Raw genomic sequence first — 61,848 nt, forward strand, 5'->3', positions numbered from 1 at the left:
AGAACATCTCTTGGCCTGATCAACAGCTATAAAAGACCCCTTATGACCTTCTTCCAGACCTTAATTAATCTGGAAGAAAATCCCTCTTCCTCTGGCATGGAGGATTGCACCCCAGAAAAGTTCCCAAACAGTGGATGAAAACCCTTGCAGCAAAAAAACGCGATGTCCCAGTAGCTGTAAAGGAACGGTTTCTAAGAACAAACTCGGCAAGGTGCAGAAATTCCACCAAATCTTCCTATTTAGAAGAAATAAAACCTGTTAAACACTGCTATACCTCCTGGTTCATCCTTTCTGTTTCTACATTAATCTCTGGATGATAGCCTGAGGAAAAAGTCAGCTTGACACTCAATCTGGAACAAAAACTAAGCCAAACGCTAAGACATTTAACCCCTTTATCAAAAATGATGTTTTGGGAACACATTGCTAAGGTTATATGCCTCACTCAAGTCAAGTTTGGAAAACCATTTAGCTTCAGATAATTGGATAAGCAGGTCAGTTATAAGGGGTAAAGGACAGGGATTGTGACCTGTGATTTTATAAATCTCTTGCATGTACGCAACGCTCCATCCTTTTTTTAAGAAAAAACTCCCACGGTGACTAGAGAGGTGGATGGCCGTATATGACCCTTAGGGCTCCTTTTCACTTGAGAGAAATACAGCTGTGTCTCGCAGGTTAAAACCCAGCTCTGGCGCCAGCACTCCAGAACGGAGCGTGCAGCTGCATAGTAACACGTGGAACTGCACGCTCCGCTCCCAAGTGCTGGCGCCAGAGAAGGGTTTTAACCTGCGGGACACAGCCGTATGTCTCGCAAGTGAAAAGGAGCCCTTAGCCAGACTCTTTTGAATATAATCTATTAAGACCATCCTCCCTGGAAGGGGTTAAATTAATGACATTTCGGCATTTCATCTTCTAGTATGGAGTCGATAGCACAATCATATGCCGCCATACTGGCAAAAATTAAGAGACCACTGCAAATGCAGCGCCCCAGAGACCTGTTCGTTGCAGTATGGAACTCTGCCACTAAGGAGAGTAGCGGTACGTCTGATGGCACTAAAGAGTTCTCCTGACCAGGTATCACCAGAACACATTACACTTCACACTCCGGCCAATAGGGGGAGAAAAAGGCTTTATTTATTGGGCCACTCCTCACACTGGTAAAATTAGGGGCTGGGGAGGAAGTTAGTGAGAAGCTGACTGGGTTGGAACCTAGCAACATCCCGTGGCAGGGGGTGTTGCAGGGAGAAGACACAGGGGGGTCCCTGTCAGGCGTGGGAACCTGGCAGGTGCCTAGCGAACAGAACAGAACGTAACGGAACCGTGCCTGCACACCTTGCGGCGGTATCCTAAGAGAGAGACAAGAAGGGAAGAATATTGTGGAACAGTGTAAACGAGATCAGCACAAAGGAGAGCCAGTAAGAGTCGTGCCGAGAGAGACATCTTACTGAGGCGCGTAGTCGGTGGCCGGATCACCGTAGGAGTAACTGACTTCAGGCCTTACTTCAAATTCCGCTGGACAGTTGATTATAGGTTGGCTGTCTACCTTCTACACCTACGAAGACATAGGGGGCAACATTGGGAGAGGGGCGTCTCTAGGGTCCCAGAAGACCTCCAAGCCTTCCTGTCAAACTGGTGGCGTCCTAGCCAAAATATACCTGGGGGACGTTAGAAACTAGCAACATCTGGAACCAAAGAACGAGAGAGAGAGAGAAAGCTGTAGAGAACGAACGAAGGAGAACAGCAGTTGTGAGGACTATTCCGAATGCTCAGCAGGGTAGGACTACAACACACAGGCGCTATTGGTAGGCAACGATTTCCATCTGCGAGGGAAACTCTGGATGTGCCCATCGGACTGGTCGGTCTCTGATAGCCTGGTTGAACGCGCTCTGGATTGAGTATATTGAAGCCTTCAGTAAAAAGGTAAAGAGACTGCAACCTTGTGTCCTCGTTATTGCCTGCACCTCACACCATCACCATCTACCTTACTGGGAAGCCCTGGGGATATACTTCACCTGTGGGAAGGTATACCATCCGGCTGCTATTCCATCACCCCAGCGGACCCCACTGCAGCGTCGGTCACCCTGACCGAACACCACAGGTGGCGTCACGAACCCCTGACAGACTGTACTACCACCTTCATTGGACGCCCCTTAGCAGGGTCACAACCGGGTCCAGCCACCGTGACAACCGCAGAACCGAAGGAGAAGGGACCGGTACCGAGTGACTTGTGGCCCTGTGTCTGGGGGCGCTCCACAAAATGTTCAGTTTGTCTGATTTTTCTCTTTATAGGTATATTTTTGAGTAAAATGTAAATTGTTCTTTTATTCTATAAACGTCTGACAACATGTCTCAGAAATTCCAAGCAATACATTTTGTATTTTTTTTCTGACAAACAAAAATTGTTAAAATTACAAAAAAAAACCCAGATCTTTCAAACCTCAAATATTGCAAAGAAAACAAGTTCATAATCATTTGGAAACAACAATACTAATGTTTTAACTCAGGAAGAGTTCAGAAATCAATATTTTGTGGAATAACCATGATTTTTAATCACAGCTTTCAAGCGTCTTGGCATGATTTCCACCAGTCTTTCACACTGCTTCTGGTACACTAGTATAAGCAGTTCTTCTTTGATTGCTTGTGACTATCCATCATCCTCTTGATTACATTCCAGAGGTTTTCAACGAGGTTCAGGTCTGGAGATTGAGCTGCCTATGACAGGGTTTTGATGTGGTGGTCTCTTAATTGTTGCCAGAGCTGTAGTAGACGTCCGGTAACTGGTGATAATCCCCTCATGTGTGGGGTCTATTTGTCTCCAGAGAAATCACACGTTACATTCCACACATAACACTGTGTAGAAAAGGCGGCGCGGGGTAATTGTGCCAGTAGTGAGGGGAAATAATGGCGGAAATGTCACTGACTGAGGAGAAGATTCCATGTAGGGTCTTCACTCCGAATATCATTCACTGACACTGAGACCCCTGATCATGTGACCCCTGACTCCTCCCCTCCTGTGACCTCATCTCAGGTCCTGTGCGCACAGAACAGCCATATATGTGGAGAGGGCTCTGCAGGTGGAGGTAGGTGCTAGAGATTCCCCATCAGTGAGGGGGGGACATTAACCCCTTCAGCACGAAGACGCTTTTGGGGTCTCTGTGGGGTGTGAACAGTGACGTAACAGCTGTGGACAGAATGCGGCTTCGCTGGTTCCCAAGTCCACATTAGCCCCATTCAGACACCTGCAGGATGAGAGGACAGAAACCCAAAGAATTTCTCACACAAAGCGATTATTTCTCCCCTAGTTCCAGCACCATAATGTAGATACTAGTGATGAGTGAGCGCGCTCGGCACTTGATCGAGTATCGTGTGCTTTGGCGCTATGCTCAAGAACCCGCCCGTATGTTTCACGGCTGTTAGACGGCCAATAAACATAGTTTCATGGGTTGAATAACGACCTAGTTCCATCAAGTTCAACCTTTCTCCACCAATTGTTCATTTTGTCACTAATTTAACTATAACCCACAGTGATACTTGTACTGAGGAAATCATACAGCCATTTTTTAAATGCTGTTATAGTGTCTGCCGTCCTAGGTGCATTACTACATTTATCAAGATTAACCCCTTTACCCCCAAGGGTGGTTTGCACGTTATGGACCAGGCCAATTTTTACATTTCTGACCACTGTCTCTTTATGAGGTTATAACTCCGAAACGCTTCAACGGATCTTAGCGATTCTGAGATTGTTGTCTTGTAACATATTGTACTTCATGATAGTGCTAAAATTTCTTCGATATAACTTGCGTTTATTTGTGAAAAAAACGGAAATTTGGCGAAAATTTTGAAAATTTCACAATTTTCCAACTTTGAATTTTTATTCTGTTAAACCAGAGAGTTATGTGACACAATATAGTTAATAAATAACATTTCCCACATGTCTACTTTACATCAGCACAATTTTGGAAACAAACATTTTTTTTTCAAGGAAGTTATAAGGGTTAAAATTTGACCAGCAATTTCTCATTTTTACAACAAAATTTACAAATCCATTTTTTTAGGGACCACCTCACATTTGAAGTCATTTTGAGGGGTCTATATGGCAGAAAATACCCAAAAGTGACACCATTCTAAAAGCTGCACCCCTCAAGGTGCTCAAAACCACATTCAAGAAGTTTATTAACCCTTCAGGTGATTCACAGCAGCAGAAGCAACATGGAAGGAAAAAATTAACATTTTACTTTTTAGTCACAAAAATGATCTTTCAGCAATAATCTTTTTAATTTCCCAAGGGTAAAAAGAGAAAATGGACCTCAAAAGTTGTTGTCCAATTTATCCTGAGTACGCTGATACCCCACATGTGAGGGGGAACCACTTTTTGGGCGCATGGCAGGGCTCAGAAGGAAAGGAGCGCCGTTTGACTTTTTCAAGCTAAATTTGGCTGGAATTGAGATCGTACGCCATGTCGCGTTTGGCGACCCCCTGATGTGCCTAAGCAGTGGAAACCCCCCACAAGTGACCCCATTTTGGAAACTAGACCCCCTAAGGAACTTATCTAGATGTGTCATGAGCACTTTTATCCCCCAAGTGCTTCTCGAAAGTTTATAACGCCCGGGCGTGAAAAAAAAAATTCCTATTTTTTCCACAAACATGATCGTTTAGTCCCCAATTTTTTATTTTCTCAAGGGTAAAAGGAGAAATTGGACCCCAAAAGATGTTGTCCAATTTGTCCTGAGTACGCTGATACCCCATATGTGAGGGGGGACCACTGTTTGGGCGCATGGCAGGGCTCAGAAGGAAAGGAGCGCCGTTTGACTTTTTCAAGCTAAATTTGGCTGGAATTGAGATCGGACGCCATGTCGCGTTTGGCGACCCCCTGATGTGCCTAAACAGTGGAAACCCCCCACAAGTGACCCCATTTTGGAAACTAGACCCCCTAAGGAACTTATCTAGATGTGTCATGAGCACTTCCGCTAGCCCTAACATTACACTAGCGCCAGGGTCTGGCTAGTAATGACGGACAAACAGCAATCCTTGCAGTATATCCAGCAGCTGGAGGGTAGGTTGGCGGCTCTCGAGAGCTCAACCTCAGCTGTGGATGTTACCGCAGTTGCTGTACAGGCTGCTAGCGTGGCTGCAGCAACCTTGTCCATTGCCACCCCTGTTCCGACATTATCTCGCCTCCCGCTGCCAGAAAATTTTTCTGGTGATAGCAAATTTTGTAGGGGATTCGTGAGTCAGTGCTCTATTCACCTCAAGCTCCTGGCTGCACGTTTTCCCACAGAGCGGGCTAAGGTGGGATTTATAGTGTCTCTCTTGTTGGACAGGGCGTTGGAATGGGCTACGCCGCTGTGGGAGCGTGGCGATCATGTGGTGCAGAGTGCTCCGCTGTTTCTGAGCACTCTGAAACAGGTCTTTTTAGGACCTCAAGTCACCCATGATACTGCGCTCCAACTGCTGGCATTAACTCAGGGTGAGTCCTTGGTCAGTCATTTTGCCGTCCAATTCCGTATTAGCTTCTGAGCTGGACTGGTCGGATAAAGCCCTTATCCCCATATTTTGGAGGGGCCTGGCTGATCACGTTAAGGACGCTCTGGCCACTAGGGAGATTCCTGCCACACTGGAGGAGTTAATAACTGTCTCCACTCGAATTGACCTCCGTTTTAACGAGCGGAGGTTAGAGCGAGCCCAGTGTAGGCAGAGGTTTCGGCTGGCTCCTACCTTCGCCAAACCTCTGGAATCTCCGGTCCTGGTTCCTGAGTCACATGAGGCCATGGAAGTGTCACAAGCGGGATCTAAGTCCCGGACCGCTTGTGCACTCAAGGTCTGTCATGTTTGCCAGCAGTCAGGACATCTAGCCACCAGATGTCCTCAGCGGTCGAGGAAACGTCAGCGTCTAGTGGTAGTAGGTGGAGGTACACTAGACACGGCGACGTTTGCCTCTAAATTGTCCTTTAAGGGGACAATTATTATAGGCTCATTCTCCCACTCGGTAGAGCTCTGCGTGGATTCTGGGTTGGAGGGCAATTTTATGTCTTCTGCCTTCGCCCAACGTCACGCAATACCCCTGGTTATGTTAGCTCAACCAGTAACGGTACGAGTGGTGAATGGGTCGACACTGCCCTCACAGATAACACACCAGACCATCCCTTTTACTCTGTCCATGTCGCCATCTCATCAGGAGATTATATCTCTGCTCGTCATTCCTGAGGGAATTGATGAGGTCCTGTTGGGAATACCTTGGCTACGGTACCACTCTCCTCATATCGAGTGGTCCTCTGGCAGAATTCTGGGATGGGGCGAATCTTGTGGGGGTAGGTGTCAGAGGGAGTGCGTTCAGGTTGCTACTACAGAGGTACCCGCAGATCTATCCTCTCTCCCCAAGCAGTATTGGTCTTATGCAGACGTGTTCTCCAAAAAAGCGGCAGAGATCCTTCCGCCCCATCGCCCCTATGACTGTCCTATTGATCTCTTGCCTGGTGCTGAGCCTCCCCGGGGTCGAGTCTATCCGTTATCTCTCCCGGAGACGGAGGCAATGTCACAGTACATCCAGGAAAATCTGGCAAGAGGATTCATTAGGAAGTCAGTGTCACCTGCTGGGGCAGGGTTCTTCTTCGTGCAGAAGAAGAATGGGGAATTGCGTCCATGCATAGACTACAGGGGTCTTAACGCCATCACCGTTAAGAATAAGTATCCTTTGCCCTTGATATCTGAGCTCTTCGATAGGCTTCGGGGAGCAAGGGTATTTACTAAATTAGATCTGCGGGGTGCTTACAACCTGATTCGCATCCGTGAGGGGACGAATGGAAGACGGCTTTTAACACCAGGGATGGGCACTATGAATATCTGGTGATGCCCTTCGGGCTCTGTAATGCCCCAGCCGTTTTCCAAGACTTTGTGAACGACATCTTCCGGGATATGCTTTCCACCTCGGCCGTAGTCTATCTGGATGATATTCTCATCTACTCTCCAGATATTGACTCCCACCGGAGAGATGTTTGCAAAGTCTTCGACCTCCTGCGGGCAAACTCCCTCTACGCCAAGTTGGAGAAGTGTATGTTCGAGCAGGAGTCCTTACCTTTCCTAGGCTACATCATCTCTGCCCAGGGATTGGCTATGGATCCTGCCAAACTACAGGCTGTGATGGACTGGCAGGAACCCCATTCTCTTAAAGCGGTGCAGTGCTTTATGGGGTTCATTAATTATTATCGCCAGTTCATTCCGCACTTCTCAACTTTGGTAGCTCCCTTGGTTGCCCTCACCAAGAAGGGGGCAAATCCCAAATTGTGGTCTGAGGAGGTCTCCAAGGCCTTTAACTCCATAAAGTCACACTTCGCTAGCGCTCCCATCCTACATCGCCCCGATGTTGATAATCCATTTATCATGGAGGTGGATGCCTCTTCTGTTGGTGCTGGAGCAGTCCTCTTCCAAAAGGATGCTCAAGGTCGGAAGCATCCTTGCTTCTTCTTTTCTAAGACCTTCTCACCAGCAGAGAGGAATTATTCCATTGGGGACAGGGAGTTGCTAGCCATGAAGTTGGCTTTCTCGGAGTGGAGACATCTCTTGGAGGGAGCATGTTTTCCCTTCCAAGTCTTCACAGACCATAAAAATTTGGTGTACCTGCAGACAGCCCAGCGGTTGAATTCTCGCCAGGCCAGATGGTCCTTATTCTTCTCCCGGTTTCATTTCACCCTCCATTTTCTTTCTGGGGAGAAGAACATTCGGGCCGATGCTCTCTCTCGCTCCGTTGTGTCATCTGCGGAGGAGGAAGAGGAGCCTCGGCTTATTGTCCCCACCGAGAGCTTGAGAACTGTGGCCCCGGTTTTGCTAGAGTCTGTGCCTCCGGGCAAGACTTTTGTACCATCCAGTTTGCGACCAGAGGTTCTCTCTTGGGCACGCTCGATCAGGGTGGGTGGACATTTTGGTTCCAAAAGGACATCTGAGTTACTGGCGAGCAGCGTCGGACTGGAGCACCTTGGGCCCACCAGAGAAAATCATTCTTGGGGCCCACTATGTAGCTACATAGAAATAGATACAAGACCACCAATTGTGCGGTAAAAAGCGCTAATATCAGGGTATAATATAAGGTAGTTCACGTCTTAATAATGTAGCAAGGGTTGGGGTAGCCCCCTCACAGAATATAATGTAGCCCCCTCATAAAATATAATGCAGTCCCCTCTCATAGAATATAATGCAGCACCCCACAAAATATAATGCAACCCTCTCAGGTATGACGCAGTCCCCACCATAGAATATAATGTAGCACCCCATAGGGTATAATGCAGCCCCCCCATATAGTATAATGCCACCCACCACAGAATATAATGTAGTCCCGAGAGAATGCAGTTCCACCACAGAATATAATGCAGCCCCCCCATAGAGTATACTGTAGCCCCCTCATATAGTATGATGTAGCCCCCATAATATTATGTAGTACCTTGAGTATAATGCAGTCCCCCCACAGAATATAATGTAGCCCCCCAGGGCCATATTTAGAGTTTCTGCTGCCCTAGGCACTTTTAGTGCTGCCTCCCCCTTTGGTGAGTATGACACTATCGGCATAGACTTTGGCAAGAATCGCTGTTGTGAAAGTCGCCTTTTGCAGCAAATCCTACAGTTTTTCTGCATCTGCCGCGTAACGGATTACTTACGGCAACACTGCGTTCGGCCTCATTCATTCCCTATGGGATTTGCGGCACTTGCCGTGATCTGGCAAATGTGGTACCATACCTCCCAACTTTTGAAGAAGGGAAGGAGGTATAACGTTTGCGGCGCGCGTAGTGCGCCGCGGCAAATTTTAGGCCACGCCTCTGACCAGACCCATTTTACAACTAGTCACACCCATATCCATGTCCCAACCGCAGCCGTTTAGCACTGCTGATCACACTCTTTGCTTATAATTATTGTATATTAAACAAAAATATGGCCACACAGTGCTCCATACTGTATAATGGCCACACATGATGCTCAATACTGTATAACGGCCACCACACATGATGCTCCATACTGTATAATGGCCACACACAGTTCTTCATACTGTATAATGGCCACACATGATGCTCCATAGTGTATAATGGCCACACATTGCTCCATACTGTATAATGGCCAGACAGTGCTCCATACTGTATAATTATCCCACATAATGCTCAATACTGTATAATGGCCACAAATGATGCTCCATACTGTATAACGGCCACACATGATGCTCCATACTGTATTATGTCCATTGGCCACACATGATGCTCCATACTGTATAACGGCCACACATGATGCTCCATACTGTATTATGTCCATTGGCCACACATGATGCTCCATACTGTATAACGGCCACACATGATGCTCCATACTGTATTATGTCCATTGGCCACACATGATGCTCCATACTGTATAACGGCCACACATGATGCTGAATACTGTATAATGACCCCCCTCCTGTATGTATGGCTCATCTCCCTCCTATCCAATATACATAGCTCATATTACCCCCCCCCTGTATGCATGGCTTATATTCCCCCTGCATGGCTCATATACCCCCCTGTATGGCTTATATTCCCCCCTGTATGGCTTATATTCCCCCCTGTATGGCTTATATTCCCCCCTGTATGGCTCATATTCCCCCCTGTATGGCTTATATTCCCCCCTGTATGGCTTATATTCCCCCCTGTATGGCTCATATTCCCCCGTATGCATGGCTTATATTCCCCCCTGCATGGCTTATATTCCCCCCTGTATGGCTCATATTCCCCCGTATGCATGGCTTATATTCCCCCCTGCATGGCTTATATTCCCCCCTGTATGGCTTATATTCCCCCGTGTATGGCTTATATTCCCCCCTGTATGGCTTATATTCCCCCCTGTATGGCTCATATTTCCCCCTGCATGGCGGCTTATCTCTCTGCACCAGCACCCGCTCCTGCTCCTGCTCGGCGCGCCGGCTTATGTCCTCCATCCCCTCCGTCCCCCCCGTCCCTCATACTCACCTGTTCCACTGCACGGCCGTGCCGACATCCCTCGCGCTCTGTCCCGACTCCAGGTGGCGGCGCCGGCGCAGCAGCTTCTTCCTGCTTGAGCGGTCATGTGACACCGTTCATTAAGATCATGAATATGCGCATATTCATGATCTTAATGAGCGGTGTCACGTGACCGCTCGTTCAGGACGAGCTGCAGTGCAGACGCCGAGACCATCGCTGGAACAGGGTGAGTATTCAAGGCGGGCGGCGGGGGGGGCCCTGGAGCGGGAAGGGGGTGCCCTGGAGCGGGCGGGGGCCCTGGAGCAGTGGGGGCCCTGCCAGTAGGTGTCAGTGCCAGGGCCCACCGGAGGATCCTCCGGTTCCCCGGTGGGCCAGTCCGAGCCTGCTGGCGAGGACATACTGGTGGCCGCATATGGCTCGTGATGTCGCAGAATATGTTCGGGCGTGTGTCTCTTGCGCCAAGAACAAGTCCCCTCGGCAACGGCCAACTGGTTTGCTTTACCCTCTGCCGGTGGCGGACAGGCCCTGGGAGATGGTCGGGATGGACTTTGTGGTGGGCTTACCCAAGTCTCGTAACTGCACCATTATCTGGGTGATCACCGACCATTTTTCCAAAATGGTGCACTTGGTGCCTCTTCCACGGCTACCTTCTGCACGGGCGTTGGCTGTCTTGTTCATCAAACATATCTTTCGCCTACACGGTATGCCAGACAAAATTGTTAGTGACCGGGGTCCTCAGTTTGCGTCTCGATTCTGGAGAGAGCTTTGTCGTCTACTCAGTATTGAGTTGAATCTTTCTTCGGCATATCATCCCGAGACGAATGGGTTGGTAGAGAGGGCCAACCAGACCTTGGTCACATATTTACGACATTTTGTTACTGCCAGGCAGGATGACTGGGCATCCTTGCTACCGTGGGCAGAGTTTGCGCTTAACAACGCCGTAGCCGACTCCACCGGTCAGACTCCATTCCTCCTAAATTACGGCCAGCATCCGCGTGTCCCTGTGCCCATGCCTGTGTCTTCTGCTGACTCCAGGGTGGCAGACTGGGCTGTGGAGGCACGGGACATTTGGGACCGCACTCAGGATGCCATTCGGGCCTCCAAGGAGAGAATGAGGTCCTCCGCAGATGCTCATCGGCGTCCCGCTCCGACCTTTGCTCCTGGCGACTTAGTGTGGCTCTCCGCCCGTAACATCAGGCTGCGTGTTGAGTCCACTAAGTTTGCACCTCGCTACTTGGGTCCCTTCAAGATCCTTGAACAGGTTAACCCTGTGGTCTACCGTCTGGCCCTTCCTCCACGCTTGGGTATCACCGACACCTTTCATGTGTCCCTCTTGAAACCCGTATACATGTCCCGGTTTTCCAAAGTCATCTGCCGGGACATCGGGTTCGTCTACGGACGATTACGAGGTGAACACTATTTTGGGGTGCAAGGTGGTACGTGGCAAAAAGTTCTATCTGGTGGATTGGAAGGGTTATGGCCCAGAGGACAGGTACTGGGAGCCTGCTGAAAACATTCGGGCCCCACAGCTCATTGCTGCCTTCGAGCGTAGCGAGGCCCAAGGAGGGGGGGGGTCCTGTTAGGTGTCGAGTTCCCGCTTTTGCACAAGGGGAATCTTGAGCCATCTCCGCTGCGGTCTCCCATTCTTCTCCAGCCGCAGTGGAGTCTGCTCAGCAGAGACGTCGGTCCCAGCGTCTTGCTCAGTCTCACTCTGTACAAAGCGTTACTGCTGCTTTTCCTGCTTCTGCCATTGAAGTCAGTGTTGGGCAGCGGCGAGCAGATGCTTTTGGGGCTAAGTCCTGCTTTTCTCTTTCTGAGCATGCCCAGGGCAAGATCTCCCATTGGAGATCGAGGGTCACATGCTCAGGTACTGCAGCACATCCCATTGGTCCTCCAGGAAGGTCCTGAAAGGGCAAAACTTTGGTAGCAGCTTCCCATTGGTCCTTTATTGGAAGGTCCTGAATGTGCTGCAACTATATAAGCTGCACATGACCGCACGGCCATGCGCTAGTGTACATTTGTAAATGTGTGTGTGTTGTGAGTGAAAGTCGCTCTTTAAATAACCCTCCCTATTGGATGACTGTTCGCGGAAGGTGTATGTTTGCTATCTAGCGCCCGACTTAGCCATCAGCACGTAAACATACAATACAGCGTCTTATTGCTGTGACCGCCAGTGCGGCGCCTTGTGCTTTCACAGCGCTTTCCTGACCCAAGCCTGGGTGGTTAGTGGCATTCGCCAGTGCGGCACTGCATGCACTCTCGTGCTTCTATTGCTGTCACTCTGACACCTCAGTAGCGGTGTCGAGCGCATGAGGTCTATGTACTCAAATCCTGTGTCTTGGGATTGAGTTCTGAGACTCGTTGCTTGCGCTCTTGGTGCGGTATCACGGCCCTGTGATGTAACAGGGTTCGCTTCCTTCACACAGGGTGAGGTTAGCCCATGTGTGTATTCACTTTGTACCGCCATATAGTCCGTCATTACTTGGCAGCAGGTTCCATCTCTGCACGGTGGACCCCGGGCTGCGAACGCACCATACTCTATCTGTCTTATTATTTGGTGCGTTCCGCTAGCCCTAACAGGTTGAGCGACTTTTGTTTTTATAGGATCGGGTCGGATTTCACGAAACCCGACTTTTTCAAAAGTCGGGTCGAGTGAAATCGGCCGATCCTATAGAAAAGTCGGGGTCGGCCGAAACACAAAACCCAATGCAGTGCATTGGGTTTCTAATGGTTCCCAGGGTCTGAAGGAGAGGAAACTCTCCTTCGGGCCCTGGGATCCATATTAATGTGTAAAATAAAGAATCAAAATAAAAAATATTGAAATACTTACCCTCGGACGCGCCCTGGTTGTAACCGGGAGCCTTCCTTCCTAAGAATGAGCGCCTGAAGGGCCTTCGATGACGTCGCGGCTTGTGATTGGTCGCGTGAGCGGTCACATGGGCGTCACGCGACCAATCACAAGCCGCGACGTCATCTAAGGTCCTTCAAGCACTGATTCTTAGGAAGGAAGGCTGCGGGTTAGAACCAGGGCACGTCCGAGGATGAGTATATTCCTAATAGGTATATACTCATCCTCGGACGCGCCCTGGTTCTAACCCGCAGCCTTCCTTCCTAAGAATCAGCGCCTGAAGGACCTTAGATGACGTCGCGGCTTGTGATTGGTCGCGTGACGCCCATGTGACCGCTCACGCGACCAATCACAAGCCGCTACGTCACCGAAGGCCCTTCAGGCGCTCATTCTTAGGAAGGAAGGCTCCCGGTTACAACCAGGGCGCGTCCGAGGGTAAGTATTTCAATATTTTTTATTTTGATTCTTTATTTTACACATTAATATGAATTCCGATACCGATTCCCGATATCTTAAACATATCGGGAATCGGTATCGGAATTCCGATTCCAGTTCAGAAGATCGCCGACCTCATGGCCGACCCCACACAGGGGTCGGGTCGGGTTTCATGAAACCCGACTTTGCCAAAAGTCGGCGACTTTTGAATCTGGCCAACCCATTTTGCTCAACCCTAATAATAAATCTTTGTTTCCTGTCATTTAGCCAATTCCTTACCCATCTGCATATAGTTCCCCCAGTCCTTGCTTCTGTAGCTTCAGTATAAGGCTGTTATGTGGTACAGAATCAAATGTCTTTGCAAAGTCCAGATAAATCACATCATTACCAACATCCAGATTTGCACTCACCTCCTCATAGAAATACAACATGTTAGTTAGACAAGACTTATCCTTCATGAGTCCATGCTGGTTGTCAGCTATATTATTCTCTGCAATATATCTCTGCAGATCATCTCTTATGATGCCCTAAACATTTTTGCACACTATTGATGTCAGACTTACCAGACGGTAGTTACCTGGATCCACCTTCTTACCTTAAATATCGGTACCACATCAGCCATCCTCCAATGTTCAAATTGCACAGACACATGAGTACTTCTTTTTGTGTTGGCCACAGAACTTCTATAAGAAACCAAGGTGGTTTCTTCAGAGTGGTCTTCAGTGGAAATCTGTTCCTTGCATATCACATAATTGTGCAGGACAAAACACGCTTTCACCACCTCGTCAACAGTGTCAGTCTTCAAGTTTATATATGTCAGTAGAACTCTCCATTTGGTGGTCAAAATCCCAAAAGCGCACTGCACCATTCTCCCCGCACATGTGAGGCGGTAGTTAAAAATTCTTTTAGTTTGGGTTAATCCACGGCTGGAGTAGGGTTTCAATGCGGTGAGTCAAAAGACGTGAGCACAGCTAATAGGGGGCACGGGCAGGTTCCCAAACCATATGCATATAGATATAAAGAACCTGGCACTCAACTTGAATTAAACTTGAGGTTTTTTATTCCGTAGTATGAAAAAAAGTTTCGGCCTAGTGTGGCCTTTGTCAGTTACTACAATATTGCAAAAACAATAGATACTGTACATCTGTAAGTACATATAATGTGAAACCAAAAATAATAACAGAAAAAGAAAATCAGAAAAACAAAGGTATATACAAAGAATCATAAGGTCATGATATATCAGTAATAGACACACCAATAGGGAGCCACTTAGTATACCTAGACCCCCCTGATAGTGAATAGAGTACAGAGAGAAGTAGCGCTGGTCATACCGTACTGAAGGATGACTGAGAATAACCTCAGTATGTGTGATAGATCCGTGGGTTATCACTAAAAGAGAGAGAGAGACCCGCTATGTAAACTATATTAACTATATAGTGTAAGGATATAATGGTGCACATAGTGCAAGTGTCCCCAGATGCTAGCCAATACCTTAATGGTGGTCCGCTTAAATAGATATAGCACAGCTGTGAGCTGTAGAGAAAAGAGGGGCTTTTGTCAGGGCTGATGCAAGGTATCTGGCATACCGATCCCGCGTGGTGGGGACTAAGGGCAGTGGTGGCAGTGTTACCTGAGAGTGGCTGGGTCCTGACGCGGTGTCCACCGCTGTCGACGTGAAAGCCCGGGTGAGAGGACGCCAGATCTGCGCTCCTTATGTGCGCCGGCAGAGCCGGAAGTGGTATACCGGAAGTGACCTCACGCTATGCACGAGATTGACAGATGCTGTGTCAGCCAATGGTGAGACACTGGAGGCGGGGGGCGGGACTACAGGGGATGTGCACTGTGTGTGGAGCAGGCAGGAGGCTCCCGGATGGTATGATAAAGGTGATAACTGCGCTGAAGAATGTGGAGGTGGTGATTACTCTCATTCTATCCGTTGTGACCCGGAGATAAGTGGAAGAATCCTGGCGTTTCAGTAAAGTCGGCTCTAAGAAAACAGATATATATGTTAGAGACTTGACCAGTTCACATATACAGTTACATATTAGGCAACATTTTATAGGTAATTAAGAGACCGAAAATACCTGACAAATACAGGACTATATTACAATCAAAGGACTATATTGCAGTGCTCATAGGTGGCGGTCAGAAGAAGGCACATGTCATCATGTAAAAGAGACAAGATCATAATCCCTATTGAGCCCTTTGGGATGTAGTGTGTTGAGGGTATGGATCCAGAACGCCTCCCTTCGTTTAAGGGAGGTTAATCTGTCTCCTCCTCGTCTGGGTGCTGGGACCTGCCCGATTACTTGGAACAATAACTGAGAAATGTTATGGCCATTTGATATGAAATGTTGTGGGATGGGTAAAAGCATATTGCCACATCTTATCGTGGACTTGTGCTTGGAGATTCGTTCCCGGATGGGCCGGGTGGTCTCTCCCACATAGAGCATACCGCAGGGGCACTTGATGAGGTAGACCACGTATGCCGAATCACAAGTGAAGTAATTTTTAATAGGAAAGGATCTACCCGAGCGTGGATGGTGGAATGAGTTGCCCTTTAAGACATTACTGCATTGAGTGCAGTGGAGACACGGGAAAGTCCTGAGCCGAGGGTTCTGGAGGAACCGTTGTGTGGGTGGTCTTTTGTCCAATCCTACGTCGGCTCTTACCAGTGAATCTCTGAGATTGCGGGGTCTCCTAAAGCACGGCAGGAATGATTCCCTAAATTCTGGGATGTTGGGGTGAGCAGTCGTGAGTAAATGCCAGTGTTGGCGTATATTTCTATGGAGAATATATGCGAACGGGTGGAAGGAGTGAATGAATGGGATGCCGTTATGTGATTTACGTCTGTTGTTATGGCCTGAAGTGTGGGCCTCTTGGAGGACAGATTCTGGATAACCACTTGCTTGGAACTTTGCTTTCATTTCATACACTCTTTGTACCCGTAGTTCATTATCTGAAACTATGCAGGTCACCCGCTGGATTTGAGATTTGGGGATTGCTTTTTTAATAGCACGAGGGTGCAAACTCTGAAAATGCAAAAGGCTGTTGCGGTCTGTGCCCTTAATGTGGATATCAGTACTTAGTGCTTAGTGTGCCCCCCTGGTCCTTGATGACCACCGTGTCCAGAAAATTCATTCTGTGCAGGTCATGGGCCATAGTGAAGGTGATACCGAGCCAGGCGGTATTGAGAAAATCCACAAAGGACAGGAGGGACTCCAACGTGCCGCCCCAGATGCAGAATATGTCGTCTATGTAGCGTTTCCAGAGTAACACATTGTCTCGGAAACGCAAGTCAGGATAAATGAGGCTCTCCTCAAAATCTGCCATGTAGCAGTTAGCGTAAGGGGGCGCTAATCACTTTTTGTTCCAGGACCAGTTTTACCTACAGATATGGGGGACCGCAATGGGCTCCAACGTGGCGCCCCCTTACGCTAACTGCTACATGGCAGATTTTGAGGAGAGCCTCACCTTTATCATACCATCTGGGAGCCTCCTGCCTGCTCCACACACAGTGCACATCCCCTGTAGTCCCGCCCCCCGCCTCCAGTGTCTCACCATTGGCTGACACAGCATCTGTCAATCTCGTGCATAGCGTGAGGTCACTTCCGGTATACCACTTCCGGCTCTGCCGGCGCGCATAAGGAGCGCAGATCTGGCGTCCTCTCACCCGGGCTTTCACGTCGACAGCGGTGGACTCCGCGTCAGGACCTGGCCACTCTCAGGTAACACTGCCACCACTGCCCTTAGTCCCCACAGAGCAGGATCGGTATGCCACATACCTTGCATCAGCCCTGACAAAAGCCCCTCTTTTCTCTACAGCTCACAGCTGCGCTATATCTATTTAAGCGGACCACCATTAAGGTATTGGCTAGCATCTGGGGACACTTGCACTATGTGCACCATTATATCCTTACACTATATAGTTAATATAGTTTACATAGCGGGTCTCTCTCTTTTAGTGATAACCCACGGATCTATCACACATACTGAGGTTATTCTCAGTCATCCTTCAGTACGGTATGACCAGCGCTACTTCTCTCTGTACTCTATTCACTATCAGGGGGGTCTAGGTATACTAAGTGGCTCCCTATTGGTGTGTCTATTACTGATATATCATGACCTTATGATTCTTTGTATATACCTTTGTTTTTCTGATTTTCTTTTTCTGTTATTATTTTTGGTTTCACATTATATGTACTTACAGCTGAATCTATTGTTTTTGCAATATTGTAGTAACTGACGAAGGCCACACTAGGCCGAAACGTTTTTTCGTGCTACGGAATAAAAAACCTCAAGTTTAATTCAAGTTGAGTGCCGGGTTCTTTATATCTACTGGAGTAGGGTTTCAGCAGATGTTCTGACAATTGGTGGCCCAGAGGTTTGAGGCAGTGGTCTTGGGGGGGGGGGGGGGAATTGAAAAGTGTTTCCATACAAATGACGCCCCATTGCAGACAGTTTGAAAACTTGGGAATCATTTGAGCGGCCATACGCCCCAATATCCACTGCTACAAATTTGTACTCCGCATCGGCGATGGCCATGAGCACAATGGAAAAAAACTTTTTATAGTTAAAATATTCTGATGCCGAACCAGCCAGTTTCACGATACGGATATGTTTCCCATCCACCGCGCCCAAGCATTTGGGAAACTGACACATTTGTTGGAATTTCTCGTTTGCTTCCAACCAACTCTCCATTGTGGAATATGGTATAAATTCATCGTGCAAAGAGTCCCACAGTGCACGGCATGTGTGCTTTACAATTCCAGAGATGGTGGAAATTCCCAATCTGAACTGGAAATGTAGTGACGAAAGGGATTCTCCAATAGCAAGGAATCTGTGAACAAAATCAAGGCTGAAATTACTACAAAATCAAATTACAATCAATTAAACTGTGCTACAGGAGTACATACAATAAAAATGGCTTACCGAAGAGTGACCATCAGACGCTCAGCCCGTGAAATAGAGAATCAGCAATACGTATCACTCCTTCGGATGAGATGTCCAATTCGGTCCACCAATAGATCAAAGTTATCCGCTTTCATCTGCACATATGAGAAAAATTTCTCTGGGTCTCCTCGTAGCTCCATGTACAGTGTAGAAAACACCCCATGTGTCATTCTCTGGGCAGTGATGGGGTGGATCCACAAACGCCGTCAGCGCAGATGCACGATGTGTTGTCTCTCTCGCTCCTTCTCCAGAACAATTGCTTTCAAGCGATTTGCCTCCACAATGAAATCCACATTGTTCTGCAGAATCTTCGCAATAACGACATCCATCTTGCTCTCCAAACACTTGCTCCTCTCCAACCTGTCACTGATGGGCTGTAGGAACACTGTATATATAGTTTTCAGGGGCCATTCACATTTTGCAGCCTACCAGGGGCGTTTTTAACCCCTTCCCGACCCATGACGCCACGTAGGCGTCATGAAAGTCGGTGCCAATCCGACCCATGACGCCTATGTGGCGTCATGGAAAGATCGCGTCCCTGCAGATCGGGTGAAAGGGTTAACTCCCATTTCACCCGATCTGCAGGGACAGGGGGAGTGGTAGTTTAGCCCAGGGGGGGTGGCTTCACCCCCCCCCCGTGGCTACGATCGCTCTGATTGGCTGTTGAAAGTGAAACTGCCAATCAGAGCGATTTGTAATATTTCACCTATTATAACGGGTGAAATATTACAATCCAGCCATGGCCGATGCTGAAATATCATCGGCCATGGCTGGAAATACTAATGTGCCCCCACCCCACCGATCGCCCCCCCAGCCCTCCGATCTGCCCGGTACACTGCCCCGCTCCCCTCCGCCCTGTGCTCCGCTCCCCCCTGTGCTCTTGTCCGCTCACCCCCGTGCTCCAATCACCCCCCCGTGCTCCAATCACCCCCCCTGCACTTCGATCCACCCCCCCGTGCTCCGTTCCACCCCCCCGTGCTCCGTTCCACCCTCCCCGTGCTCCGTTCCACCCCTCCCGCGCTCCGATTCACCCCCCCATGCTCCGAAACCCCCCCCCATCATACTTTCCGATACTACCGGGGTCCGTCCGTCTTCTCCCCGGGCGCCGCCATCTTCCAGAATGGCGGGCGCATGCGCAGTGCGCCCGCCGAATCTGCCGGCCGGCAGATTCGTTATAAAGTGCATTTTGATCGCTGAGATATAATCTATCTCAGTGATCAAAATAAAAAAATAATAAATGACCCCCCCCTTTGTCACCCCCATAGGTAGGGACAATAAAAAAATAAAGAATTTTTTTTTCCCCCACTAATGGTAGGGGTAGGGTTAGGGGTAGGGTTAGGGTTAGGGTTAGGGCTAGGGTTAGGGCTAGGGTTAGGGTTAGGGGTAGGGTTAGGGCTAGGGGTAGGGTTAGGGCTAGGGTTAGGGTTTCAGTATGTGCACACGTATTCTGGTCCTCTGCGGATTTTTCCGCTGCGGATTTGATATATCCGCAGTGCTAAACCGCTGCGGATTTATGGCGGATTTACCGCTTTTTTTCTGCGCATTTCACTGCAGTTTTACAACTGCGATTTTCTATTGGAGCAGTTGTAAAACCGCTGCGGAATCCGCACAAAGAAGTGACATGCTGCGGAATGTAAACCGCTGCGTTTCCGTGCAGTTTTTCCGCAGCATGTGTACAGCGATTTTTGTTTCCCATGGGTTTGCATTGAACTGTAAACTCATGGGAAACTGCTGCGGATCCGCAGTGTTTTCCGCAGCGTGTGCACATACCTTTAGAATTAGGCTATGTGCCCACACTGCGGATTGGCCGCTGCGGATTCGCAGCAGTGTTCCATCAGGTTTACAGTACCAAGTAAACCTATGGAAAACCAAATCCGCTGTGCCCATGGTGCGGAAAATACCGCACTGAAACGCTGCGCTGTATTTTCCGCAGAATGTCAATTCTTTGTGCGGATTCCGCAGCGTTTTTACACCTGTTCCTCAATAGGAATCCGCAGGTGAAATCCGCACAAAAAACACTGGAAATCCGCGGAAAATCCACCGGTAAAAAGCAGTGCCTTTTACCCGGGGATTTTTCAAAAATGATGCTGAAAAATCTCACACGAATCCGCAACGTGGGCACATAGCCTTAGGGTTAGGGTTGGAATTAGGGTTGTGATTAGGGTTATGGCTACAGTTGGGATTAGGGTTAGGGGTGTGGGGGGGTTAGTGCTGGAGGTAGAATTGAGGGGTTTCCACTGTTTAGGCACATCAGGGGTCTCCAAACGCAACATGGCGCCACCATTGATTCCAGCCAATCTCGTATTCAAAAAGTCAAATGGTGCTCCCTCAATTCCGAGCCCCGACGTGTGCCCAAACAGTGGTTTACCCCCACATATGGGGTACCAGCATACTCAGGATAAACTGCGCAACAATTACTGGGGTCCAATTTATCCTGTTACCCTTGTGAAAATAAAAAAATGCTTGCTAAAACATCATTTTTGAGGAAAGAAAAATGATTTTTTATTTTCACGGCTCTGCGTTGTAAACGTCTGTGAAGCACTTGGGGGTTCAAAGTGCTCACCACATATCTAGATAAGTTCCTTGGGGGGTCTAGTTTCTAAAATGGGGTCACTTGTGGGGGGTTTCTACTGTTTAGGAACACCAGGGGCTCTGCAAACGCAACGTGACGCCCGCAGACCATTCCATCAAATTCTGCATTTCAAAAGTCACTACTTCCCTTCTGAGCCCCGACGTGTGCCCAAACAGTGGTTTACCTCCACACATGGGGTATCAGCGTACTCAGGAGAAACAGGACAACAACTTTTGGGGTCCAATTTCTCCTGTAACCCTTGGGAAAATAAAAAATTCTGGGCTAAATAATTATTTTTGAGGAAAGAAAACGTATTTATTATTTTCACGGTTCTGCATTATAAACTTCTATGAAGCACTTGGGGGTTCAAAGTGCTCACCACACATCTAGATAAGTTCCTTTCGGGGTCTAGTTTCTAAAATGGGGTCACTTGTCGGGGGTTTCTACTGTTTAGCCACATCAGGGGCTCTGCAAACGCAACGTGACGCCCGCAGAGCATTCCATCAAAGTCTGCATTTCAAAACGTCACTACTTCAATTCCGAGCCCCGGCATGTGCCCAAACAGTAGTTTACCCCCACATATGGGGTATCACCGTACTCAGGAGAAACTGGAAAACAAATATTGGGGTCAAATTTCTCCTGTTACCCTTGGGAAAATTAAAAAACTCTGGGCTAAATAATTATTTTTGAGGAAAGAAAACGTATTTATTATTTTCACGGCTCTGCATTATAAACTTCTGTGAAGCACTTGGGGGTTCAAAGTGCTCACCACACATCTAGATAAGTTCCTTTCGGGGTCTAGTTTCCAAAATGGGGTCACTTGTGGGGGGTTTCTACTGTTAAGCCACATCAGGGGCTCTGCAAACGCAACGTGACGCCCACAGAGCATTCCATCAAAGTCTGCATTTCAAAACGTCACTACTTCACTTCCGAGCCCCGGCATGTGCCCAAACAGTGGTTTACCCCCACATATGGGGTATCAACGTACTCAGGAGAAACTGGACAACAACTTTTGGGGTCAAATTTCTCCTGTTACCCTTGGGAAAATAAAAAATTGCAGGCTAAAAGATCATTTTTGAGAAAATAATTTTTTTTTTTTTTTTCATGGCTCTGCGTTATAAACTTCTGTGAAGCACTTGGGGGTTCAAAGTCCTCACCACACATCTAGATTAGTTCCTTTGGGGGTCTAGTTTCCAAAATGGGGTCATTTCTGGGGGATCTCCAATGTTTAGGCACACAGGGGCTCTCCAAACGCGAAATGGTGTCCACTAACAATTGGAGCTAATTTTCCATTCAAAACAAATGGCACGCCTTCCCTTCCGAGCCCTGCCGTGTGCCCAAACAGTGGTTTACCCCCACATATGAGGTATCGGCGTACTCGGGAGAAATTGCCCAACACATTTTATGATCCATTTTATCCTATTGCCCATGTGAAAATGAAAAAATTGAGGCAAAAAGAATTTTTTGTGTGAAAAAAAAGTACTTTTTCATTTTTACAGATCAATTTGTGAAGCACCTGAGGGTTTAAAGTGCTCACTAGGCATCTAGATAAGTTCATTGGGGGGTCTAGTTTCCAAAATGGGGTCACTTGTGGGGGAGCGCCAATGTTTAGGCACACAGGGTCTCTCCAAACGCGACATGGTGTTTGCTAACGATGGAGATAATTTTTCATTCAAAAAGTCAAATGGCGCTCCTTCCCTTCCGAGCCTTACCATGTGCCCAAACAGTGGTTTACCCCTACATATGAGGTATCAGCGTACTCAGGAGAAATTGCCCAACAAATTTTAGGATCCATTTTATCCTGTTACCCATGTGAAAATGAAAAAATTGAGGCTAAAAGAATTTTTTTGTGAAAAAAAAGTACTTTTTCATTTTTACGGATCAATTTGTGAAGCACCTGGGGGATCAAAGTGCTCACTATGCATCTAGATAAGTTCCTTGGGGCGAGTAGTTTCCAAAATGGGGTCACTTGTGGGGGAGCTCCAATTTTTAGGCACACGGGGGCTCTCCAAACGTGACATGGTGTCCGCTAAAGAGTGGAGCCAATTTTTTATTCAAAAAATCAAATGGCGCTCCTTCCCTTCCAAGCCCTGCCGTGCGCCCAAACAGTGGTTTACCCCCACATATGAGGTATCAGCGTACTCAGGACAAATTGGACAACAACTTTCGTGGTTCAGTTTCTCCTTTTACCATTGGGAAAATAAAAAAATTGTTGCTAAAAGATAATTTTTGTGACTAAAAAGTTAAATGTTCATTTTTTCCTTCCATGTTGCTTCTGCTGCTGTGAAGCACCTGAAGGGTTAATAAACTTCTTGAATGTGGTTTTGAGTACCTTGAGGGGTGCAGTTTTTAGAATGGTGTCACTTTTGGGTATTTTCAGCCATATAGACCCCTCAAACTGACTTCAAATGTGAGGTGGTCCCTAAAAAAATGGTTTTGTAAATTTCGTTGTAAAAATGAGAAATCGCTGGTCAAATTTTAACCCTTATAACTTCCTAGCAAAAAAAAATTTTGTTTCCAAAATTGTGCTGATGTAAAGTATACATGTGGGAAATGTTATTTATTAACTATTTTGTGTCACATAACTCTCTAGTTTAACAGAATAAAAATTCAAAATGTGAAAGTTGCGAAATTTTCAAAATTTTCGTCAACTTTCCGTTTTTATCACAAATAAACGCAGAATCTATTGACCTAAATTTACCACTAACATGAAGCCCAATATGTCACGAAAAAACAATCTCAGAACCGCTAGGATCCGTTGAAGCGTTCCTGAGTTATTACCTCATAAAGGGACACTGGTCAGAATTGCAAAAAACGGCAAGGTCTTTAACCCCTTACCGGCATCGGACGTACTATACCGTCCGATGCCGGCTCCCCTGCTTTGATGCAGGGCTCCGCGGTGAGCCCGCACCAAAGCCGGGACATGTCAGCTGTTTTGAACAGCTGACATGTGCCCGTAATAGGCGCGGGCAGAATCGCGATCTGCCCGCACCTATTAACTAGTTAAATGCCGCTGTCAAACGCAGACAGCGGCATTTAACTACCGCTTCCGGCCGGGCGGCCGGAAATGACGTTATCGCCGACCCCCGTCACATGTCCGGGGGTCGGCGATGCGTCTCCATTGTAGCCATAGAGGTCCTTGAGACCTCTATGGTTACTGATTGCCCGTCGCTGTGAGCGCCACCCTGTGGTCGGCGCTCACAGCACACGTGCAATTCTGCTACATAGCAGCGATCAGCAGATCGCTGCTATGTAGCAGAGCCGATCGGCTTGTGCCTGCTTCTAGCCTCTCATGGAGGCTATTGAAGCATGGCAAAAGTTAAAAAAAAAAGTTTAAAAAAATGTGAAAAAAATAAAAAAAACATAAAAGTTTAAATCACCCCCCTTTCGCCCCAATCAAAATAAATCAATAAAAAAAATATCAAATCTACGCATATTTGGTATCGCCGCGCTCAGAATTGCCCGATCTATCAAATAAAAAAAAGTATTAACCTGATCGCTAAACAGCGTAGCGGGAAAAAAACTCGAAACGCCAGAATTACGTTTTTTTGGTCGCCGCGACATTGCATTAAAATGCAATAACGGGCGATCAAAAGAACGTATCTGCACCGAAATGCTATCATTAAAAACGTCATCTCGGCACGCAAAAAATAAGCCCTCAACCGACCCCAGATCACGAAAAATGGAGACGCCACGAGTATCGGAAAATGGCGCAATTTTTTTTTTTTTTTTTTTAGCAAAGTTTGGAATTTTTTTTCACCACTTAGATAAAAAATAACCTAGTCATGTTTGGTGTCTATGAACTCGTAATGACCTGGAGAATCATAATGGCAGGTCATTTTTAGCATTTAGTGAACCTAGCAAAAAAGCCAAACAAAAAACCAATGTGGGATTGCACTTTTTTTGCAATTTCACCGCACTTGGAATTTTTTTCCCGTTTTCTAGTACACGACATGCTAAAACCAATGATGTCGTTCAAAAGTACAACTCGTCCCGCAAAAAATAAGCCCTCACATGGCCAAATTGACGGAAAAATAAAAAAGTTATGGCTCTGGGAAGGAGGGGAGCGAAAAACGAACACGGAAAAACGAAAAATCCCCTGGTCATGAAGGGGTTAAGGTCAAAATAGGCTGGGTCATGAAGGGGTTAAAAACCGGATCCGTAAAAAAAACGGATGAAAAAACGGAAGAAACGGATGCCAACCGGATGGAACGGGCATCGGATCCGGCAGAAAACCAGATCCGTTCCATCCGGTTTTCACAAACTACGCCAGATTCGGCGCTGCGGTGAGACACCTGAATCGGCATGGCGCGAAAAACCTGATATGTGAAAGTAGCCTAAGGAAGATGAATGAGCGTGTTAATGTGGATATAATCTGTGCTGCTGAATAGATGTAAGTCCAGATGTATTTCACATAAAGAGAGGTGGTTTATTCAACGTGTTATGAAGTCTAAGCGACTAGGATGCTGTCTTATATATACAAAATTTCAAATAACGGTGCCATTGGCATCACCTGACAAACAGACAATGTCAGAGTTCACAGATACAGCACATGACATGTTCAAGAATTGATGTATATTTGAGTAAAATATTTCAGCATTGAAATTTCATGGTATTAACCAAATTTTCCTATTCCATAGTGTAAAGATGAAAAAAGAAAAATTTGGAAAACTTGGTTAATACCATGAAATTTCAACGTTTAAAGGGACACTGTCACCTGAATTTGGAGGGAACAATCTTCAGCCATGGAGGCGGGGTTTTGGGGTTTTTGATTCACCCTTTCCTGCAATATTGGATTGAAGTTCATTCTCTGTCCTCCGTAGTACATGCCTGCACAAGGCAATCTTGCCTTGCGCAGGCGTGTACTATGGAGGACAGAGAATGAACTTCAATCCAATATTGCAGCCAGCGGGTAAGGAAAGGGTAAGGAAAGGGTGAATCAAAAACACAAAAACCCCGCCTCCATGGCTGAAGATTGTTCCCTCCAAATTCAGGTGACAGAGTCCCTTTAAATATTTGCTTGTCTTGTCAGGTGACCCCATTGGTGCCATTATTTGAAATTTTGTATATAAGACAGTATCCTACTTCTGACTCTGTATTTGTGTGGTATTTCCTGATAAAGAAGTCGCTTAGACTTTGAAACGTGTTGAATAAACCACCTTTACATAGTAACATAGGAACATAGTTAGCAAGGCCGAAGAAAGACATTTCATCAGAATAAATCCCCAAATCTACGTCCTTCTAAATAACCTAATAACTGTAAGATACAATATTGTTAGGCTCCAGGAAGACATCCACGGCTCTTTGGAACACCTCGACTGAGTTCGCCATCACCCCCTACTCAGGCAAGGAATTACAGATTCTCACTGCCCTAATGGTAAAGAATCCTCTTCTATGTTGGTGAAAAACCCTTCTCTCCTCCAGATGCAGAGAATGCCCCCCTGTGACTGTCACCTTCCTTGGTATAATGAGATCCTTGGAGAGATATTTGTATTGTCCCCTTATATACTGTACTTATACATAGTTATTAGATCGCACCTCAGTCATCTTGTTTCTAGACTAAATAAACCTAATTTTGCTAATCTCTCTGGGTATTGTAGTTCCCCATCCGCTTTATTAACCCCTTCATGATCTTGGGATTTTTCGTTTTTCCGTGTTCGTTTTTCACTCCCCTCCTTCCCAGAGCCATAACTTTTTTATTTTTCCGTCAATTTGGCCATGTGAGGGCTTATTTTTTGCGGGACGAGTTGTACTTTTGAACGACATCATTGGTTTTAGCATGTCGTGTACAAGAAAACGGGAAAAAAATTCCAAGTGCGGTGAAATTGCAAAAAAAGTGCAATCCCACACTTGTTTTTTGTTTGGCTTTTTTGCTAGGTTCACTAAATGTTAAAACTGACCTGCCATTATGATTCTCCAGGTCAGTACGAGTTCATAGACACCTAACATGACTAGGTTATTTTTTATCTAAGTGGTAAAAAAAAATTCCAAACTTTGCTAAAAAAAAAAAATTGCGCCATTTTCCGATACCCGTAGCGTCTCCATTTTTCATGATCTGGGGTCGGTTGAGGGCTTATTTTTTGCATGCCGAGATGACGTTTTTAATGATAGCATTTCGGTGCAGATACGTTCTATTGATCGTCCGTTATTGCATTTTAATGCAATGTCGCGGCGACCAAAAAACGTAATTCTGGCGTTTTGAATTTTTTTCCCGCTACGCTGTTTAGCGATCAGGTTAATGCTTTTTTTTAGTTGATAGATCGGGCGATTCTGAGCGCGGCGATACCAAATATGCGTAGATTTTATATTTTTTTTATTGATTTATTTTGATTGGGGCGAAAGGGGGGTGATTTAAACTTTTATATATTTTTTATTTTTTTAACATTTTTTTCAACTTTTTTTTTTTTTACTTTTGCCATGCTTCAATAGCCTCCATGGGAGGCTAGAAGCAGGCACAACGCGATCGGTTCTGCTACATAGCAGTGATCTGCTGATCGCTGCTATGTAGCAGAATTGCAGGTGTGCTGTGAGCGCCGACCACAGGGTGGCGCTCACAGCCACCGGCGATCAGTAACCATAGAGGTCTCAAGGACCTCTATGGTTACAATGGAGACGCATCGCCGACCCCCGATCATGTGACGTGGGTCGGCGATGACGTCATTTCTGGCCGCCCGGCCGGAAGCGGTAGTTAAATGCCGCTGTCTGCGTTTGACAGCGGCATTTAACTAGTTAATAGGTGCGGGCAGATCGCGATTCTGCCCGCGCCTATTACGGGCACATGTCAGCTGTTCAAAACAGCTGACATGTCCCGGCTTTGATGCGGGCTCACCGCGGAGCCCTGCATCAAAGCAGGGAATCTGACCTCGGACGTACTATCCCGTCTGAGGTCAGATAGGGGATAATTTTGTTGCCCTCCTTTGTACTTGCTCTAGTTCCATTATATTCTTCCTGAGCACCAGTGCCCAAAACTGTACACAGTACTCCATGTGCGGTCTATCCAGGGATTTGTACAGAGAGAGTATAATGCTTTCTTAATTTTAAATACATCTGGACCTACATCTATTCAGCAACGCAGATTATATCCACATTAACCCGTTCATTCATCTACAGCATGGTCACTTGCTGACCCGTGGATCTGCTGTGCAGTGGATAACTTTATATGCTTTATCAAAAGCTCAATCTGATGAGTAGAATTTGATTATATCAATTCGATTTGCATTGGATTAGACCCTATTTGCGCTGATTTCTCCAACAGCATTCCTAAGCTTAGGAAGATGACAGTCCATTGAGGTAGAAGGCCAGTTAACCCAAGATTCAAAACCTGGCTTCTCCGAAAATCTCCATGGAACCAGATGACCAGTGGGTTCTATTCCTGGCTTTCACAAATGTATCCATGAGGCTCAAGTGACCGGAGGGTCCAAATCCTGACTTCCCAAAATGTATCCATGGTTCAGTGATGGTCAATGGAGCAAACCTGCATTCTTTCAACCGGGGCCATGTACCCCTAAGCTGGCATCCTGTAGAATGACAATTCTGTGTCCCTTGTGATGGAGCTATGATGTCTTCATTGCTCTCCTGTAGAGAGTCCTTGGTTATTTGGATGTTTGGATGTCTTGGCTGAATATCTGTCTCATGTTACAGAGACACCTAACCTCTTTTTATTGTTAACAAGTATCATTCAAGCCAGCATTCACAGGTAAAGGGGAAGAATAGTGATGAAATCAACTTGCATAATTTGATTATTTAATCCATTTGCATAGTTTTTCCTTCTCTGTTTTGTAAGCCAACAAGCTATCTGGCCTGAACAATGTGTAATCAACATATCAGCAAACATCATTATTCAATTATCATGTGTCTTTAGTCATCCAGGATAACAGCACAATATGTTACATCAAATGTCAACTTACAAGTCAATATTACAGGTTTATACAAACAAAAGAATGTGTTTTTTAACCAACAAGAAAGAAACATAAAAATTTAAAAGTCAACAAATAGATAACAGTCTATTCTTCCCGGCTTGCTGAAAATAGATGTTTGGTTAATTAAGAAAAAAAGCTGTTTCATCACAATAGATTTATAACATTTTTTTAGATTTAGTTTAATGTAGCTGGCAATTTGCTTCTCTTTGGATAACTTTGGTAGCTTGATTTCTTTTTTGCATTTCTTATTTAGATCTTTATACTCCTGAAATGTTATTTCTGTATTATTGCCTGCCATATACGGTAATGCCGTAGCCATGTTGGCTTTACTGTGACTGGCTGGCCGCATCGTGTCACTGGATTAATATAAGATAACCTTTTGAGCCTTGTTCTGAGAAAGACGCTTCATAGATCACTCCCGATCAGACTGTGACCGGGAAGTCAGAGATGTGTCCAGGTATCTTCTCAATGCTGTTCCTATTCCATTTGAGCACTCTTTCAATCCATTTCAGCGATTTTCCTGCCCTCTTGTTAAGGTCTTCTGGAAAAATGTTTGAGTTTCTCATTGACTTTCATTATACAGTCATGGTCAAAAATATTGACACCCCTGCAATTCTGTCAGATAATACTCATTTTCTTCCTGAAAATGATTGCAAACACAAATTATTTGGTATTATTATCTTCATTTAATTTGTCTTAAATGAAAAAACACAAAAGAGAATGAAGCAAAAAGCAAAACATTGATCATTTCACACAAAACTCCAAAAATGGGCCAGACAAAAGTATTGGCACCCTCAGCCTAATACTTGGTTGCACAACCTTTAGCCAAAATAACTGCGACCAACCGCTTCCGGTAACCATTAATGAGTTTCTTACAATGCTCTGCTGGAATTTTAGACCATTCTTCTTTGGCAAACTGCTCCAGGTCCCTGATATTTGAAGGGTGCGTTCTCCAAACTGCCACTTTTAGATCTCTCCACAGATGTTCTATGGGATTCAGGTCTGGACTCATTGCTGGCCACCTCAGAAGTCTCCAGTGCTTTCTCTCAATCCATTTTCTAGTGCTTTTTGAAGTGTGTTTTGGGTCATTGTCCTGCTGGAAGACCCATGACCTCTGAGGGAGTCCCAGCTTTCTCACACTGGGCCCTACATTATGCTGCAAAATTTGTTGGTAGTCTTCAGACTTCATAATGCCATGCACACGGTCAAGCAGTCCAGTGCCAGAGGCAGCAAAGCAACCCCAAAACATCAGGGAACCTCTGCCATGTTTGACTGTAGGGACCGTGTTCTTTTCTTTGAATGCCTCTTTTTTCTCTCCTGTAAACTCTATGTTGATGCCTTTGCCCAAAAAGCTCTACTTTTGTCTCATCTGACCAGAGAACATTTTTCCAAAACGTTTTAGGCTTTTTTAGGTAAGTTTTGCCAAACTTCAGCCTGTCTTTATGTTTCGGGGTAAGAAGTGGGGTCTTCCTGGGTCTCCTACCATACAGTCCCTTTTCATTCAGATGCCGATGGATAGTACGGGTTGACACTGTTGTACCCTCGGACTGCAGGGCAGCTTGAACTTGTTTGGATGTTAGTCGAGGTTCTTTATCCAACATCCGCACAATCTTGCGTTGAAATCTCTTGTCAATTTTTCTTTTCCGTCCACATCTAGGGAGGTTAGCCACAGTGCCATGGGCTTTAAACTTCTTGATGACACGGTGCACGGTAGACACAGGAACATTCAGGTCTTTGGAGATGGACTTGTAGCTTTGAGATTGCTCATGCTTCCTCACAATTTGGTTTCTCAAGTCCTCAGACAGTTCTTTGGTCTTCTTTCTTTTCTCCATGCTCAATGTGGTACACACAAGGACACATGACAGAGGTTGAGTCAACTTTAATCTATGTCAACTGGCTGCAAGTGTGATTTAGTTATTGTCAACACCTGTTAGGTGCCACAGGTAAGTTACAGGTGTTGTTAATTACACAAATTAGAGAAGCATCACATGATTTTTTGAACAGTGCTAATACTTTTGTCCACCCCCATTTTATGTTTGGTGTGGAATTATATCCAATTTGGCTTTAGGACAATTCTTTTTGTGTTTTTTTCATTAAAGACAAATTAAATGAAGATAATACCAAATAATTTGTGTTTGCAATCATTTTCAGGAAGAAAATGAGTATTATCTGACAGAATTGCAGGGGTGTCAATACTTTTGGCCATGACTGTACTTGGTACTCGAGTCAAACCTCTCCAACCTACTGGATTCGAGTAACGAGAACTTAAGCATTTTACTAGATACAATTGATGACACTTTATCTTCACTTCACTTCACTTCACTTCATGAATATATGGCAAATACTTGCTGGATATTGTGCTTTCAGGACTGGTTCCAACTGTAAGTCCTATTAAAAAATTCAGAAGAAGATCCTGTCAAATCCATGACATAAGATCCATCAGATGTCAAATGTCAGAACAAATGTACATACGTTACATAAAAATAATACATGACACAAGAAAACAAGAGAAAAGGGACATAAACAATCAACCACCTCAAGTCCTTTGAATTACTCTATTATAAACCAATAATACTAGAAATATATTGCACAGGGGATATGGCAGCCAATTCCCACAAGAAGAATCCTGGAAACACAGAATTAGAAATGATTCTTTCTCCACAGTTTCTATAGGACTTAATACATTCCTGATTCCGGAGAGTAATAGAAATATGGCAGAAAACAGAGGAAGAAAGTTCAGAGAAGAAGCTTCATAGAAAGACATTGAAGTTACGCCATTTAACCCTTTGTGGGAAAGTCATTCCAGCACTTCACCAAGTAAATCCCACGAGAAATATAACAGGTAAAGACCACAATATCCACAGGTGTCCCTTCTAATTGGGGGGGAACTATTACCTCTAATAATCCTCAGACAGTTCTGACAAACACGGAAAAGTGCCCCTTTATGGAGGTGACAGAAAGTCTGTTTAGTCTCTTTAGCTTCATAGTATCAGCTCTAATTCAATGGTGAGAGAGCGATTTACCCTGAAGAGTCACAGATTGTGGGGTTGTTATAAAATGTTATATTTAGGGGTGTTTTGTGTTGTCTCCTTTTAAGAATCACAATGGTTTTGTTCCTTTTCCGCTGATAGATACAAACGACCCAACTATGAAAGACGGGAACCAAGGAAACCTGTATTACTCTCATAGTACCGTGCCCCTTTCTTGGCCCTCAGACACAGTATAATGTTCCCACAGTACCCCCCACACATTGTGATAATACAAGATGTCCCACACAATATTCTTCCACCCAAACCACTAGATAATAAATCCTCACTTATCCCATTCTTGATACCGTACAGTGCCAGTTTCTTGGCCCCACACACACAGTATAATTTTTCCACAGTACCTGCATCCCCAATTTTTTTAGGGTATTTTTCATGTAATATAAAGAAGCCTACAAAAAAAGCTAAAAAACTAATATAAAGAGAAAATAAAACACTGTACATGGAGATGGAGCGCCCCCAGACGCAGGGCCACGGGGTACTCGGTACCGGGTCTGTCTGTCTCAGTTCTGGGGATGTCACGGTGGTCTAACCCGGCCCGTGGCCCTGCTAAGGGATGTCCAATTGAAGGTGTAGGTCGCAGTAAATAACGAGTTAAGTAAATAAGGCAGCACACTGCAGCGCTAGAACATACAAACTTGAAATACGAAATTTGAACTGCATTACTGCACTAGAAATATGAAAAATGAGAGCGTTTAGCGCATAAAAATGGCCAATTTTATGTGTACATGGTAGCCCCTTTACGGCATCTCTCTTATACCAGGTCCTACGCTGTTCTAGTGCTGCAGTGTGCAGCGCTAGAGTTAAGTGTGCTATACTTAACTATATACGAGTTGGTGACTCTAGGTTCAGCACCTGTTCACACTGAGTCTATGTTTGGATGTGCAGGTCAGGTTTTTGAAATGTATTCTCTAGCCTTCTGATCGTGCACTCCGCCTCCTAGCCTACAGGTGTTTTAATTACAGCAGGTCCAATACCCCTCCATAGAGAGAGAGAGAATTTTAGTCTAGGAAGAGGTTTCACAAGTACCCATTCAGATGGAGACGTTTATTATCAGCGAGGTAAGGCAAGCGTAGGACCTGGTATAAGAGAGATGCCGTAAAGGGGCTACCAGGTACACATAAAATTGGCCATTTTTATGCGCTAAACGCTCTCATTTTTCATATTTCTAGTGCAGTAATGCAGTTCAAATTTCGTATTTCAAGTTTGTATGTTCTAGCGCTGCAGTGTGCTGCCTTATTTACTTAACTATATACGAGTTGGCGACTCTAGGTTCAGCACCTGTTCACACTGAATCTATGTTTGGATGTGCAGGTCAGGTTTTTGAAATGTATTCTCTAGCCTTCTGATCGTGCACTCTGCCTCCTAGCCTACAGGTGTTTTAATTACAGCAGGTCCAATACCCCTCCATAGAGAGAGAGAATTTTAGTCTAGGAAGAGGTTTCACACGTACCCATTCAGATGGAGACGTTTATTCTCAGCGAGGTAAGGCAAGCGTAGGACCTGGTATAAGACAGATGCCGTAACGGGGCTACCATGTACACATAAAATTGGCCATTTTTATGCGCTAAACGCTCTCATTTTTCATATTTCTAGTGCAGTAATGCAGTTCAAATTTTGTATTTCAAGTTTGTATGTTCTAGCGCTGCAGTGTGCTGCCTTATTTACTTAACTATATACGAGTTGGCGACTCTAGGTTCAGCACCTGTTCACACTGAGTCTATGTTTGGATGTGCAGGTCAGGTTTTTGAAATGCAGTAAATATTGAGGACACAGGGTTGCAGTCTCTTTACCTTTTTGCTGAAGGCTTCGGGATCCACAATCCAGAGTACTGCTAACAGGGCTGGCTGAGACCGGCTGGTCCGAAGGCACATCCAGAGTTCCCTTTGCAGGTGGAAATCAGTAGCCTTCCTACCAACGCCTGTGTGTGTTGTAGTACCTCCCTGCTGAGCACCACGGGATAGTCCTCACAACCTCGTTATCTGTTCTCATGTTCTCTCTTCGTCCCCCAGATGATATGGATAGGACTCACCGGTATGACGGGGTAGGCCTGGAATTAGTTTATAGAGACCCTAGAGACTCCCCTCTCCCACAAACTTGCCTCCGTTGTCTTCGTAGGTGTACAGGGTGGACAGCCATCCTAGAATTAGCTGCCCCTGCCGCTATCTGGAGCAGTGCGTGTAGTCAGTACTCCCTCGGTGTTCCGGCCACCGGCTACGAGCCTCAGAAGGATGTTGCCGCGATCTTAGAGCAAGACTCCTCCTGGTTATATCTCCTTGTGCTGTGATCTCCTTTCTCACTTCTCCACAATATACTTAGCTTCCTGTCCTTTCTTAGGAGACTGCCGCTATGCAGTGCAGACGCAGCTCCGTAATGATCTGTCCGTGCTAGGCCGCTGTCAGGATCCCACACCTGACAGGTCCTCCCTGGAACTCTCCCAGGCGCCTTTCTACCCAACTTCCTATCCAAACCCCAGTTTTACCAGAGTGTGAGGAGTGGCCTAATAGATAGATCCGCTCCCCCTGGTGGCCGGAGTGTGAAATGTAGTGTTTGACTGTGATACCTGGTCAGGTGAACTCTTTTAGTACAATCAGATGTACCATCACTCCCTCTTGGTGGAAGAGCGACAATACTGCACGACAAGTACTCTGGGGCACTGCACTCCCCCCCCCCCCATTAAATCCAGTACTCCCGGACTGGGAAGAAAAGAGCAACAATACATGTTAACAACAAACATACAAAATTTTGAAATGCTGCAAACAAGTAAACATAACAGTGCTTCCCTTTATGGAAGGTGAGGACACTTGAACGTTACAAACAGAAACATATTTACATTACGCTTAAGGCTTTAAATAACAATTTAACTTTTCCTTTAAGTCCGTGTATACTGAACCCACTAAAGGCATACCATCAAAACTTTAGGGCGAAAACTATTCTTTTTGTAAAAGCAGTAGAGGGCACCTCTAAGAAGGTGCAAACTATATACAGCACCAGTTTATGAATCATTCACCGTCCATGATTCGGCAGTCTCTCAATAACAAAAAGTAGAAAACTTGAAACACTAGGGATCCCGGGTCAATAAAGGGATCCCTTTTAAACGTGGTGGAGCAATTCACTGTCCATTACTCCATTGTCCATTTTAAATCTATAACAAAGACATGTATACAACATTTTTGCAGCACCCGTTAATACCTCTAAGTTTTGTAGCGAATTGGGGTTTGATTCTTGGTGCTACGCGTAGACCTCCGCAGTGCAGGGGTTGCTAGTGACCTAACAGGGCCCGCTGTGCTCGCTATCGCTGGTGTAGTGCACTGTTTTCTAGCTACACTTCTAGTGAGTCTGGGCAGCACTGGTATGCGGGAGCTCTCACGACTGCTGCTACTAATTGTGGGCATGGCAGGTTCACCGACAGCAGAGGGGGAACCAACCGGTTTAACTGTTGGCATGGCATCTTCTGGTGGACTCTGCTGTGGTCGAAGCTCCGGATGATCTGGCATCACATCTGGTTCCGGCGGCTTCATCTGACGAAACGTTAAAACAGGTACCACAATGGCCTGATTTATTTGAGTCCAAGACTGGGGAAAATCGCCAAGAACGGTGTGTATCATCTTCTCCTCTTCCACTGGCGGAGATGTCCCTGGATCTGTTTCCCTATCTCTCAACTGATCAGGGCATATTTTAAGGTGGTCTCTGGATATTGCCGCTGAGGTCTCTCCCCCATCTTTGCTAATGAGGCAGACCTTAGTATTGTCAAAATCGGATGGCAGGATGGTATATGGTTTCACCTCCCATTGATCGTCAAGCTTGTGTAATCTTTTCTTTCGTTTGAGCACTTGCTCACTGGGCGACAAGGGAATTGCAGGAGCATGCTGGTTGTAATCTCTTTCTTGTTTCTGTTGGGCTTGGGTTAAACTCCTTTCTACGCATTCCTGTATTTTGTGGTACCTTTGCTGCCTCTCTGTATCCCAATCTGCATTTGGCGAGGTGCCTTCGGGGGTCAGGACCCCCATATCTAGGTCAACAGGTAATTTGCTAGACCTCCCTCCCATCAGGTATGCCGGAGTGCAGTTGGTGGAGTTCACCGGGATGTGGTTGTACATATCTACCAAGTCAGGCAATTTGGTTGGCCACAAGTTCCGTTCTTCCACGGGAAAGGTTTTCAATAGGTCGATTACCACTTGGTTCATCTTCTCGCACATCCCGTTAGTCTGTGGGTGGTATGGCGTCGTTCTGATCTTCTTACACCCGTATAAACTGCAGAATTCCTGGAACACCTCTGCCTCGAATGCCGGCCCTTGATCGGTCAGCATCTTCTCCGGGTACCCATGCGGCCTACAGAAGTACTGCTGGAAGGCTTTGGCGGCCGTTTGGGCCGTCAGATCTTTGACCGGCACAACTACCAGGAATCTGGAGTAGTGGTCCACAATGGTAAGAGCGTAGACGTAGCCTGACCGGCTGGGTGTTAGCTTCACGTGATCTAGCGCGACCAGCTCAAGCGGCCGTTTGGTGATGATAGGCTGCAGAGGAGCCCTTTGGCTGTCACGGTCCTTCCTGTGCAGGCTACATGGGCCACACTCTTGACACCACTTCTCGATGGCTTTCTTCATACCAATCCAGTAGAACCTCCCGCGGAGTAGATTCTCCAACTTCCTCCACCCGAAGTGTCCTGCCCCATCGTTGTACGCTCCCAGAACCATCGGCGCATCTTGCCGTGGAACTATCTGCCATAACAGCTCATGAGTGCGCGGGTCGATGCTTCTTCAGCACAGCTTACCATCGTGAATAAACAGTTTGCCTCTCCCCTTCCACAGTTGTTGTGTCTCTTGTGGATCATCCGGGCCAGGATGTGAACCTGCCTGCGTCATGAGCTCTTTCACCCGACGGACCGCAGGGTCACCGTCCTGGGTCTCTGCCCACCTGTGGTGGGGCAGGGGGTTCAGCATGGCGTCCTGCTTGTTCTTGCGCCTATTTGCCACATGATGGGAACACTGGGTGGCCTTGGGGCGATGGAAAGCGGGCAACTCTATCTCTTCAAGGGCTTCCAGGTCTTCTTCCATCTCCGGCAAGTTGGGCATCCTGGATAGTGCATCAGCATTCGCATTCTTGTGCCCTGCCTGGTACTTGATGGTGAAGTCAAAGTTGGACAACCTGGCCATCCACTGCTGTTCCAAGGCGCCAAGTTTCGCAGTGTTCAGGTGGGTCAGTGGATTATTGTCCGTGAAGACAGTGAATTTGGCTAAGGCTAGGTAGTGCTTGAACCTCTCCGTCACTGCCCATACAATGGCAAGGAACTCCAGCTTAAAGGAACTGTAGTTGTCAGGGTTCCTTTCAGTGGGACGAAGTTTCCTGCTGGCATAAGCAATCACCCTCTCATTGCCTTTCTGGACCTGGGACAACACGGCTCTAAATCCCACGTTGCTGGCATCCGTATACAGCACAAACAGTTGGTCATATTAAGGGTAGGCCAGTACCTCTTCTCCCGTTAGCGTCGACTTTAAACACGTGAAGGATCCCTCCAGTCCGTCGTTCCAGTCGAATGGGGTGTTCTTACACTTGGTTTTTTCGGACTGGCCCACCAACAGGTCTTGCAGTGGTGCGGCTTTCTTGGTGAAGTCCTTGATAAACCTCCTGTAGTAGCCTACCAACCCGAGGAACTGCCGGACTTCATGGAGGTTGCTTGGCTTCGTCCAGTCCTTGATCACAGTGACTTTGTCAGGGTCTGGGGCCACTCCTTCAGCGCTCACCACATGGCCCAAGTACTGCACCTTGGGTTTTAGCAGATGGCATTTGGATGGTTTTACCTTCAAGCCAAAGTTGGACAGGGCTTCAAACACCTCAGCCAGGTGTTTCAAATGGTCTTCATAAGTCTTGGAGAAGACAATGACATCGTCCAGATAGAGCAACACGGTTTCAAAGTTCTTGTGTCCCAGACAGCACTCCATCATCCTCTGGAACGTTCCCGGGGCATTGCACAATCCGAAGGGCATGTAGTTGAACTCGCAGAGACCCATCAGCGTCGTGAAGGCCATCTTTTCCTTGTCCGCCGCTGCCACGGGAACCTGCCAGTACCCACTGGTGAGATCCAAGGTAGAAAAGTAATTAGCAGATTTTAAAGTGGCCAAAGACTCTTCTATCCTGGGCAGTGGGTATGCATCCTTATGTGTAATGCGATTTAGCTGCCTATAATCAACACACATCCTCATTGTGCCATCCTTCTTCCTGACGAGGACTAATGGAGCTGCCCAGGGGCTACAACTGTCTCTCACTACCCCAGCCTCCTTCATCCCTCGCAACATGTCTTTAGCACACTGATAATGATCTGGGGGCACAGGATGGCATTGCTCCTTTATGGGTGGATGGTCTCTTGTGGGGATATGATGTTGAATCCCTTTTACCTGCCCAAAGTCTAGGGGGTGCTTGCTGAATACCCGCTCATACTCATGAACAACCCTGTAGGCCCCCTGTTTCTGGTGTGGTGGGGTAGAGTCAGTGCCCACGTGCAATTCCCGACACCAATCTACCGTTTGCCCTGCAGAGCCATGGTTGGACGGGACCAAGGGTTCTGGTGCCTGTACCGCATTATTACCAACAGTAAACAGTTTGGTAAGTGTGGCATATTTAGTTAGGTGGACCTCTTCCTCTCCACAGTTAAGGACACGTACTGGCACCCTCCCCTTGCGGACTTCAACCATTCCCCTGGCGGTCAGGAGGGTAGGCCTGATATCTGAATACACAGGTTCTACCAGAGCCTGGTAGTCTTTACCCCTGAGGCCTATTGCTGCTCGACACCATATTAACATTTCACTCCTGGGGGGTATTACAATAGGGGTTGAATCACTCACAGTGACATGACTAATTTCACCACCAGTCAGCTCTACCTGTTGTCTCTGCATCAGAGCCCGGATCTCCTTCTGCAGGGCATGTTGCTCACTGTAACCAGCTGTTTCTGCCACCTGCTGTAACAAAACAATAACCTCTGCAAGACAATTTTCTATGACATTAGTACCAATGGTCATCATGGGGTTACATTCACGCCGGTCAATATCAACAATTACAATTCCTTGGGCCTCCAATTGTACCCACCCCACTTTAATGGTGACCTCTTTGTACCCCACTTGTGGCAATGGCTGACCATTGCTGGCTATTATGGTGAAATCATCATCGGGGCCACGAGTAATGTCGGTGTCCTCTTAATAACGTTTATAAAGGATGTAAGGCATAGTTGTCACCTGAGAACCGGTGTCCAGCAAAGAGTTCATGGGGATACCGTCGATCACAATGGGGAGAACTGGTCGCCCCCCCAATGTATTTGGCTCTCCAGTTTTGCGGGCCAGGTCGTCCTACTCCTGGGGGTCGGCCCTTTGCCCCAGGGGTTGCTCATTTAAATGACAGGAGCTGGCAACATGGCTCACCTGACTGCAGCGGCAGCAGATGGGTTGCCCGTCCTGATGAAAGCGATTGCAGGACCCGGTAGCGGTACCAGGACCCTGGCGGCGCCGACTGCGGGGCCCAGAGGGGCTTCTGCATCTGCGGCTGCGACCACCGCTACCTCCCCTCCCGGGTCGGACATGGCCGCGTCTCCAGTTCCAGCTTCCCAGGCAGCAGTACGGCACCCACTTTCCCGCTTCGCGCTCTTTCCGGCCGGCTCCGCCCATGAAGCTATAGCTCCTCCCCTCGCGCTCCACTCGGCGCGGCAATGGCGGATTTTGGCAGCAAATGGCAATAAACAGTTCAAGCACAATTCAGACACAGTTCCAAGGCACACATGACCTGATTCTCAGGCTTAAGTAGATCCTGATCGTGACGCCAAATTTGGAGCGCCCCCAGATGCAGGGCTGTGGGGTACTCGGTAGCGGGTCTGTCTGTCTCAGTTCTGGGGATGTCACGGTGGTCTAACCCGGCCCGTGGCCCTGCTAAGGGACGTCCAATTGAAGGTGTAAGTCGCAGTAAATAACGAGGACACAGGGTTGCAGTCTCTTTACCTTTTTACTGAAGGCTTCGGGATCCACAATCCAGAATACTGCTAACAGGGCTGGCTGAGACCGGCTGGTCCGAAGGCACATCCAGAGTTCCCTTTGCAGGTGGAAATCAGTAGCCTTCCTACCAGCGCCTGTGTGTGTGTTGTAGTACCTCACTGCTGAGCACCACGGGATAGTCCTCACAACCTCGTTATCTGTTCTGATGTTCTCTCTTCGTCCCCCAGATGATATGGATAGGACGCACCCGTATGACGGGGTAGGCCTGGAGTTAGTTTATAGGGACCCTAGAGATGCCCCTCTCCCACAAACTTGCCTCCGTTGTCTTCGTAGGTGTACAGGGTGGACAGCCAACCTGGAATTAGCTGCCCCTGCCGCTATCTGGAGCAGTGCGTGTAGTCAGTACTCCCTCGGTTTTCCGGTCACTGGCTACGCGCCTCAGAAGGATGTTGCCGTGATTTTAGAGCAAGACTCCCCCTGGTTATATCTCCTTGTGCTGTGATCTCCTTTCTCACTTCTCCACAATATACTTCGCTTCCTGTCCTTTCTTAGGAGACTGCCGCTATGCAGTGCAGACGCAGCTCCGTAACGATCTGTCCGTGCTACGCCGCTGTCAGGATCCCACACCTGACAGGTCCTCCCTGGAACTCTCCCAGGCTCCTTTCTACCCAACTTCCTATCCAAACCCCAGTTTTACAAGAGTGTGAGGAGTGGCCTAATAGATAGAACCGCTCCCCCTGGTGGCTGGAGTGTGAAATGTAGTGTGTGACTGTGATACCTGGTCAGGTGAACTCTTTTAGTAGAATCAGACGTACCATCACTCCCCCTTGGTGGAAGAGCGACAATACTGCACGACCAGGACTCTGGGGCGCTGCAGAGATATTGACGTCAAACAACTCCTGTCTTGTTGTTCTTACAAACAAGCTTTTATAAAAGCCTCAAACTTCTGTGTGTGAATCAGACATGAGATCTAACATGATGGAAGATTACAGTGGGGGGAAGACGGGAAACAGTCATATAGACGGCTGGTGGTGATGGAGTCTGTGACGGATTTTGGCCAAATATGTTTCTAGTGCGGTAGTAGAAGATGAAGATGTCGTCCTCATCATGAAGTAGTTATTTCTCATGTCCCGTGTAAAGAATATCTCCTGCAGTATTACTAATGCCAATTTCAGTGTCGGTAAATGAGATGAGAATTAGCGTTATGGAAGATGAGTTTATGAGAAACGTATTCAGCTGCCGACTCCGAGGAAGAAGCTGCTTGTTGTCTCTGGCCTAAATAAATAGATTTTATTAGTAGATGTCAGGGAAGAACGCGGTATGTTGCAAAATAATAAAAAATACCATTGCTGCTTGGGTCCCCCGCCAGTCTCTGAATTTCCTAGTCATTCCCAACGAACTTGTGATTCCTACAGCCAATCAGTTGCTGAAGCAGTAAGAAACATAGCCAGTCATTGGGAGCATGGAGATGTCTTAACCAGCAATTCAACTTATGTTCCAGTCCATGAAAGACTAGAGAATACAACATCTACACGTTCTATCTCCTCATGTGTTTCCTTTATTATCTCCAACAATTGTATTATTACACAGGATTTAATGATGTTACAACGGCTCATCTTCTCATTCAGGTCTCTACAATATCAGATCCTCTCAGTGAAGATCTTCTATATAAGACAATTTTCCTGAATTACCCATCAAGAATGGATATGGACAGAGACAAGATGGGGGAGAGGATATTACACCTCACCCTAGAGATCCTCTTCCAGCTTACTGGAGAGGTGAGAGATTCTGATGACGTCACATTACCTCATTCTTATCTATGAGAATAACAGATGGACAGAACTGGAGAGGTGCGGAGTCTGGAAATGTCTGTAGTGAAATTTATTAATGTGTCTCTCCATAACCAGAATTACACAGTAGTGAAGAAGACCTCTAGTGAGCGCTGTCTGGACCCTGTGTCTGAGGGATGGGGAAGACCCATGAGTCCAGTCCTAAGGCCTCCATGTAACCCCCTGGTTTATGAGGATATCAATGACCAGAAGATCCTAGAACTCGCTTGCAAGATGATTGAGCTGCTGACTGGAGAGGTGACTCTGCTGGGAATTTTGGGACATTATACAGTAACAATATGAAGGGTTCGGGGAGATGACAGTATCATTGAATGTGTCAGGTTCCTGTAAGGTGTCAGGATGTCGCTGTCTATTTCTCAATGGAGGAGTGGGAGTTTTTAGAGGGACACAAAGATGTATACAAGGAAATCATGATGGAGATTCCTCAACCCCTAACATCATCAGGTAATAGACAGGACTAAATACACACGGCCTATAATTATCTGTATGTAAATAATGAATTCAGCCCTTGTATGTGTTTCTTTCAGATCTATCTAGTAAGAGGACAACACCAGAGAGATGTCCCCATCCTCTTCTTCCAGATCACTGTAAACAAGAAGATCCCATTGTTCCTCAGGATCATCAGGTAGATGGAGAGAAGGTGTCATGAGATCTCCCCTAAGATGTGTAGACGGCTGTGAAGGTCTTGTGCTCAGCTTTGTTTTATCCACCAGAATTATAGGTTTTATACTTGTGTAATGAGAACGGTGGAGATGGCAGGATTAGAGCTGACCATAGATATGACTTCTCCATCTGTGTATGACTTTTATAATATTTGTTTCAGGGTGAAGATGTGACCCATATTAATACTACAGAGACATATGTGAGAGGTGATGAGTGGTGTAAAGAGGAGATTCCCACATATGACTACCCAGGTGAGTAGTAATCACTAAATGCAGAGAAGTCACAGATTCTTCTCAGTCACCGGCTATGGCTGCTATATCGATAGTCTGTTCTGGTCGTATCACAATCGTGTGATCACCATTTTGCCTATAGAGCACAACATTCTGCTCTATTTGGAAATGTTGAAATTACTTTGTGAAATTAAATCCTTTTTTATAGAAATTATAACCTGGAGTATCCTCATACCCCCCTGGGATTAGTAGACACTGACCATTACCTGCCCAGATCTGTAAACTACAAAGCCAAATGACGTAGAATGTGCTAACAAGTAAGAAAATCACTTGAAGAAAAATATTATAATGGGCCTGTAAGAGAAAGCGGAGGGTAATGATGCTGTTGAATTCCTAGAATCCTGATATCTTATTGGATGAATTTACCTTCTTCCTCTTCTGTGCTGCAGAATGCCCTCATATTGGTCCCTACAAGACCAGGTCCAGTCTTTCTGGTCAAACTTTGCTTTTATGATCAACAATATTAATTGTGCAGTCAGGGCCAAGTGTGAATTTCTGTACAATAACAACAGCGTTTCCCTTTATCATGACTTTTCAATTTCTTTAAAACCAACTAACCTCAAGGAGGATTATGATAAACTACACACAAAATATTACACCTGTCCCATGATATATCTCTAAGCTGTGCATGGCTGGTAGCTGTAAAATACATTTATTTACACCTGCAAAAGATGTTGACATGGCTCGAGCCTTGGTTTCATGGATTCACTCCACGTCATAAATTTCAATTTGTTTTCAATCCTAAAGAATTCAGATTACTGCACAATCTCTCCTGAAATGGGGGCGCTAATACTTTCTCTTCTCTTCTCTTCTCTTTGACTATCTAATATTTCTTCGTGAAACTCATCTGACAGAAAATTAAGATAATTTAGATTGCCAAGAACCACCAAGCACCATACTGTAACTGCTCCAGAGAGGTTTCACCTCTGATCACTCATTTTTTTACTAATGAAGTTTGTTGAGTTTCATCATTTCGGTAGATGTGTTATTGTCTATAGTCACAGATTTTGTCTACAGTAGTTAGTTCCCAAAATACTCTGATAACCATTTCCTGCAGCCAGTTTTATGTTCCTAATTAGGGTCCATTTTTCAAATCTGACGTGTGTCATTTCATGTGGTGATAACTTTAGAATTCTTCACAAAATATAAGCCCACATTTTTTCACAAAGGGTATTAGCAAACAGATAGACCTCACACATTATTTTACAACTTCTCTTGTATCCGACAATTCCCTATATATGGTTGTACATTACTGTCTTGGCACAATTCAGGGGTATTAGCAAACAGATAGACCTCACACATTATTTTACAACTTCTCTTGTATCCGACAATTCCCTATATATGGTTGTACATTACTGTCTTGGCACAATTCAGGGTTGAGAAGGGAAAGAGCGCCATTTAGCTATTTGAATCCAGATCTTACTGGAATAGCTTGCAGACACAAAGTATTAGGAGCAGTGTTTGTGGCTACCTATCAGCTGAAAAGATGGCCACCACAAACAGGCTTGGCGCTATCTACTCCATCTTCCTAATCTCAGGGATTGTCTTGCTCATTACCCTTTAACACCTCTACATGGATCTGGACTTACATAGAGACCCATCTGGCTTGGCCCACAGTGTTGCCTGCTGTTTGGTGGTGTGAAATGGAAAGAACAATAATCAAGGCTGTATCTGGCAGCTTCCTTCAATATGCTTCGAGCTTTCGTAGAATATGGTGCTATCCAATTGGCTGTATAAGGGAGCAGATTACTTCAACTGGACAACACATACGCCCATACTGCCAGACTAGAAGGTACAAATTGTCCCATGCACCCTAATCTTAGTGGCTGAATCAAGCCTATGTCATCCAGAGCTTCTGGTACCAACATCTACTCTGTTTCTAGCCTGGCCAGCCATATGAATAAGGACACGCCTGCTGACATCATAGGGGCATATCCTAGAAGAGATGTGACACACCATCTGCAGAAGCCCTAATATGACAAAATTTCAGAAAATCAGAGCTGTAGGAATCCCCATAAAATGACTCAATTTTGGAAATTATAACCCTCAGAGAACTAATCTGTTGGAATATTGGCAATTTTTGATTCCATAGGCAATTTCCGGAAATTAGCACACAGTGGATGTAGGAGAAAAAAAATTGGAAATATGCCATTTTATTACGCAACACATAGTGCCCTGATTGTGCTCCAGGAGACACACACACCGTAAATTAAGTGGGTTCTTCACACTAGAGTAATGCCAAATACATGTGGTTTGGGCATACTGAAAGGCTCAGAGGTGAGGGGGAAATTTGACTTTGGGAGAGTGGTTATTGCTGGATGGGTAATGGAAGCCATGTTAATTTTCAAGAGCCTTTGAGCCACTAATAATGTGGAAACCTCCTGTTTTTCCAGTGACAGATGATGGACCTGAGTGGGGACTTGTTTTTTGGTAGATGAATAGAAGTTTTTATTGGTATTAGGTTCGTCAACATAATGTTTCTGTGTGGCTTTTGTTCCATATTTGGAAAGCAGAATGAACAAACAGTTGATCACCACACTTCACTGGTTCATCCTATGAGATTTTCTATTAGACTGTGAGCTGTCATTGTCTTGGTGAAGAATTCAATGTTTTTACATAACTTGCCATTTTTACAGACAGTTGAAGTAGAAATGGTAAATGACATTCAAGATATTTTATTCAAAAATAATAACTAGTTTATATATTGGCAGATGACTGTATCGGAAGATCAGAGGAACAGCTGACATCTTTAATTTTTAGATCGGATGATTTTAAAATCCCACTGGATACAATTGAAGTTAATGCCATTACTCCAGCTATACCATCATCCCTTCACAGCAAAGACCTATCATCTGATCCTTTGAAACAGGTCCTGTCTTTTGAATCATTGGCGACAACTAAGGAAAATCAGAGTCACAAAATAAGCATTAAAAACGGAAATACTCCTAAATCAAAGAAGCCATTCTTATGTCCAGAATATGAAAACAGTTTTCCCATCGAAAAGTCTTTTCTTAAACATCCAAAAATTCACACAGTGGAGAAAAGATTTTCTTGTTCCAAGTGTGGAAAATGTTTTAAACATAAATCTTATCTTGTTAGACACCAAAAAAGACACACAGGGGAGAAGCCTTTTTCGTGTTCAGAATGTGGGAAATGTTTTAATGATAAATCAGATTTGGTTAAGCACCAGAGAACCCACACAGGGGAGAAGCCTTTTTCCTGTTTAGAATGTGGAAAATGTTTTAAACAGAAATCAGCTTTGGTTACGCACCACAGAACCCACACAGGGGTGAAACCTTTTTCATGTTTAGAATGTGGCAAATGTTTTAATGAGAAATCAGTTTTGGTTAAGCACCAGAGAACCCACACAGGGGAGAAGCCTTTTTCCTGTTCAGCATGTGGGAAATGTTTTAACCAGAAATGGAATCTTGTTAAACACCAAAGAACCCACACAGGGGAAGCTCTTTCCTGTTCAGAATGTGGGAAATGTTTTAATCAGAAATCGTCTTTGGTTACGCACCACAGAACCCACACAGGGGTGAAACCTTTTTCATGTTCAGAATGTGGCAAATGTTTTAACGAGAAATCAGTTTTGGTTAAGCACCAGAGAACCCACTCAGGGCAGAAGCCCTTTTCCTGTTCAGAATGTGGGAAATGTTTTAACGAGAAATACAAGCTTGTTATACACCAAATAACCCACACAGGAGAGAAACCTTTTCCATGTTCAGAATGTGGCAAATATTTTAATGAGAAATCAGCTTTGGTTAAGCACCAGAGAACCCACACAGGGGAGAAGCCTTTTTCCTGTTCAGAATGTGGGAAATGTTTTAAGCAGAAATCGGCTTTGGTTATACACAAGAGAACCCACACAGGGTTCAAACCTTTTTCATGTTCAGAATGTGGCAAATGTTTTAAAGAGAAATCAGTTTTGATTAAGCACCAAAGAACCCACACAGGGGAGAAGCCTTTTTCCTGTTCAGAATGTGGGAAATGTTTTAAACAGAAATCAGCTTTGGTTATGCACCAGAGAACTCACACAGGAGTGAAACCTTTTTCATGTTCAGAATGTGGCAAATGTTTTAAAGAGAAATCAGTTTTGGTTACACACCAGAGAACCCACACAGGGGAGAAGCCTTTTTCTTGTGCAGAATGTGAGAAATGTTTTAAACAGAAATCGGCTTTGGTTACGCACCAGAGAACCCACACAGGGGTGAAACCTTTTTCATGTTCAGAATGTGGCAAATGTTTTAATGAGAAATCAGTTTTGGTTACACACCAGAGAACCCACACAGGGGAGAAGCCTTTTTCCTGTCCAGAATGTGGCAAATGTTTTAATCAGAAATCAACTTTGCTTAACCACCAGAGAAGTCACACAGGAGAGAAGCCTTTTTCCTGTCCAGAATGTGGGAAATGTTTTAAAAAGAAATGCAGTTTTGTTATACACCAAAGAACCCACACAGGGGAGAAGTCTTTTTCATGTTCATAATGTAGGAAATGTTTTACACTAAAATCAACTCTTTAACATTAGAGAAGTCACAAAGGGGAGAAGCGTTTTTTTTATGTTAAGAATGTTGGAAATGTTTTAACCAAAAATTGTATTTCTTAAAGGGGTTGTCCATTACTAGGACAACACCTTGTCATTCCTCATGTTTGTCCTCTTTCAAATAAAAACACTCATACTCATTTTGCATGCATGCGCTGTTCAAGGGTCTTAGCAGTCACATTCCCGGGGCTCTTGTGAGATTGTTACATAACACAATCCCAGCGCGGAATCAGCACTGGCTTCACTGTTCCTGCAGCCAACATGTATGTTCTTAACTTTTTACAAACAATGGATTAAATAAGACAACATTTGAATTTTTATGGAAATCACCTGGTGCTCTTTTTTTCTTTTTTGCCTGCATTCACAAGTGGACTCCAGCGACATTGAACCTGGCACCCGTGGACCTGTGTTACTCTGGTGAGCACTGTGAAAATCCTTTTTCCCGTTTTCCCATGCTGATTGATTCACTGTTACTGCCTTCCGATGTATTGAACATCAACAGGAAGCCAAGGCTGTGGCTGCTCTCTGGCTTACTCTTATTGTTTGATGTGTCCAAAAAGTGAAGACAGTGAACCAAGTTTAAGAATGCACTTGCTTTCAAAAAGCATTTGGAATTCTACTAGTCTTTTCCCTATGTTTCCTATGATCTTTAAATACATTTTCCCTGCATGTTTCAACCAAGAAAGAAAAAAAAAATATATATTTTAACTTTCAAAAAATAAAGAATTCATAACTTTAAACATGTCTTGGAATTGTAGAGTAGAAGCTGGATAAATCTTTTCCATTCCAGTGAGAAGGGGTTGTCCAAGTAGTGGATATCCCCTTTAAACATCAAAAATCTCACACAGAGAGAAACCATTATCATACCTACAGTAGAGTGTGAAAAATAAATTTCTAGAAAATCATATTTTGTTGACCATCAAAAATAATTCAGATGGGGCGTGGCTAAGGCACTGAAGAGAGCAGACGTGCAGCACTGAGCTCTCCCCATCATTTTCACAAACATCGGGTTCCTGCCTAGTAAACGGCAGGTTGCTGTCTCAGTATGGCTGGAGGAGACACCAAGGAGCCGACAGGAAGGATTTGAGTTAACACATTGTTACGGCTAGCGGAACGCACCAAGTAAATATAGATGTCTATTATAAATGGTGCGTTCGCAGCCCAGGGTCCACCGTGCAGGAGGAGCCTGCTGCTAGTTTGGCGGTATAGACTGGCTCTGTTACTTCACAGAGTAGCCGTGAGAGGAAAGCACTGCGTCCTGTTAGCCTCACAGGAGCACAAGCTTGCTGCCAAACTGATAGCAGTCAGTGGTTATGCACACACGCAATCTCCTCACCGGAGAAGCCGGTATTCTAGGGGCTCATTTCAGCCGGGTCCCTGAATACATTCATACATAACCATACTGCTGCAAAGCATATATTTGGATTGATACTAACGCCGTGCGGCCATGCGAGCCTTTTATAGCTGCAGCAAGAACAAGACCTTCCTAGAAGGACCAATGAGATGGTGCCACAAAGCCTGAGCACCTTCAAGACCTTCCTGGAGAACCAATGGGCTTTGCTGCAGTATCTAAGCATGTGACCCTCGATCTCCAATGAGAGATCTTACCCTGGGCATGCTCAGAAGGAGAAAAGCAGGACTTAGTCCCAAAAGCATCTGCTCGCCGCTGCCCAGCACTGGCTTCAATGGCGGAAGCTGGAAAAGCAGCAGTAACCCTTTGCACAGAGTCAGACTGAGCGAGACGCTGGGACCGACGTCTCCGCTGAGCAGACTCCACTGTGGCAGAAGAATAGGAGACTGCAGTGGAGATGGCCCGAGATTCCCCCTGTGCAGAGGCGGGAACCTGACCCCTAACACACATGTCCTGGAAAACAGCACACGTGCAGAGCTGAGGCAGCGACAAGCTGAATGCGCTCGGAGTCGACAGGCATCTGCTATGCATGGTCAGTGACTCACCTGCAGGTCGATTCCCGGGTGAGTTGAAGACATCGAGGGGGCTGATGAGAGCGCCTGTGGGCTGGGTGCTGAGGCCTGGGTCCCCTGGAGACGCCGGACCGCTGGTGGCAGGAACTGACCTGAGGTGCAGTGGCCATCTTGGGATTTCCCTGGTACGTGGAGAAGACATTGGAATTGGAGGAGAGACACACGAGGCAGGCAGGAGATCCTGAGACAGCTGGGGAAGATAGCTGGCTAGCTGCAGCAGAAGTAAGGGGGTTTACAGAGAAAGGAAGGTAAACAACTTCCCCTCTTCCCCCCTCCCCTCATTGTTTGGAGTGATTTCCTGGGGCAAGCTGGAGACACTTGGCCAGTGTGATAAAACTCTATGTACTTGCAGGCTGCAGGGCGCTGATGCCTCTAACGGGGTCTACTGTGCTGTAGTACCTCTTTCAGCACCCCCCGTGTTTCAGGAGGTCCACTCTGCTTTTGCTGGATTCTGAATGAAGGACGCTGGCTGGAATTCCTTGATTACGTGAGAGCATATAAAAGCTGACTGCTACTCCATATATTTCCAGTCTAAAAGAACACACTTTATTCACAGCACACAGAATATATAACACAGATACACAGGGCAGGCCAATAGAAAAAGCAGGCCAGACATACATTACAATAGCCGCAGGGGGCCGGAGCCTGCTGATATTTACTGTGGGAATTACAAAGGTGGGGGGGAGGACAGAAGGGGGATATCTTGTCCCCTCTGCCCAGGGGCGCAGCCTGTGGACTGATGCATTTCACATGGAACCTATTATACATAATATATACTGCATAACATATTCTTGGTGCTGGGGGTTCTGTAACACGGCTCCCCTTTTCAGCGACGCGATCGGCATACACAGTCTGATCCTTAACGGATCGGTTTGGGGATGACCAAAGTTTATGGGGTTGGTACAAGTTCCGTTTGTCGACTTAGTCCATCGGCATTACCGTTTTGTTTGCCGGGTCTGTAGTGGATGGTGAAGTCCAGAGGTTGTAGGGCTAAACTCCATCGCAGTAATCTGGCGTTGTCTCCGGAGACCCGATTAAGCCAGACTAGGGGATTATGGTCCGTTAGGAGGGAAAACTGTCGTCCATACAAATATGGTTGTAACTTTTTGAGTTCCCATACTATTGCCAGGTACTCCTACTCGATGGCCGCATAGCTCACTTCACAGGGCAGTAGTTTCCGACTCGGGTAAGCTACCGGGTGTTCTTGGCCGTCCGGCCCGACTTGGCTCAGTACTGCCCCCAATCCAAACATAGAAGCGTCTGTGTGAACAAGGAAACATTTAGTTGGATCGGGTGCGGCCAATACAGGGGTATTGGTGAGGGCGTCCTTTAGCTGGCGGAAGGCTTCCTCACACTCTGGGGTCCAGGTTACCTGGCGGGGTTGGTTCTTACGGGTCAGATCAGTGAGGGGCTTGGCCACGCTGCTGTAATTGGGAACGAATTTCCTGTAATACCCCGCTGTCCCTAGAAACGCCATGACCTGGGTTTTAGTGCGTGGGGTGGGCCATTTGGCTATGGCCTCAATCTTGGCTGGTTCTGGTCTCTGTTTCCCACTTCCCACCCAATGCCCTAAATACTGAACCTCTGCTTTGCCCATGTGACACTTGTTTGGGTTCAGGGTGATTCCGGCCTTGTGGATCCTGTCTAATACTGTCTCTAGGTGATTTAGATGCTCTTCCCATGTCGCGCTGTAGATGGCGATGTCATCCAGGTAGGCACACGAATAGTCCTGGAGACCATCCAGAAGCCGGTCATCCAGCCTCTGGAAGGTCGCCGGGGCAGTCTTCATCCCGAATGGCATAACTCGAAACTGGAATAAGCCAAACGGGATGACAAATGCCGACTTGGGAATAGCATCAGGACTAAGGGGAATCTGCCAGTAGCCTTTGCATAGATCGATGGTGGTCAAATACTTTGCCCCTGCCAGCCGGTCTAACAAGTCCTCCACACGCGGCATGGGATACGCATCCATCACTGTTTTCTCATTGAGCTTACGATAGTCTACACAAAACCGTGTAGTCCCATCCTTCTTGGGCACTAACACTACGGGGGATGCCCAGGGACTATCTGACTCTTCAATGACCCCTAAACGCAACATCTCTTGTGTCTCTTGTCACATCCCTTCTCGTACAGACTCAGGGACGCGGAAGGGGGGTTGTCGCAGGGGGGTCTGATCCTGGGTCTCAACCTTGTGTTGTGCCAGGTGAGTGTACTCGGGTTTCCCCGAAAACATCCTCTGTCGCTGCCTCAACAACTCCTCCGCCTGCTGTCTCTCCCAGGGACCTAAGTCTTCACCCCAGTGTACCTGGTCCCATGTTTTAGACTGAGTCCTCTCCCCTAAGACATCAGGCAAGGGAAGTCCGGCTAAATCCTCTGCTTCAGGTGCACAGATGGCCACTACCTCTTCAGTGCACTCCCGATAGGGCTTCAGCATATTCACGTGGAATGCGGATAACCCTGGGGTCGTCACAATCGGCGACATTATAGGTGGTGTCGGCTATTTTCCCCACTACCTGGTAGAGCCCCTGCCATGCAGCTTGGAACTTGTTCTGCCTAGTGGGCTCTAACACCAGGACCTTCTGCCCTATTTCCAACATGCGCTCTCTGGCCCTCCGATCGTACCATATGCGCTGGCGCCGCTGGGCCACCTGCATGTTCCCACGTACAGCCTGGGTCAGCTCCTGTAGGCGGTCCCGGACGAGACAGACATCAGAATGTGAGTATGTAGTGTTTTTTTTTTCACTTTTACAATGGTAACCAGGGTAAATATCGGGTTACTAAGCGCGGCCCTACACTTAGTAGCCCGATATTTACCCTGGTTACAAGTGAGCACATCGCTGGATCGGCGTGACACACGCCGATCCAGCGATGACAGCGGGTGATCAGCGACCAAAGAAAGGTCCTGATCATTCCCCAACGACCAACGATCTCCCAGGTGGGGCCTGATCGTTGGTCGCTGTCACACATAACGAAATCGTTAGCGGGATCGTTGCTACGTCACAAAAAGTGTGATGTTGCAACGATATCGTTAACGATATCGTTATGTATGAAGGTACCTTAAGAGATGCCTGAAAAGTTCCAATGTGATTTATTCAATGGCATACCCAGCCAGGTTAATGGTATTAGATGGTGAGAGGGTCATTTTCTTTCTGAATCCAGCGGAAGTGGAGGAGTGGATTTCCGGGAGAGAAAAGCGCCAGAGATAGTAATGAGAATCCATATTAATCAGAAGAGTTTATTGCATTAACACTGAATTTTATGTTTCAGATGGAGACTTTTAACCTGATCCCAGCAAGTTACTGATTAAAAATTATTTGATGATCGTTATATCTACATCTGTGTGCGGTTATTAGAGAGACCAAATGAAATATCTCTCTGACTATTGGAACAGAGTCTATTCTTACATCGACTTGTTGAAATGTTAATAAACTGGTTAAAGGGAACCTGTCACCCCAAAAATGGAAGTTGAGCTAAGCCCACTGGCATCAGGGGCTTATCTGTAGCATTCTTTTATGCTATAGATAAGCCCCCGATGTATCCTGAAAGATGAGAAAAAAAGGTTATATTACACTGACCCAGGGGCGGTCCCGCTGCGATGGGCATCACGGTCCGGTCCGGAGCCTCCCACTTTCATAGGATGATCTCCTCTTCTTATCTTCAAACTGCGGCTCCGGCACAAGCGTACTTTGTCTGCCCTGTTGAGAGCAGAGCAAAGTACTGCAGTGCGCAGGCGCCAGGCCTCTCTGACCTTTCCCGGCACTTGCGCACTGCAGTACTTTGCTCTGCCCTCAACAGGGCAGACAAAGTACGCCTGCGCCGGAGCTGCGGTGTGAAGACAAGAAGAGGACGTGATCGTAAGAAGATGGGAGGCCCCGGACCGGACCGCAATGCCCACCGCAGCGGGACCGCCCCTGGGTGAGTATAATCTAACCTCTTTTTCTCATCTTTTAGGTAAAGGTACCGTCACACTAGACGATATCGCTAGCGATCCGTGACGTTGCAGCGTCCTGGCTAGCGATATCGTCCAGTGTGACAGGCATCAGCGATCAGGATCCTGCTGTGACATCGCTGGTCGGGGAAGAAAGTCCAGAACTTTGTTTCGTCGCTGGATCTCCCGCTGACATCGCTGAATCGGCATGTGTGACGCCGATTCTGCGATGTCTTTGCTGGTAACCAGGGTAAACATCGGGTTACTAAGCGCAGGGCCGCGCTTAGTAACCCGATGTTTACCCTGGTTACCATCGTTAAAGTAAAAAAAACAAACACTACATACTTACCTACCTCTGTCTGTCCCCGGCGCTGTGCTTCTCTGCTCTGGCTGTGAGTGCCGGGCAGCCGGAAAGCAGAGCGGTGACGTCACCGCTCTGCTTTCCGGCCGTTGTGCTCACAGCCAGAGCAGAGAAGCAGAGCGCCGGGGACAGACAGCGGAAGGTAAGTATGTAGTAATTGTTTTTTTTACTTTAACGATGGTAACCAGGGTAAACATCGGGTTACTAAGCGCGGCCCTGCGCTTAGTAACCTGATGTTTACCTTGGTTACCGGCATCGTTGGTCGCTGGAGAGCGGTCTGTGTGACAGCTCTCCAGCGACCAAACAGCGACGCTGCAGCGATCCGGATCGTTGTCGGTATCGCTGCAGCATCGCTTAGTGTGACGGTACCTTTACATCGGGGCTTATCTACAGCATTACAGAATGCATTACAGAATGCTGTAGATAAGCTCCTGATGCCAGTGGGCTTAGCTCAACTTCCATTTTGGGGGTGACAGGTTCCTTTTAACTAAAAGATGTTTTACCTCCCCTGAATATATTAGCCAGCAGTGTATAGTGAAGGGGTGGGATTCATGTTCTGATTTGATACCTCCCCATGTTAATACATTTAGGAAAGGCGGATGGAGATTAATAAGAATCCGAAATGGGATGGCAGCAAGATACCCATTTCTGCCGATGCTAACGTCTTGATCCTTGGCCCGAAAACTCGGTTGCCCTCTAGGTTCACCAAAAACTGGGGGGGTCAGACCAACAATTCTGTAGAAGCCTTTTATGAATTTTTTTAAGAGGTATGCACTGAATATACCGTAATTGTTATTAGTGGTTCAGATACATAGAAAATAATATACGCATTTTCTTATGCCTATACTTAAGTTTTGGAAAGTTTATAGGCATCCCCATTTGTATTTCTATGGCCAATATTGGTCAATGGTTCGGGGCCTAATTGTAATTTCAGTTGACTGTAAGCATTGTACCTATACTTCATCGTCCAAGGGCGGTCAGCAAATAAAAATGTAAACACTCTGGAAGGGAATAGTATCCTATATCAAAATTCAATATGGAGTCTTTATAGAATCACTTAAATTCCTTTCATGGAACATTAGGTGGCTGGGAAATGCCAGAAAATTGAATATGGTATTCCCAAGGTACGTAAATCGCAGGCACAGATAATATGCCTTCAGAAAACCCACTTAACACCAGACTCTATATCCAAAATGAATAAACCTTGGATACAATGGCAAAAACACGCCACACACACTTCCTATTCTAGAGGGGTAGTCACTATTGTGCATAAGTCACTGATATGGTTGGTTCAATTGGTAAAAAAAAAGACCTGGAGGGTAGATTTATTTTTTTATACTGTAAGGAGCAAATGGCCGTGTAATCAATGGGAGGTATCTGTCACAGGGATGGCTGCTTCCTGTGATCTAACCTGGGGTATTTTTCTTTAGTGCACATGAGCACTAAGATGTCGTTTAGTGCACCTGGGACCGGGTGGCGGGTAGCTGTGAGAGATAGGAGGGTCTGGCTACCCACATACCTCACTGTGGGTGTGGTTACAGGCTACATAATGAAGGCTGTTGTTTGCACATGGTCTGTGTCTTGAGAAATAGAAGGCCTCCTGTGTATGTGGCTCCAGACTGAGCCTGCCTGCTGGACATTACACCAGCCTGTGTTCCCACACGCTTGAGGGATCAGAGAGCCCAGCTAAGGACATTTTGTGTTGTTTTGCCTGCTCTGAAGGCAGTTTACGTTTTGTGCTTAGGGGTTCATGGAGCAAATAAAGCCGCACGGATTTTCTTTTAAAGAGACGCACCTCCTGTCTTCCTCCTGCTGCCTCTGAGTAGCTACGATCCCTACAATTGCTGCTACACTGCAGGCATCGGTCCAGGAGGTACCAGGGAGGATTTCAGCAGGTGCTTGCTGTGGATCGGTGGGTCCGCGAACTCCAGGCGGCTTAATGTGGATCGGTGGGTCCGCGAACTCCAGGCGGCTTGCTGTGGATCGACGGATCCATGAAATCTGCAGAGCAGAACCTGTCAGAGCTGTGCAGAGAGGTGCAGAGCCTTGTGGAACCATGCAGAGCCATGTAGAGAGGTGCAGAACAGTGCAGAGAGTTGCAGAGCATTACAGAGCAGTGCAGAGCCTTGCTTTGCGGAGCCGTGCAGAGCCTTGTGGAGTGGTACAGAGCCTTGCAGAGAAGGGCGGAGCCACACTGTGAGAAACTGTTGGGGCAGGTAGACTGCCTTGCACAGGGGTGAGGGGCCTGTGAGGGCCATGGAGATTCCACGGCGTGCACCCCAAGAAAGGATGGTTGCCCGAATTGTAGTGGAGTCCCAAAAGGGGTGGTAACCCAAAAAGGGTGGAGTCCCAAAAGGGGTGGTGACACAAAAGAAGGTGGTGGCCCAAAAAGGGCTGCGACGTATGCGCTGAGGGACTGTTAGCGGGATCAGTGTTCGTACATGGATTATGTACTGACTTTCCATCTAACAAGATGTCGCAGAGCTGTACTGTGGAAGTGAATGTAGAGTGCGTGACTGGAATTCTGGACTCAGGGAGTCCGCTGACCCTGATGAGCAGCACACTCCCTATCTATCTGGTCCCCGGAAGGAAGATGGATGTCTACTGCATCCACAGGGTCCCTATGGATTATTTGGTGTCCAGGGTAATCATTGAGACACTCATGATTCTTAACAGCCATAACGTCCCTGTAGTCCTGGGCTTGCCATACCCTATTAAAATCGGTCAGGACTTGAATTGTTTTTGGGAAGAAAGGGGAGTGTCTGATTGCTTAGAGGGGAGCCGGAATGACCTTAAGGGAGCCCCACCACATCAGGCGGCTAAAGAGATTCCTGTTAATGTGATCATAATGAGGAGGAGGTAGCTCCCCTAAGGTCTATGTCCCAGACTTAGGGGTGACCGGGGAAAAGTGTGGGTCTGACCAACTTTGGCACTGCATCACCAGTGTGACGGACTCAGTGCTACAGGACCCTTGCAGACTTCGCCTACTCCAGACTGCTTCTGCACCTTTTCTACCCTCCATTAGAAGTGTGGTTTTGACAAAGACCAGCCTTGGTCGAAACGTTAACCGTAACTTAAAGTATCCGTCATTTTCTCTGAACACTAATAAGCATTTGGTGATGCCTGTACTAATAATAAAAAAATACAACTTTCACGTAAAAACCTGTAAGTCTTGAGTGTGCGGCTGTTTTTTCTATAGACAACTTGGGGACTTAGCAGAGGAGACCAAGAGTGTGACCGTTAAAAACAGGATAGCTCCAGGAAAGGGGTCCGACACATGTTTAAGTGGAGACTTGTTGTTCTAGGGTTACGGAGTGAGTAGTGGTGACCCCCATTCAGACTGTGACGCAAGTGAAAAAGAATGTGGTAATGTGGACAAATGGCAGGTCTTCCTCTTGTTGCTGAGGACATGGCATTCACTGAAAGGCAGGAAAGGCTACACCCTGGGAGAAGAGGGATGGAGAAGACTGGGTTAGCGGCAAACCAGGTTAATGTCCTTGATAAAGAGAAAAATATTTAGAATTGAGAGTCCTCAGTGGTTGATACCTTTTAATGGCTAACTGAAAAGATGGTAACAAATTGCAAGCTTTCGAGACTACACAGGTCTCTTCATCAGGCAAAGACTAAAAGAACTTCTGAAGAATCACATATTTATACACAACATAGCACAGAAAAAACAAAAAAACCTATTGATAAGACAGGTGACATGAAGCAGAAATACGATGAGTGATAAACAGTTATGTCCATTAATATTGGACCAGTTCTTAGATAAGGAATGTTTTATTGTCCTCTGATTGGGGTATGTTTCTGTTGTGATGACGCCTCATAGTCTGAGGGGCTAGTTCCTTATTATTATTAATCCTTGATAAGGAGGTCACTTTACCACTGACAACCCCCAGCACAGAAGTAGTCGATGACGTGGAGAAAAGAAAACTGGCCCAGGGTGGTGGTAGGGCTCCAAAAGCTAAAATTGCAGTTGAAGAAGAACTCTGAGAAAAAACGGAGAGCCTGCAGGAGAAGCTGTCCAAATCGACTGCTGCCACCCAACAACGAGAGGATCAAATCGACAAACTGACAAACGAAATGTGTGAGCCGACAGCTTCTGCCAGGTGGAAGCGCACGTCCAAAGCTTGGAGAAAGAGCACGATGAGGTCTGTCAACAGCTGGCAAACAAGAGGTTGAAGGTGTCGAGTGTGAAGCCGCCAACTCCGTGCAGCTGGATCAGGTGCATTATCTGGAGTCCGAGCTCTTGGCAGCCAAGGCTCAGCTTGGAGAGAACAAAGCGCAGGAGCAAAGCTGCTTCATACCATCTGCTCCACTGCGGAGAAGCTGCGCTCTGCTCGGCAGGAGGGTGCAGAACACGTGTCTCAGCTGGAAATGACCTGCTGCAACAAAGCGCAGGAGCTTGACAAAGAGTTTTCTCATGGGAAGCAAAAAGTGGCAGATTTACAGGCTGGACTAAAGCATCTGGAAGAACAAAATCACAGCCTTGGAGTTAAAATAAGGTCCATCTGGAAACTGTCCTCAGACGCAAGCATCAGAGAGGCCCATGAGAAGCATTAGCAGGAGCTTCTCTGGAGAGAGGACAAGCATTGCTGCCCAGCAGGGGAGCGGGATAAAGTTCTCCGAGAGCTCAAGATCGAGAAGGAGGCTAATGCCCAGCTCCAGAAATACACGGATGACCAAAAAAATGAGCTCTTCGCTCTACTGAACAAACTGTCATGCTCTCTCGATCTGATCGCAAAGAAGGAGAGTAAGCTAGAGAGCCTGACCAAAGAAGTAGTCTACAGGGAGGAAGAAATCCAGCAGGGGAAGTGCCACGCAGACGGCCTCACAAGGGAGGTCGAAGTCTTGAAAAACAGCTCTGACTCTCAGGATGAGAAGATCCAACACTATGTCCAAGAAGATGAGACTTTGCTTTTCCAGTGTGTGGTAGAGGTACCTGAGGACGTGCGAGAAGCTTGTGCCAGTGAGGCTGTGCATGAGGCATTTAGAAAGACGTTAGAAGCGTGTAGTGCGATCTGGGAGCCAGACTCTTAAGCAGTTAGTTATACTGTCGAATAGGGAAGTCACAGTGAATTGGGTGGCTAACCTGAGTGACATGCATCTACACTGTCTTTGCACAAAACAGATGATCCTGTTGAGGAATAAGGTAGCCGCTTGATGTCTGGAGCATGCAAGGAAAGCTCAAAGTTGGACGGAGTTTGTGGAAGACATCGTTCAAGTGTCTAGAAATCTGGTGAGTAAAGTCATTGGGAGACTTGGAAAAGTGATGCAGGAAATTGTGAATAAGTACAGTGTGGCAAGTGTGAGGTTCCCGGCTGATGCAGAAGCCCAGGTAGCTGGTGAAGATGAGATGGTTCCATTCTTTGTGGTCGGATCAAGGGAGAGCCTTCAAAATATTCAAATACTCCTGAAATATTGTGTGGCATAACCAAGAGAGGTAGAGCAGCTAATAATTGAGAGAGTGCAGATCAATAGACAGCTGCAGGAAATGCTAAGTAGATGGCGGCCACTTTCAACCCGAGGTTTGGAGAGACTAATGGTTCAGTAAAGGATAGAAGAGTTAGAAGTTGTGACTCCTGTGTTAGCTCAGTGCTGAGTGGCCTAGGCAGGAGACCCTGTAGCGGACATGGTGACAGAGAGTCAGACCAGACAGAAGGTATGGGGCCAAGGGAATTGCAACATCGTACTGACCGCCGGGCATGGGTGTGGTCTGACAAAGGGGAACCTATTACTATTAATATAATTTCCTCTGTTACAAAAGAAGTATTTTCTATTAATCAACATCTAAATTGTACTACGGATTTTGTAATTTATATGATTGAGTGTAAATTTAAAAAACAGTATGCGGGGAGGAATATACAACCACTACACTTCAGATTAAACTCCCACAGACATAATATACATAACATGAGGGGTTTCTTTTACATGGACTTTCCAGGCATTTTACTATTGTACATTATAAAAATAATAATGACTTAAAAATTAGTCCAACAGATCATATCCCAGAGGATGCTCCTAATAGAGTTCAAAAAAGGAAATCTACTGGATCTATAGGCTCCATACTTTAAAACCCCATGGATTAAATGAGGTTACAGAGTTTTTTTTATTATACAGTGCCTAAAAGTAGTATTCAACCCCCTTCAGATTTAGCAGGTTTAATAAGATGCAAATAAGTTAGAGCCTTCAAACTTCAAACAAGAGCAGGATTTATTAACAGATGCATAAATCTTACAAACCAAAAAGTTTTGTTGCTCAGTTAAATTTTTATAAATTTTAAACATAAAAGTGTGGGTCAATTATTATTCAACCCCTAGGTTTAATATTTTGGAATAACCTTTGTTTGCAATTACAGCTAATAATCGTCTTTTATAAGACCTGATCAGGCCGGCACAGGTCTCTGGAGTTATCTTGGCCCACTCCTCCATGCAGATCTTCTCCAAGTTATCTAGGTTCTTTGGGTGTCTCATGTGCAGTGGCGTAGGAAGGGGGGTGCGGGGGGGGCGGTCCGCCCCGGGCGGCACAATGCGGGGGGCGGCCGGCGCTGCAGGAGAAGAAAAAAAAAAAAAAAAGACGCCCCTTTAAATCTTCGGGCGGCGCCGTCCGCCGCCACAACCAGCTCCCCCCACCCCCGCCCCCCGCTCTCCGCTCTAATACTCACCTCTCCTGGTTCCTGCGGCTTCAGCGTCCTCTGACTCTGCGACGTCTCAGAGCAGAGGGCGCGATGACGTCACTACTGTGCGCGCCGCGCTGCCTCTCTGTCCTGAGCGTCGCAGAGCCGGAGAGACGCTGACTGCACCGGACCTGCGCTAGGAACGGGAGAGGTGAGGATTTTACTTTTTTTTTTCTTTATGTCTGACTGTCTGGGGGCAATGCTGGACACACTGGGGCAATACTGGAGAGCATGGGGCAGATTGCTGGACACACTGGGGCAATACTGGAGACCATGGGGCAGAATGCTGGACACACTGGGGCAATACTGGAGACCCTGGGGCAGAATGCTGGACACACTGGGGCAATACTGGAGACCATGGGGCAGAATGCTGGACACACTGGGGCAATACAGGAGACCATGGGGCAGAATGCTGGACACACTGGGGCAATACTGGAGACCATGGGGCAGATTGCTGGACACACTGGGGCAATACTGGAGACCATGGGGCAGAATGCTGGACACACTGGGGCAATACTGGAGACCATGGGGCAGAATGCTGGACACACTGAATACTGGAGACCATGGGGCAGATTTCAGGACACATTGAGGCAATGCTGGAGACCCTGGGGCAGACTTCTGGACATACTGGGGCAATACTGGAGACCATGGGGCAGATTGCTGGACACACTGGGGCAATACTGGAGACCATGGGGCAGAATGCTGGACACACTGGGGCAATACTGGAGACCATGGGGCAGAATGCTGGACACACTGAATACTGGAGACCATGGGGCAGATTTCAGGACACATTGAGGAAATGCTGGAGACCCTGGGGCAGACTTCTGGACATACTGGGGCAATACTGGAGACCATGGGGCAGATTGCTGGACACACTGGGGCAATACTGGAGACCATGGGGCAGAATGCTGGACACACTGGGGCAATACTGGAGACCATGGGGCAGAATGCTGGACACACTGGGGCAATACAGGAGACTATGGGGCAGATTGCTGGACACACTGAATACTGGAGACCATGGGGCAGATTTCAGGACACATTGAGGCAATGCTGGAGACCCTGGGGCAGACTTCTGGACATACTGGGGCAATACAGGAGACCATGGGGCAGATTGCTGGACACACCGGGGCAATACTGGAGACCATGGGGCAGAATGCTGGACACACCGGGGCAATACAGGAGACCATGGGGCAGATTGCTGGACACACTGGGGCAATACTGGAGACCCTGGGGCAGATTTCTGGACACATTGAGGAAATGCTGGAGACCCTGGGGCAGACTTCTGGACACACTGGGGCAATGCTGGAGACCCTGGGGCAGACTTCTGGACACACTGGGGCAATGCTGGACACTGGGGCAGATTGCTGGACACACTGGGGGTAATATGCTGGACATACTGGGGCAATGCTGGACACTGGGGGTAATATGCTGGACACACTGGGGCAGACTGCTGGACACACTGGGGAAAGGCTGGACACTGGGGCAGATTGCTGGACACACTGGGGGCAGTGCTGGACATACTGGGGCAGATTGCTGGACACACTGGGGGTAATATGCTGGACACACTGGGGCAGATTGCTGGACACACTGGGGGTAATATGCTGGACACACTGGCAGATTGCTGGGCAACATGGGGGTAATATGCTGGACACACTGGGGGCAGGACTTGAGGCATGGGCAGAATGTAGACACGGGGCATGATTGGAGACATGGGGCAGGATTGGATCATGGGGCAGGATGGATACGATGGAGGCTGGTGGGGCAGGATGGGGAGATCATATGGGGTAGAATGGATACTCATGAGGGCAGGATGCGAGAACATATGGCTGGAGCCAGGAATGAGAT

The 61,848-nt window shown here is 46.6% G+C and overlaps 1 protein-coding gene across 1 annotated transcript; it reads left to right on the plus strand.

The window, feature by feature from the left end:
• Positions 1-3,024: 3,024 nt before the first annotated feature.
• LOC138663325 (zinc finger protein 605-like) lies at positions 3,025-47,990 on the plus strand. Its single transcript, XM_069749504.1, has 7 exons — positions 3,025-3,077; positions 41,338-41,487; positions 41,617-41,796; positions 41,880-42,003; positions 42,087-42,184; positions 42,383-42,473; positions 45,224-47,990. The coding sequence occupies exons 2-7, from the start codon at positions 41,410-41,412 to the stop codon at positions 46,996-46,998; spliced, it is 2,346 nt and encodes a 781-aa protein (XP_069605605.1). The 5' UTR covers positions 3,025-3,077; positions 41,338-41,409; the 3' UTR covers positions 46,999-47,990.
• Positions 47,991-61,848: the final 13,858 nt, after the last annotated feature.

This window comes from Ranitomeya imitator, chromosome 2 (assembly GCF_032444005.1).
Source record: "Ranitomeya imitator isolate aRanImi1 chromosome 2, aRanImi1.pri, whole genome shotgun sequence".
In the NCBI taxonomy this organism is placed as follows: domain Eukaryota; kingdom Metazoa; phylum Chordata; class Amphibia; order Anura; family Dendrobatidae; genus Ranitomeya; species Ranitomeya imitator.

Excerpts from the sequence above, each read along its gene's own strand:
- LOC138663325 (XM_069749504.1), top strand. The coding sequence starts at position 41,410 with ATGGATATGGACAGAGACAAGATGGGGGAGAGGATATTACACCTCACC. Across the intron at positions 42,004-42,086 it reads TCAACCCCTAACATCATCAG|ATCTATCTAGTAAGAGGACA; the intron begins GTAATAGACAGG and ends TGTTTCTTTCAG. Across the intron at positions 42,185-42,382 it reads TTGTTCCTCAGGATCATCAG|GGTGAAGATGTGACCCATAT; the intron begins GTAGATGGAGAG and ends TATTTGTTTCAG.